Source organism: Engystomops pustulosus, chromosome 8 (genome assembly GCF_040894005.1).
Source record: "Engystomops pustulosus chromosome 8, aEngPut4.maternal, whole genome shotgun sequence".
Lineage (NCBI taxonomy): Eukaryota > Metazoa > Chordata > Amphibia > Anura > Leptodactylidae > Engystomops > Engystomops pustulosus.
The window spans coordinates 9,206,695-9,278,783 of record NC_092418.1 but is presented as its reverse complement, the minus strand read 5'-3'; the positions used below and the strand labels follow the sequence as shown (position 1 = coordinate 9,278,783).

General features: G+C 47.2%; 3 protein-coding genes and 4 pseudogenes across 5 annotated transcripts; 4 read left to right on the top strand and 3 right to left on the bottom strand.

Moving 5' to 3' along the window:
* LOC140076000 (E3 ubiquitin-protein ligase TRIM39-like) overlaps positions 1 to 599 on the bottom strand; it is a 2,690-nt pseudogene extending 2,091 nt beyond the window's left edge.
* A 10,892-nt stretch (positions 600 to 11,491) lies between these two features.
* LOC140074599 (E3 ubiquitin/ISG15 ligase TRIM25-like) lies at positions 11,492 to 22,386 on the bottom strand. Its single transcript, XM_072119613.1, has 2 exons — positions 22,227 to 22,386; positions 11,492 to 14,327 (listed from the first exon to the last, which is right to left on the bottom strand). The coding sequence occupies exon 2, from the start codon at positions 14,324 to 14,326 to the stop codon at positions 12,656 to 12,658; it is 1,671 nt and encodes a 556-aa protein (XP_071975714.1). The 5' UTR covers position 14,327; positions 22,227 to 22,386; the 3' UTR covers positions 11,492 to 12,655.
* Positions 22,387 to 28,996: 6,610 nt separating this feature from the next.
* LOC140075997 (E3 ubiquitin-protein ligase TRIM39-like) lies at positions 28,997 to 31,516 on the bottom strand (annotated as a pseudogene).
* Positions 31,517 to 31,765: 249 nt separating this feature from the next.
* SPNS1 (SPNS lysolipid transporter 1, lysophospholipid) lies at positions 31,766 to 47,475 on the top strand. 3 transcript variants are annotated; one of them, XM_072119610.1, is made up of 13 exons: positions 31,776 to 31,889; positions 40,995 to 41,260; positions 41,570 to 41,635; positions 41,769 to 41,905; positions 42,130 to 42,281; positions 42,540 to 42,606; positions 43,161 to 43,303; positions 43,378 to 43,530; positions 44,570 to 44,759; positions 44,859 to 44,924; positions 45,008 to 45,106; positions 45,201 to 45,372; positions 46,427 to 47,475. In XM_072119610.1, the coding sequence occupies exons 2-13, from the start codon at positions 41,020 to 41,022 to the stop codon at positions 46,519 to 46,521; spliced, it is 1,581 nt and encodes a 526-aa protein (XP_071975711.1). In that variant the 5' UTR covers positions 31,776 to 31,889; positions 40,995 to 41,019; the 3' UTR covers positions 46,522 to 47,475. The 3 variants fall into 3 exon arrangements, with proteins under 3 accessions (XP_071975713.1, XP_071975711.1, XP_071975712.1); XM_072119611.1 differs by having other exon boundaries at positions 31,783 to 31,910; XM_072119612.1 differs by lacking the exon at positions 40,995 to 41,260 and having other exon boundaries at positions 31,766 to 31,889.
* Positions 47,476 to 55,896: 8,421 nt separating this feature from the next.
* LOC140075996 (E3 ubiquitin/ISG15 ligase TRIM25-like) lies at positions 55,897 to 58,081 on the top strand (annotated as a pseudogene).
* A 3,947-nt stretch (positions 58,082 to 62,028) lies between these two features.
* On the top strand, positions 62,029 to 66,598 carry LOC140074596 (E3 ubiquitin/ISG15 ligase TRIM25-like). The gene has a single exon (XM_072119604.1). It carries the CDS (start codon positions 62,068 to 62,070, stop codon positions 63,631 to 63,633), a length of 1,566 nt encoding a protein of 521 aa, XP_071975705.1. The 5' UTR covers positions 62,029 to 62,067; the 3' UTR covers positions 63,634 to 66,598.
* Positions 66,599 to 66,673: 75 nt separating this feature from the next.
* On the top strand, positions 66,674 to 69,287 carry LOC140075995 (E3 ubiquitin-protein ligase TRIM39-like; annotated as a pseudogene).
* Positions 69,288 to 72,089: the final 2,802 nt, after the last annotated feature.

The following is a 72,089-nucleotide window of genomic DNA, read 5'->3' as shown; positions in this document are numbered from 1 at the left end:
ATACTGCCCCTCCATCATTAATTATTGTCCATACTGCCCCTCCATCATTTATTGTCCATACTGCCCCTCCATCATTTATTGTCCATACTGCCCCTCCATCATTAATTATTGTCCATACTGCCCCTCCATCATTAATTATTGTCCATACTGCCCCTCCATCATTAATTATTGTCCATACTGCCCCTCCATCATTAATTATTGTCCATACTGCCCCTCCATCATTAATCTTTCTTCTTTCTTCGGGCTGCTGTCGGTCAGGAAGGGGTGCGCGGCCGCGTGATGACGTCATCACGCGGCCGCGCAGCCAGGTACAAGGAGCGATGTGCGCCGGGGTTGTCTTCCGGCCACATCGCTCCACCTGTAATAATAGTGCTCGAGCGGACACATCGGCCGCATCGAGCACTATTAAGGTACGGGCAGGAGCTTCCTGTCCGGACGGAGGCTCCTGCCCGACCTGCACTCCTCAGCAGGAGCTGCTGGCGCTACAAGCGGCGGGGGCCGGATGAAAACGGCCCGCGGGCCGTAGTTTGGGGACCACTGCTATAGAGGCTCAGGCAGATGGAGCACTTCTGCTCATTCTTCAGCTCAGCAGACGACATCCTGCAATGTATAAAAGTAGAACAAGTCTTAGTCCATGGACTGTACAATATAAAACATGGAAGTATGTGTGACTGCGGCTTCCATTCACTTGATTTTATCTTAGACAAGTGCAGGTTCCACGTGTATGAACACTGGAGATCAAAATTAGAGAACAATATATGATCACTAACCTCTGATGAACAACATTTGAGGTATGTTAACTTAAACCTTTATTTTGCACAAAAAAAAAAAGTTGATGATGATAATTAGAGACCAGCAATGGCTGTAGAGCAGAGATAGATTGTAAGTAAATGTTCTGCAGGTCCCAGCAGTCACCAATCAGTAGGGAGTGCACAGGACCTCAGCACCAGCCACAGGACATCCGTGGTCTCTCAGAAGGTTCTGCTGGGTTCTGCTCCGCTCTTCTTCCTTTCTCTTCCACAGTTCTGGGACTGTTGTGGGTTTCTTGGCTATAATTTTTGTCACCATGGATTTTGCAGAGGCTTTCTATTGGTTTTAGATTAGGACCCTGGGCTATTTCATTGTTTCAATGTTTTCTGTTTTCAGGAACTGAGGAACTGCTTTACCCGTTTTGCTGTGTGACAAAGGACATTGTCCTGCATGAAAATTGCTGCTGATTGAGTAATGAACGCAGGGAACCACATGTTACTGAAGAAGGTCCTGATACTTGCATTCACTCTGCCATGTAACTGTATGAGAGGACCAACTCCTGCTGCAGAAAACATTCCCCAGACCATGACACTTCCTCCACCACCTGTCACTGACTTCTTTACAAGCTTTAGGACTAATCTTACCCCAGTATTGCTTTCATCACTATAATGAAGTTTGGAGCTCTTCTTCTCTGTCCACACAACATGTTCCTCAGTAAAGCTGATTCTACCCTTTTTATTTTACTGCTAATGAGAGGTTTGGTCGCTGCAGAGTCGGCTTTCAGTCCAAATGCTCTTAAACATCGGGACACTGCATGAGGAGACAGATCCTTCCCCGGTTCAGTGCTAAAATGGCGGCAACTTCATCTGCAGCGATGAGGCGATTCCCCATGGAGATTCTCCACATTATCCTGTCCTCTCTTGCATTTGTCTTCTTGGGGGACTTGAATGAGTTTGTGATGATGTAAAGATGGAATATTCTAGAAATCACAGACTTGGAACAATTCTTGCTGTGGCTGATGGGTCAGCCCTTTGGCCGTCATCTGGACAATCTGCTGCACCAGGTACCAAATTCACACCAATAACTTGTGGGTATGTGAAAGTGTTCTCTAATTTTGATCAGTGTCTTTTACAATGATCTCATTTGACATTTTTATTCAGGGCTTTAGAATAGATAAAATTTATGAAATAAGCTTAAAGGACATGTACCAGGGTTTAGATTGTACTGATTTTAGACTGTCCTCACAGGCATTCTCGTTATCGTTAGGGGTTGCCGACAGTTTTTTCTTACTTTCAGGACTTCTGAATTCACAGGAAAAGAACTTTATAAAAATATGTAAATGAGGCTGAGGCGAGGCACTCAATATGCACCCCTCGTCCCGCCAGCTCTTTACAGACAGCAGTTGTCTGCAAATCTCCCACGTGTGTGAGCACCTTCCTTGCGCAGAGCCCACAAGGAATACACAGGATTTGCAGACATCTGGCTGACGTCACCGGCTGTCTGTAAAGAGCTGGGGGGATGAGGCGTGCATATTGAGTGGTGGTGGTGGTGGGGGCGTGCATAGTTTAGTGGACGGAGGAGCCATGAGACGCTCAGGTGACGTCAGCGTGGGTGACTTAGCCTCTTTTACATATTTTTATACATTTTGTTTCTTGTGAATTCAGGAGACCTGAAAGTAAGAAACAACAGTACAGGAAACCCCAAAAGGTAACAAGCCGGCTTGTGAGGACAGTCTACCATCAGTAATCTAATGGTGGATGTCCATTAAAATACTGATATTTTACTCATAAAATCACAGGACTACACAATGACATTGAGATTTAGGAAATTGTTGTTCTCTAATTTTGATTCATGGTTCACTTTCTCAAAGAGAGCAAGATCTTGTGTGGTTTTTGTACATTGTCACTATGGATTATGACTGACATACATTTGATTCTGGACTAAACCTGCAGCCTTTAGGAATACAAGTTCTAGGTTGTGTGTTGAACACCATTTTTTTTTTACCCCTGCCTGTGTCACTCCAGCTCCCTCGTCCTGTTTTCTACATAACTGGGAGATGTATAAAAACCGTTCTCGGAATGGCCATCTGGCAAACTCTCTACTAACGGTCTATGCGGACGAGGAGTGACGGGCTTCGGTGTTGTATAAAGTAGATACACAACCGATGGCGAGCCGTTCCGTCTGTGTGCCAGATCAAGTGTGCGCAATACTAATATGCCCTATAAAAAGGCCCCTTTTACACATTGGGGCAAATTTACTGACCTGGTCCTGTCGCGATCCCCGATTCGGACGTGAAGATGAAGTCCGGCGCAATTCACATAGCTCGTGCGCCCAAGTTCCTGCATCCCTTAGTAAATGAGCCCCATTGTATTCTACACCTGGGTGTAGCATATGTTTGGCTGGAGAAGGGAAGTGGAGTGGAGCACGGCCGCCTTCTGAAAACCATGGGGCAGATACACTCACCGGCCACTTTATTAGGTACACCTGTCCAACTGCTCGTTAACACTTAATTTCTAATCAGCCAATCACATGGCGGCAACTCAGTGCATTTAGGCATGTAGACATGGTCAAGACAATCTCCTGCAGTTCTCCCGAGCATCAGTATGGGGAAGAAAGGTGATTTGTGGCCTTTGAACGTGGCATGGTTGTTGGTGCCAGAAGGGCTGGTCTGAGTATTTCAGAAACTGCTGATCTACTGGGATTTTCACGCACAACCATCTCTAGGGTTTACAGAGAATGGTCCGAAAAAGAAAAAACATCCAGTGAGCGGCAGTTCTGTGGGCGGAAATGCCTTGTTGATGCCAGAGGTCAGAGGAGAATGGGCAGACTGGTTCGAGCTGATAGAAAGGCAACAGTGACTCAAATCGCCACCCGTTACAACCAAGGAAGGCAGAAGAGCATCTCTGAACGCACAGTACGTCGAACTTTGAGGCAGATGGGCTACAGCAGCAGAAGACCACACCGGGTGCCACTCCTTTCAGCTAAGAACAGGAAACTGAGGCTACAATTTGCACAAGCTCATAGAAATTGGACAGTGGAAGATTGGAAAAACATGTAAGCATGGATCCATCCTGCCTTGTATCAGCGGGTCAGGCTGGTGGTGGTGGTGTCATGGATCCATCCTGCCTTGTATCAGCGGCTCAGGCTGGTGCTGGTGTCATGGATCCATCCTGCCTTGTATCAGCGGGTCAGGCTGGTGCTGGTGGTGTCATGGATCCATCCTGCCTTGTATCAGCGGCTCAGGCTGGTGGTGGTGGTGTCATGGATCCATCCTGCCTTGTATCAGCGGCTCAGGCTGGTGGTGCTGGTGTCATGGATCCATCCTGCCTTGTATCAGCGGGTCAGGTTGGTGGTGGTGGTGTCATGGATCCATCCTGCCTTGTATCAGCGGCTCAGGCTGGTGCTGGTGGTGTCATGGATCCATCCTGCCTTGTATCAGCGGCTCAGGCTGGTGGTGGTGGTGTCATGGATCCATCCTGCCTTGTATCAGCGGGTCAGGCTGGTGGTGGTGGGGTCATGGATCCATCCTGCCTTGTATCAGCGGGTCAGGCTGGTGGTGGTGGTGTCATGGATCCATCCTGCCTTGTATCAGCGGGTCAGGCTGGTGGTGGTGGTGTCATGGATCCATCCTGCCTTGTATCAGCGGCTCAGGCTGGTGGTGGTGGTGTCATGGATCCATCCTGCCTTGTATCAGCGGGTCAGGCTGGTGGTGCTGGTGTCATGGATCCATCCTGCCTTGTATCAGCGGCTCAGGCTGGTGGTGGTGGTGTCATGGATCCATCCTGCCTTGTATCAGCGGGTCAGGCTGGTGGTGGTGGTGTCATGGATCCATCCTGCCTTGTATCAGCGGCTCAGGCTGGTGCTGGTGGTGTCATGGATCCATCCTGCCTTGTATCAGCGGCTCAGGCTGGTGGTGCTGGTGTCATGGATCCATCCTGCCTTGTATCAGCGGTTCAGGCTGGTGGTGCTGGTGTCATGGATCCATCCTGCCTTGTATCAGCGGCTCAGGCTGGTGGTGGTGGTGTCATGGATCCATCCTGCCTTGTATCAGCGGGTCAGGCTGGTGGTGTCATGGATCCATCCTGCCTTGTATCAGCGGGTTAGGCTGGTGGTGGTGGTGTCATGGATCCATCCTGCCTTGTATCAGCGGCTCAGGCTGGTGGTGGTGTCATGGATCCATCCTGCCTTGTATCAGCGGGTCAGGCTGGTGGTGGTGTCATGGATCCATCCTGCCTTGTATCAGCGGCTCAGGCTGGTGGTGGTGGTGTCATGGATCCATCCTGCCTTGTATCAGCGGGTCAGGCTGGTGGTGCTGGTGTCATGGATCCCTCCTGCCTTGTATCAGCGGCTCAGGCTGGTGGTGCTGGTGTCATGGATCCATCCTGCCTTGTATCAGCGGGTCAGGCTGGTGGTGGTGTCATGGATCCATCCTGCCTTGTATCAGCGGGTCAGGCTGGTGGTGGTGGTGTCATGGATCCATCCTGCCTTGTATCAGCGGCTCAGGCTGGTGGTGGTGGTGTCATGGATCCATCCTGCCTTGTATCAGCGGGTCAGGCTGGTGGTGGTGGTGTCATGGATCCATCCTGCCTTGTATCAGCGGGTCAGGCTGGTGGTGGTGGTGTCATGGATCCATCCTGCCTTGTATCAGCGGGTCAGGCTGGTGGTGGTGGTGTCATGGATCCATCCTGCCTTGTATCAGCGGGTCAGGCTGGTGGTGGTGGTGTCATGGATCCATCCTGCCTTGTATCAGGGGGTCAGGCTGGTGGTGGTGGTGTCATGGATCCATCCTGCCTTGTATCAGCGGCTCAGGCTGGTGGTGGTGGTGTCATGGATCCATCCTGCCTTGTATCAGCGGGTCAGGCTGGTGGTGGTGGTGTCATGGATCCATCCTGCCTTGTATCAGCGGCTCAGGCTGGTGGTAGTGGTGTCATGGATCCATCCTGCCTTGTATCAGCGGGTCAGGCTGGTGGTGGTGGTGTCATGGATCCATCCTGCCTTGTATCAGCGGGTCAGGCTGGTGGTGGTGGTGTCATGGATCCATCCTGCCTTGTATCAGCGGGTCAGGCTGGTGGTGCTGGTGTCATGGATCCATCCTGCCTTGTATCAGCGGGTCAGGCTGGTGGTGGTGGTGTCATGGATCCATCCTGCCTTGTATCAGCGGCTCAGGCTGGTGGTGGTGGTGTCATGGATCCATCCTGCCTTGTATCAGCGGGTCAGGCTGGTGGTGGTGGTGTCATGGATCCATCCTGCCTTGTATCAGCGGGTCAGGCTGGTGGTGGTGGTGTCATGGATCCATCCTGCCTTGTATCAGCGGGTCAGGCTGGTGCTGGTGGTGTCATGGTGTCTTTGGGCCCCTTGGTACAACGCCACAGCCTACCTGAGTATTGTTGCTGCCCATGTCCATCCCTTTATGAGCACAATGTACCCTGTAACATCTGATGGCTACTTTCAGTAGGATAATGCGCCATGTCATAAAGCTGGAATCATCTCAGACTGGTTTCTTGAACATGACAATGAGGTCACTGGACTCAAATGGCCTCCACAGTCACCAGATCTCAATCCAATAGAGCATCTTTAGGATGTGGTGGAACAGGAGATTCGCATCATGGATGTGCAGCCGACAAATCTGCGGCAACTGTGTGATGCCATCATGTCACTATGGAGCAAAATCTCTGAGGAGCTTCCAGCACCTTGTTGTATCTATGCCACGAAGAATTGAGGCAGTTCTGAAGGCAAAAGGGGGTCCAACCCGTTACTAGCATGGTGTACCTAATAAAGTGGCCGGTGAGTGTATATTGGGGGTTTGTGAGCCTGAAACCTGTTGTACAAGCCCAGAAATAGACAATTCCTGGTGCTCGGCGAGGAATTGCTCCCATTTCCCACCTCCACATCGTGAAGGCACGAAGGAGGACGCTCCCGGGGGCTATATGGGCCGGTATTTATATCCTGTATGATACTGTCTGCTGAGCTGTGTATCTAATCCTATCCTGTGTGATACTGTCTGCTGAGCTGGGTATCTAATCCCATATCCTGTCTGATACTGTCTGTAGAGCCGTGTATCTAATCCTATCCTGTCTGACACTGCCTGCTGAGCTGTGTATCTAATCCTATCCTGTGTGATACTGCCTGCTGAGCTGTGTATCTATTCCCATCCTGTATGATACTGTCTGCTGAGCTGTGTATCTAATCCTATCCTGTGTGATACTGTCTGCTGTGCAGTGTATCTAATCCTATCCTGTATGATACTGTCTGCTGAGCTGTGTATCTAATCCTATCCTGTGTGATACTGTCTGCTGAGCTGTGTATCTAATCCTATCCTGTGTGATACTGTCTGCTGAGCTGGGTATCTAATCCCATATCCTGTCTGATACTGTCTGTAGAGCCGTGTATCTAATCCTATCCTGTCTGACACTGCCTGCTGAGCTGTGTATCTAATCCTATCCTGTGTGATACTGCCTGCTGAGCTGTGTATCTATTCCCATCCTGTATGATACTGTCTGCTGAGCTGTGTATCTAATCCTATCCTGTGTGATACTGTCTGCTGTGCAGTGTATCTAATCCTATCCTGTATGATACTGTCTGCTGAGCTGTGTATCTAATCCTATCCTGTATGATACTGTCTGCTGAGCTGTGTATCTAATCCTATCCTGTGTGATACTGTCTGCTGAGCTGTGTATCTAATCCTATCCTGTGTGATACTGTCTGCTGTGCAGTGTATCTAATCCTATCCTGTGTGATACTGTCTGCTGAGCTGTGTATCTAATCCTATCCTGTGTGATACTGTCTGCTGTGCAGTGTATCTAATCCTATCCTGTGCGATACTGTCTGCTGTGCAGTGTATCTAATCCTATCCTGTATGATACTGTCTGCTGAGCTGTGTATCTAATCCTATCCTGTATGATACTGCCTGCTGAGCTGTGTATCTAATCCTATCCTGTGTGATACTGTCTGCTGAGCTGGGTATCTAATCCCCTATCCTGTGTGATACTGTCTGCTGAGCTGTGTATCTAATCCTATCCTGTGTGATACTGTCTGCTGAGCTGCGTATCTAATCCTATCCTGTGTGATACTGTCTGCTGTGCAGTGTATCTAATCCTATCCTGTGCGATACTGTCTGCTGTGCAGTGTATCTAATCCTATCCTGTATGATACTGTCTGCTGAGCTGTGTATCTAATCCTATCCTGTATGATACTGCCTGCTGAGCTGTGTATCTAATCCTATCCTGTGTGATACTGCCTGCTGAGCTGTGTATCTAATCCTCTCCTGTGTGATACTGTCTGCTGAGCTGGGTATCTAATCCCCTATCCTGTGTGATACTGTCTGCTGAGCTGTGTATCTAATCCTCTCCTGTGTGATACTGTCTGCTGAGCTGGGTATCTAATCCCCTATCCTGTGTGATACTGTCTGCTGAGCTGTGTATCTAATCCTCTCCTGTGTAGTACTGTCTGCTGAGCCGTGTATCTAATCCTATTCTGTGTGATCCTGTCTGCTGAGCTGTGTATCTAATCCTATCCTGTATGATACTGACTGCTGAGCTGTGTATCTAATCCCCTATCCTGTGTGATACTGTCTAATGAGCTGTGTATCTAATCCTATCCTGTGTGATACTGTCTGATGAGCTGTGTATCTAATCCTATCCTGTGTGATACTGCTGAGATGTGTATCTAATCCTCTCCTGTGTGATACTGACTGCTGAGCTGTGTATCTAATCCTATCCTGTGTGATACTGTCTGTAGAGCCGTGTATCTAATCCTATCCTGTCTGACACTGCCTGCTGAGCTGTGTATCTAATCCTATCCTGTGTGATACTGCCTGCTGAGCTGTGTATCTATTCCCATCCTGTATGATACTGTCTGCTGAGCTGTGTATCTAATCCTATCCTGTGTGATACTGTCTGCTGTGCAGTGTATCTAATCCTATCCTGTATGATACTGTCTGCTGAGCTGTGTATCTAATCCTATCCTGTGTGATACTGTCTGCTGAGCTGTGTATCTAATCCTATCCTGTGTGATACTGTCTGCTGAGCTGGGTATCTAATCCCATATCCTGTCTGATACTGTCTGTAGAGCCGTGTATCTAATCCTATCCTGTCTGACACTGCCTGCTGAGCTGTGTATCTAATCCTATCCTGTGTGATACTGCCTGCTGAGCTGTGTATCTATTCCCATCCTGTATGATACTGTCTGCTGAGCTGTGTATCTAATCCTATCCTGTGTGATACTGTCTGCTGTGCAGTGTATCTAATCCTATCCTGTATGATACTGTCTGCTGAGCTGTGTATCTAATCCTATCCTGTATGATACTGTCTGCTGAGCTGTGTATCTAATCCTATCCTGTGTGATACTGTCTGCTGAGCTGTGTATCTAATCCTATCCTGTGTGATACTGTCTGCTGTGCAGTGTATCTAATCCTATCCTGTGTGATACTGTCTGCTGAGCTGTGTATCTAATCCTATCCTGTGTGATACTGTCTGCTGTGCAGTGTATCTAATCCTATCCTGTGCGATACTGTCTGCTGTGCAGTGTATCTAATCCTATCCTGTATGATACTGTCTGCTGAGCTGTGTATCTAATCCTATCCTGTATGATACTGCCTGCTGAGCTGTGTATCTAATCCTATCCTGTGTGATACTGTCTGCTGAGCTGGGTATCTAATCCCCTATCCTGTGTGATACTGTCTGCTGAGCTGTGTATCTAATCCTATCCTGTGTGATACTGTCTGCTGAGCTGTGTATCTAATCCTATCCTGTGTGATACTGTCTGCTGTGCAGTGTATCTAATCCTATCCTGTGCGATACTGTCTGCTGTGCAGTGTATCTAATCCTATCCTGTATGATACTGTCTGCTGAGCTGTGTATCTAATCCTATCCTGTATGATACTGCCTGCTGAGCTGTGTATCTAATCCTATCCTGTGTGATACTGTCTGCTGAGCTGGGTATCTAATCCCCTATCCTGTGTGATACTGTCTGCTGAGCTGTGTATCTAATCCTCTCCTGTGTGATACTGTCTGCTGAGCTGGGTATCTAATCCCCTATCCTGTGTGATACTGTCTGCTGAGCTGTGTATCTAATCCTCTCCTGTGTAGTACTGTCTGCTGAGCCGTGTATCTAATCCTATTCTGTGTGATCCTGTCTGCTGAGCTGTGTATCTAATCCTATCCTGTATGATACTGACTGCTGAGCTGTGTATCTAATCCCCTATCCTGTGTGATACTGTCTAATGAGCTGTGTATCTAATCCTATCCTGTGTGATACTGTCTGATGAGCTGTGTATCTAATCCTATCCTGTGTGATACTGCTGAGATGTGTATCTAATCCTCTCCTGTGTGATACTGACTGCTGAGCTGTGTATCTAATCCTATCCTGTGTGATACTGTCTGCTGAGCTGTATCTAATCCTATCCTGTGTGATACTGTCTGCTGTGCTGTGTATCTAATCCTATCCTGTGTGATACTGACTACTGAGCTGTGTATCTCATCCTGTAGTAGCAGTGTATGTGACCTCTATCTATAGACAGGTAAGTAGTGAGGGGGTAATAACCTGTAATTGTGGCTCTGCACACATTGAGATGCCGGGACAATTTACCACCAGCCGGGGGGGGGGGGATGGGAAGGAGGCGGAGCCGCGAGGTGTCAGACACATATAACAGATAAAGTTTTCCCTCACCTGTGGTTGGCGGGAAGGTTATGTCTGAAATGGCGGGAACCTAATTGGCAAGCAACGCCCCTGCGTATGCCGCGTCACGTGACACCGCTCGGGCCGCTGAGGAGCGTGATGACGTCACACGCCGTACTGCCTCGGCTCAGCCTGGGTCATGTGATCCAGATGACAGAAGTGAGAGGAGCTGGTGAGGAGGGGCAGCGGTGCATGCTGGGAGCTGCAGCTCCTCCATCCACCACAGGAGGCGCTCCACAGAAGTGTTCACGGTGCACAATACACAGGAAATCCTTCACTAATATCTTCATGAGCCTGAGTATAAAGTGGTTCAGTGTAATGTGGCTGGTGCTGGGATCAGGTGATGGCCTCATCTATGAGGCTGAGCTGTAATACCAGGAGTGGCCACTATAGAATGTGTGGCACTGCCCTCTAGTTACATGGCTGGTGGGTGCAGGTGGCGGCTGCAATGACACTGTAGAGGGACAGAGGGGTCAGACATGTGACCGTACATCAGGTCCGGCCTAGAAGTTCTGAGTAGGATACAGGGTGAGTGAGCCAAGTACATCGCCACATATCGTATGATGCTTGTTCTTGGTATTGCGGCCATGGTACCACGTCATCATGCATTGCAGACAGGCCCCTGAACGAGGGACAGGATGTCCCAGACCCGAGAGGGAGAAGCGGTACTGACCCAGCTCCGCCTCATCCGCCGATGGAGACAAATGAGCCAAGGAACACGATTTAAAGGAACACTCCATCACAGCTGTAAAATGAATTACTTGTGACTGGGGTGATCCCGTAATCTTTATTCTTATATCGTATTTCTTATTTATACAATATGAGGGAGGACAGGAGGCCACAATATGAGGGAGGACAGGAGGTCACAGTATGAGGAGGGTGGAGGACAGGAGGCCACAACATGAGGGGGACGGAGGACAGGAGGCCACAATATGAGGGAGGGCAGGAGGCCACAATATGAGGGGGACGGAGGACAGGAGGCCACAATATGAGGGAGGACAGGAGGCCACAATATGAGGGGGGCGGAGGACAGGAGGCCACAATATGAGGGAGGACAGGAGGCCACAATATGAGGGGGGCGGAGGACAGGAGGCCACAATATGAGGGAGGACAGGAGGCCACAATATGAGGGGCGTGGAGGACAGGAGGCCACAATATGAGGGGGACGGAGGACAGGAGGCCACAATATGAGGGGGACGGAGGACAGGAGGCCACAATATGAGGGGGACGGAGGACAGGAGGCCACAATATGAGGGGGGCGGAGGACAGGAGGCCACAATATGAGGGGGGCGGAGGACAGGAGGCCACAATATGAGGGGGGCGGAGGACAGGAGGCCACAATAGGAGGGAGGGCAGGAGGCCACAATATGAGGGGGACGGAGGACAGGAGGCCACAATATGAGGGGGGGCGGAGGACAGGAGGCCACAATATGAGGGGCGCGGAGGACAGGAGGCCACAATATGAGGGGGATGGAGGACAGGAGGCCACAATATGAGGGGGACGGAGGACAGGAGGCCACAATATGAGGGGGACGGAGGACAAGAGGCCACAATATGAGGGGGACGGAGGACAGGAGGCCACAATATGAGGGGGGATGGAGGACAGGAGGCCACAATATGAAGAAGAGGAGATGTGAGGGGATAGGAATACAGAGAGTTTGGACATTATAAGTTTGGGCAGGTGGAGGGGCAGGATATTAGGTCATTTCAAACTATACAGGTGACTCTTTTCTGCTCATGGTCACATGACTTTTTGGGGTAGATTTTTTTTTTTATAGGTAAATGGTTGACATGTCACATAATGGAGGGACTTATAGAAAGGCCATTTTATATGTGACCTAAGGGAGCTGGTAAATAATCAGGCAAAATCTGGTAGGACATGACAGAGGAAACTCAGGCAACAGAAAATGTGCTGCAAAACTAGATTTATTTCGTCAAATTATTATTTTTTTTCAACAAAGATCAGCAAAATCTACAACCCTCATTATCATGCACAGTGTTCTTGTCTGCAGATATCAGGACATTACTTCCATGGCCTCCTGTCATCTCCGCACCTCCTCTCCGCACCTCCTTGGTGGAGCTCAGTTTCTCTCCACAATAAAGAATGTTCAAAAATACAACATGGAGCCACACGTTTCCCTGGGACTATCTAAAGGCCACAACCACGTAACATTTGTGGACCTAAAGCTGCTGTACATATCCTGGTGTAATGAAGTGGCCTTCATCTGTCCTAGCTAGTTATAATGACTGAGGCTTCATTACCAACATAGAAGAGGAGATGTAGGGGCTCAGTGAAGGAGGCGGTGAAGGTGTGCAAGTGCCTGATGGGGTCACACAGCTCATAGAAGGACAGATGCCCGGCCTCATAGTCTAAGAAGACTCCAAACGTTGGAGATGTTGGCTCTGAATTGAGCATTTCTACTACAGAGTCATGTGACACTGCAAATTCTGCATCTTCTAAGACCAGACACCAAGATTTATCATTATCTCCACCACCCGACTCCTCTCCATCCCTCCCTATACTGGGATAGGACACTCCGATTTCACATCTTCCTATCTGGTTCCACTCCACCTCCCAGTAATGTCTTCCTGAGGAGAGACCACATTTGCTTAGCACCTGGGAGTAATATAGAAACCTTCCTGGTGATTCTGGTTTGTTCTGTGCCTCGGAATCAGATGCCATTTTCAGATCTTCCGATACCTCGACACACTCATTAGCAGTGTCCACATCCAGCAATACGTCTGGTACCTGGAACCTGAGCTCCGATGTTACACCAGAGGCAAGTTCCCTCAAAGATCGGTGTAAGGTCAATGAGATCAAAGCCTCATCCAGATCATCAGTTGTCTCCTGATGGTCACTCACTGGAGCCTTGTTGTCTTCCACCACTCTCAGATCACTTTGGTTCATTCCTTGGTCTGATTTCAGTCCCACATCCTCGTCATCTTCAGAGCTGATCTTTCTATCACATTTCTCCATTTCCTCATCATCGTCATCACCGCATCCGGTAATGTCACTTTCTTGTAGGAGTCTTATTGGGTCGGTGATGCGACCCATCTCCTCTATGTCACGCATCTTCCTGCACAGCTCGTCCTCCTGTATTTCCAGCTTCTTGATCTGATCAGATATCTGGGACACAATCTCCTCCTCCTGCCTGGAGATCTCATTCAGCGTTTTCTTTTCCGCCACTTCCAATTGTTCCTTAATATCCATAAAGATCTTACTGACGTTCTTCCTCTTATCAGAAGATTTCTTTTGGATCTTCCCCTTATGGTCGAGGAGATTGTGGACTCTTGTCTGAATTTCTCCTTTTTGAAGGTCTAGTTTATTCAGATATTCCCTCAGTTTCTTCTTCTTCCTCTTAGAAGCATTATCTAGAAGTTCCACCTGGTGTCTCCTGTGTTTACCGACCAGACAGCAGGACACACAGAGACAAACCGCATCCTGGGGACAGTAATATTCCAGAACCTTCTTGTGGATGGAACATTTTCTGTTACCAAAGGAGACGGTGGGTTCTGTCAATATATGATCCATGGTCTTGTTGTGGGCTGTCAGGTGGTCGTCACAGAGAGAGTTCTCACACTGCAGACAGGACCTCACAGCCGGTACCTGAGACTTTATACAGTAACTACAGAAGACTTTGGTCTCCTCCATATCAGACTGAGTAGATAAGAAACGCTCCACTATATTCCCCAGCTTCCTGTTCTTCTCCACGGCCGGACGCTCGGGATATTCTGCTCTGCAGTCAGGACAGGAATATCCTCCAGCCGCCTCCTGTGCATCCAGCGCACTCACAATACACGAGCGGCAGAAGTTGTGACCACATCTCAGGGATACGGGATCTGTATAGAGGCTCAGGCAGATGGAGCAGTCCAGCTCTTCCCTCAAGTTTTCTGACGCCATCCTGCAATGAAAGAAATAAATCTTTAGCGTCAACACAAGTGTCATAGATGCTTGTACAGGCAATTTTACTCCTTCAAAAAAAAAAAAAACCCATGCAGAAACATTTGCACGAGACCTTCTACAACGTGTTAAGGCCAACTGCACCCGACCACTTGTTCTGATGTTTGGAGACATATGACATCAGTGGGGTGAGTGGCGCTCACTCTGCCAATATCCATAGCAAATGACTGCGTGGAGAATGGCCAAAATAACACCTGTCCTTGGCGCTTGTGGTGCAGTGATGACACTTATGAGGTCCGATCCTCAACATTTATTTCAATGGATGATAGTTTGAAAAAAGACACTTGTCCATCAAGTGGATTTCAAGGATCTTTGCGGAGTCTGTAGATAACTCAGAGCAGCTCCTATTCCTGCCCATGTTTTGTGCCTTCCCATGGACATCTATGACAACTTGAAATACACAGATGCCACAGTGATGATAACCGGGTGTCATACACCTATGTGACGTAACAAAGGGTTGGGACAAACTAGTGACATCATTACCCGGCATTTTTTTGCAAAAAATTAATATGGTTGACACGCTTACTGATTTTGCAGACATACGGCTAGGAAAAGGATTACAGGCTAGAGGAGGGGTGCACAACCTCTATAGGTCCGAGGGCCGCATTGTCATACTGCTACCCTTCAGGGGGCGGCACTATTGCCCAAAACCCTTGATGCGCCAAAAACCACAGTACAGAGCGAACTCCCCCCAGAAACCACTACTGCATAATACTGTATTTGTACAACAAGTAACAGACCACAGAGCAGACTACAAAACAGCACAAACAGAAAGATAATAATCATGATGGAAATTCCGGGAAGATAACTACTATAATACTGCCCCCTATGTACAAGAATATAACTACTATAATACTGCTCCTATGTACAAGAATATAACTACTATAATACTGCCCCCTATGTACAAGAATATAACTACTATAATACTGCCCCCTATGTACAGGAATATAACTACTATAATACTGCCCTCTATGTACAGGAATATAACTACTATAATACTGCCCTCTATGTACAGGAATATAACTACTATAATACTGCCCCCTATGTACAGGAATATAACTACTATAATACTGCCCCCTATGTACAAGAATATAACTACTATAATACTGCCCCTATGTACAAGAATATAACTACTATAATACTGCCCCCTATGTACAGGAATATAACTACTATAATACTGCCCCCTATGTACAGGAATATAACTACTATAATACTGCCCCCTATGTACAGGAATATAACTACTATAATACTACCCCCTATGTACAAGAATATAACTACTATAATACTGCCCCTATGTACAAGAATATAACTACTATAATACTGCCCCCTATGTACAAGAATATAACTACTATAATACTGCCCCCTATGTACAGGAATATAACTACTATAATACTACCCCCTATGTACAAGAATATAACTACTATAATACTGCCCCTATGTACAAGAATATAACTACTATAATACTGCCCCCTATGTACAGGAATATAACTACTATAATACTGCCCCCTATGTACAGGAATATAACTACTATAATACTGCCCCCTATGTACAAGAATATAACTACTATAATACTGCCCCCTATGTACAGGAATATAACTACTATAATACTGCCCCTATGTACAGGAATATAACTACTATAATACTGCCCCCTATGTACAGGAATATAACTACTATAATACTGCCCCCTATATACAGGAATATAACTACTATAATACTGCCCCTATGTACAGGAATATAACTACTATAATACTGCCCCCTATGTACAAGAATATAACTACTATAATACTGCCCCCTATGTACAGGAATATAACTACTATAATACTGCCCCCTATGTACAGGAATATAACTACTATAATACTACCCCCTATGTACAAGAATATAACTACTATAATACTGCCCCTATGTACAAGAATATAACTACTATAATACTGCCCCCTATGTACAGGAATATAACTACTATAATACTGCCCCCTATGTACAGGAATATAACTACTATAATACTGCCCCCTATGTACAAGAATATAACTACTATAATACTGCCCCCTATGTACAGGAATATAACTACTATAATACTGCCCCTATGTACAGGAATATAACTACTATAATACTGCCCCCTATGTACAGGAATATAACTACTATAATACTGCCCCCTATGTACAGGAATATAACTACTATAATACTGCCCCCTATGTACAGGAATATAACTACTATAATACTGCCCCCTATGTACAAGAATATAACTACTATAATACTGCCCCCTATGTACAGGAATATAACTACTATAATACTGCCGCCTATGTACAAGAATATAACTACTATAATACTGCCCCCTATGTACAGGAATATAACTACTATAATACTGCCGCCTATGTACAAGAATATAACTACTATAATACTGCCCCCTATGTACAAGAATATAACTACTATAATACTGCCCCCTATGTACAAGAATATAACTACTATAATACTGCCCCCTATGTACAGGAATATAACTACTATAATACTGCCTCCTATGTACAAGAATATAACTACTATAATACTGCCCCCTATGTACAGGAATATAACTACTATAATACTGCCCCCTATGTACATGAATATAACTACTATAATACTGCCGCCTATGTACAAGAATATAACTACTATAATACTGCCTCCTATGTACAAGAATATAACTACTATAATACTGCCCCCTATGTACAAGAATATAACTACTATAATACTGCCCCCTATGTACAGGAATATAACTACTATAATACTGCTGCCTATGTACAAGAATATAACTACTATAATACTGCCCCCTATGTACAGGAATATAACTACTATAATACTGCCGCCTATGTACAAGAATATAACTACTATAATACTGCCCCCTATGTACAAGAATATAACTACTATAATACTGCCCCCTATGTACAAGAATATAACTACTATAATACTGCCCCCTATGTACAGGAATATAACTACTATAATACTGCCCCCTATGTACAAGAATATAACTACTATAATACTGCCCCCTATGTACAAGAATATAACTACTATAATACTGCCCCCTATGTACAAGAATATAACTACTATAATACTGCCCCCTATGTACAGGAATATAACTACTATAATACTGCCTCCTATGTACAAGAATATAACTACTATGATACTGCCCCCTATGTACAGGAATATAACTACTATAATACTGCCGCCTATGTACAAGAATATAACTACTATAATACTGCCTCCTATGTACAAGAATATAACTACTATAATACTGCCCCCTATGTACAAGAATATAACTACTATAATACTGCCCCCTATGTACAGGAATATAACTACTATAATACTACCCCCTATGTACAAGAATATAACTACTATAATACTGCCCCTATGTACAAGAATATAACTACTATAATACTGCCCCCTATGTACAGGAATATAACTACTATAATACTGCCCCCTATGTACAGGAATATAACTACTATAATACTGCCCCCTATGTACAAGAATATAACTACTATAATACTGCCCCCTATGTACAGGAATATAACTACTATAATACTGCCCCTATGTACAGGAATATAACTACTATAATACTGCCCCCTATGTACAGGAATATAACTACTATAATACTGCCCCCTATATACAGGAATATAACTACTATAATACTGCCCCTATGTACAGGAATATAACTACTATAATACTGCCCCCTATGTACAAGAATATAACTACTATAATACTGCCCCCTATGTACAGGAATATAACTACTATAATACTGCCCCCTATGTACAGGAATATAACTACTATAATACTACCCCCTATGTACAAGAATATAACTACTATAATACTGCCCCTATGTACAAGAATATAACTACTATAATACTGCCCCCTATGTACAGGAATATAACTACTATAATACTGCCCCCTATGTACAGGAATATAACTACTATAATACTGCCCCCTATGTACAAGAATATAACTACTATAATACTGCCCCCTATGTACAGGAATATAACTACTATAATACTGCCCCTATGTACAGGAATATAACTACTATAATACTGCCCCCTATGTACAGGAATATAACTACTATAATACTGCCCCCTATGTACAGGAATATAACTACTATAATACTGCCCCCTATGTACAGGAATATAACTACTATAATACTGCCCCCTATGTACAAGGATATAACTACTATAATTCTACCCCCTATGTACAAGAATATAACTACTATAATACTGCTCCTATGTACAAGAATATAACTACTATAATACTGCCCCCTATGTACAGGGATATAACTACTATAATACTGCTCCCTATGTACAGGGATATAACTACTATAATACTTCCCCCTATGTACAAGAATATAACTACTATAATACTGCTCCCTATGTACAGGAATATAACTACTATAATACTGCCCCCTATGTACAGGAATATAACTACTATAATACTGCCCCCTATGTACAAGAATATAACTACTATAATACTGCCCCCTATGTACAAGAATATAACTACTATAATACTGCCCCCTATGTACAAGAATATAACTATTATAATACTGCCCCCTATGTACAGGAATATAACTATTATAATACTGCCCCCTATGTACAGGAATATAACTACTATAATACTGCCCCCTATGTACAAGAATATAACTACTATAATACTGCCCCCTATGTACAAGAATATAACTACTATAATACTGCCCCCTATGTACAAGAATATAACTACTATAATACTGCCTCCTATGTACAGGAATATAACTACTATAATACTGCCCCCTATGTACAGGAATATAACTACTATAATACTGCCGCCTATGTACAAGAATATAACTACTATAATACTGCCTCCTATGTACAAGAATATAACTACTATAATACTGCCCCCTATGTACAAGAATATAACTACTATAATACTGCCCCCTATGTACAGGAATATAACTACTATAATACTGCTGCCTATGTACAAGAATATAACTACTATAATACTGCCCCCTATGTACAGGAATATAACTACTATAATACTGCTGCCTATGTACAAGAATATAACTACTATAATACTGCCCCCTATGTACAAGAATATAACTACTATAATACTGCCCCCTATGTACAAGAATATAACTACTATAATACTGCCCCCTATGTACAGGAATATAACTACTATAATACTGCCTCCTATGTACAAGAATATAACTACTATAATACTGCCCCCTATGTACAGGAATATAACTACTATAATACTGCCCCCTATGTACATGAATATAACTACTATAATACTGCCGCCTATGTACAAGAATATAACTACTATAATACTGCCTCCTATGTACAAGAATATAACTACTATAATACTGCCCCCTATGTACAAGAATATAACTACTATAATACTGCCCCCTATGTACAGGAATATAACTACTATAATACTGCTGCCTATGTACAAGAATATAACTACTATAATACTGCCCCCTATGTACAGGAATATAACTACTATAATACTGCTGCCTATGTACAAGAATATAACTACTATAATACTGCCCCCTATGTACAAGAATATAACTACTATAATACTGCCCCCTATGTACAAGAATATAACTACTATAATACTGCCCCCTATGTACAGGAATATAACTACTATAATACTGCCCCCTATGTACAGGAATATAACTACTATAATACTGCCTCCTATGTACAAGAATATAACTACTATGATACTGCCCCCCATGTACAGGAATATAACTACTATAATACCGCACCCTATGTACAGGAATATAACTGCTATAATACTGCCCCCTATGTACAGGAATATAACTACTATAATACTGCCCCCTATGTACAGGAATATAACTATTATAATACTGCCTCCTATGTACAAGAATATAACTACTATAATACTGCCCTCTATGTACAAGAATATAACTACTATAATACTGCCTCCTATGTACAGGAATATAACTACTATAATAGTGCCCCCTATGTACAGGAATATAACTACTATAATACTGCTCCCTATGTACAGGAATATAACTACTATAATACTGCCCCCTATGTACAGGAATATAACTACTATAATACTGCCCCCTATGTACAGGAATATAACTACTATAATACTGCCCCCTATGTACAAGAATATAACTACTATAATACTGCCCCCTGTGTACAAGAATATAACTACTATAATACTGCCCTCTATGTACAGGAATATAACTACTATAATACTGCCCCCTATGTACAAGAATATAACTACTATAATACTGCCCCCTATGTACAGGAATATAACTACTATAATACTGCCCCCTATGTACAAGAATATAACTACTATAATACTGCCCCCAATTCTAGTTCCCCCTCCTCTCCTGCCCCCAGTTCTAGTCCCCCCCTGATGATTCCCCACCCCCCCCTCGCTTAGGCCTGCGGTATATCTGTCCTCCTAAGGCTGCGTTCACACGTGCAGTTTTTCAGATGCAGTTTTTGAAGCCAAAAGTAAGTGTGGATCAAAACTGCTCCTCTTCTTTTCACTCCTCTCCTGGTTTGGACATTGAAAACTAAATCTAAAAAACTGAACAGCTGCGTTTTTGCTTCCATGTTGTAGTTAAAAAATTTTTTTATATAAAGTCAATTTATAGTCGGGAGGAAACATTAACAGCGAGACCTCCTTTTCTTTATCAGATCCCTGTAACAAATATGTTTAAAGGATTCCTTGCTTTCTGTTCCCTGCGTCAGCTTCCGTTTTTTTTCCGTTTTATGTAAATTTTTAACCGTCCGTTATTTTGTTTTCCTCTGCATTGGCCACTAGAGGTCGCAATGAACCACGGCAATGTCCAATCAGAGCTCATTATGAGATAGAGGACGGATAACTGAGGGAACAAACTGATACAAACCAAGAGCGTCCGTTGTACATAGAAAACAATCTAAAAAGTCTGTTGGAAAGTTTTCCGTTACAACAGCTGAGGAGAGGTGATCTGCCTAATTACACCACTTTTAACATTTGTGTTTACAAAACGTGCGTTAACAAATGTAAATAGTAATGTAATGAGGTAAATCCCCTCTCCTCGGCTGTTGTAGTGCGTTTTGAAATGCTATGAAAACGCAACCAAAGCGCAACGTGTGACCGCACCCTTAGAAGAGAAAAACGCCGAGCAGTTTGCGTCCAAGTATCCAATCACGTAACGGAAGGTGCCATGCATGAAGCTAACGGACACCACTCGACACCAATTGAAATAACGTATCCGTTATCCATTTGCTTTGAAACGTAAACTGCAAAATGAAGCAAGAAGAAAGATGGGAACCGGAATGAAGCTGCATCCACATTTTTAGTTTCGCTTTTTACCACAATTTTTTTTTTAGATGGCAGAAGCTTCCCTGGAGGCACAATGGGGGTCATTTACTAAGGACCTGATTTGCGTTTTCCCGACGTGTTACCCGAATATTTCCGATTTGCGCCGATTGTACCTGAATTGCCCCGGGATTTTGGCGCATGCGATCGGATTGTGGAGCATTGGCGCCGGCATGCGCGCAACGGAAATCGGAGGGGGGGCGTGGCCGAATGAAAACCCGACGTATTCGGAAAAACCGCTGCATTTAAAAAACGAAAATGTGTTGCTTGGGAAGCGCTTACCTTCACCTGGTCCAGCTCGGTGTATTCCGGCGCGTTCAGATGATTTTCAGCGCAGCAGCGCCACCTGGTGGACGGCGGAGGAACTGCCATCATAAATCCCGGCTGGACCCGAATCCAGCGCAGAGAACGCGCCGCTGGATCGCGAATGGGCCGGGTAAGTAAATCTGCCCCATAGTGTGTGCGCTGTCAGCAGGACCTCGGTATACAGTCGCTGTATAATAAAGCCATAACCTACCGCACATCAGCCTCACGGAGCGCAGCTGTTATGTTATAAGAAACACGGAATCTGATTGATCGCAACGCTGACAGACTAACACCGGAACGGTTGACACTTCCTTCCTCTAGAGCTGCTGTTCCTCCTCACTGCTTCCTGTCACATGACCTACAGCAATCACAAGCACCTGACCTACAGCGCTGCACCCACTCTGTCTCTGATGTGATCAAGGCTGAGGCCAGTGGAATGCGTCAAAAACGCGGCGCACAACGCGACGCAACGCATAGTGTGAATGCACCCTCCCATGCTTTGCGTCACGTTTTGTGCGGCAGTTTTGAAAGATGATCACGTGCCGAGGTTAATTTGCGTTTTAGCAAATGCAGTGGAAGCGCAATTTAGGGTGATGTCACACGTATGCGTTTTCAATCCATTTTCAATGCGTTTTCAATGACGGATTGAAAACGCATACGTGTGACATCACCCTTAACCTCAGCATGTGATCAGGGCTGAAGCTTCTGGAATGTGTGAAAAACGTAGCAAAAAAAGTGACGCATGCATCGTGCAAATGCGGCCAAATTCACCATCAAACGTTGATTTTTTTTTTAGGTTCCTACCGCGATGGCACGTTGAGGTAAAATTGCTTCTCCATCGTGTTTGCGTAATGCAGTGTTACCTCCGATCACAGTTGGAGCCTTTGGATTGTGTATTGCATTTAGAAACTCCATGCAAGCGCCCGGGCGCTGAGCTCAGCCACATTGTATCCGTGTTTCCAGTGTTACCAGGCACCCGTTGTGTTACACCCATCGTAAACGCTGGAAATGCAGATGTCACATGTGAACACACCCTAAAGTGTCCCTAGTGGCCTCCACACAGCACAAAGCTTCATTCCCATGGCTAATAACGCCCCTCCGGCCGGTGACACCTGCTGCTTCTACATCCTCTCAAATCCCATCAGTTTTGAGTCTTATTTTTTCAAATTTTATTCTTCTTCATCCAGGTCAACATCTGCAAAGACTTTGTATGTCCTGTCCATGTTTGTGTGGGTTTCCTCCGGGTCCTCCAGTTTCCTCCCACAGTCCAAAAACCTAGTGGTAGGTTGATGAGTTTGTGAGCCCCGTTGGGGGCAGGGACTGATCTGGAAATCTCTGTGCAGCGCTGCGTAATCTGTGTGCGCTATATAAATAAAGGAATTATGATACACAGTTCTTACCAGTTTCTCTGAGAGGTTTTTATTATTAGTTTTTTTTTTAATGGTACAAAATGCAAAGAGTTTTCTCTACTTCCTACAAACAATTAGTATTTTCATCAGGTTGCAGTGTCAGGTGATGAATCAGATGAATGAAGCAGCCCCTCTCCCCCTCCACCAGCGGGAAGTCTCAGCATCACCTAAAACCGTAGGATACCAAACCCTGATTAGGTCATTGACGGGGTAGAGTGAGGTCACGGATCAGGGTGAGTGGGTGCGATAAGGTCGAAGGTCACAGGTTGTCTGGTAATAATTCCCTTGTCGGTTGTGTCTGTTAATATGTAATGTATAATCTGTAGACTTCATGCCTGCATTACTCAGCGCTGTCAATATCATGTGTGACCAGGACGCTGCAGGATGTGTAGCTGTGGGTGCCCCCACCCTCACCATGTGCTGCCTGCAGGGTCCTCACATGTTACAGCAGTGGACCCCGGGGCTGTGAGTGGCTCCTCCATGTTTGCACATTCAGTTGCTGAGGCTCCGGGAGCTGTTGTCCCTCCCGGCAGCGGAGCGGCTGTGGAGACAGGGAATCCGGTGTTACAGTATTATAGCCTCACATGTCACATCTCATCATGTCACATCTTATGTTTTTGTTGCTTTTGAATCTTTCAGTTCACTGGAAACCATCAGCGAGTATGTCAGTTTCTCTAAGTGCACTGGTGTGTCCTCACACTGCTGTTCTCTGTGCACTCTGCAGACTGTATCAAGTATAGTCACTGGAGAGATGTGAAGAGTATATGCATATGTTGTTAGTAGCAGCAGGACTGTGAAATATTGATTTCTTTGATTCCAGGATTGTAGATTCTACAGTTGCACTGGGGGCATGTCCTCACACTGCTGTGTGCTCTCCCGATTGAGCTGCCTCGCATCCACTTCTAGTAGAAGTATATGACTAGCAGCAATAAATCCATATATAAATCCATATTTCACAGTCCTGCTGCTACTAACAACAAACACAAAGGTCTGATTACATGATTACATATCTTGTCAAGGACAACACATCACGTTAGCTTCAGAGAGCACAGAGAACAGCAGTGTAAGGACATGTACTCAGTACAACCCTGGAATATACATCCATATTTCACAGTCCTGCTGCTACTAACAACATATAAAAAGGTATGATTACTAATTTCTCCACAGAAAATACATAACACTGGCTGCAGTCTGCATGGTCACGCCTGCTGACAGGTTCCTTTTCCAGTAATATTTGTTTTATTTTTTATACATTTTTACTCTGTTATTTAAAAGAAAAGATATTTTGTTTTCTGGGAAACCATCCAGAGGCAGATTAGTAGCAAATCTCATTAAGACTTTACTTTAGTCCAGTAATTATGATGTGTGTATTCATAAATGTAACACCTAAATCTGAAGAAAATATTAATAAATTGCATAAACCTAAAATACAATCCAAAAACACCTAATAGTTACAACAAACTATCAACATCTCTAGCTGCTTGCTTCTACTACATGAAATATCAGTAATGGCCGATTATAAAGGAAATAGACCATCAAAAGCCATCAGGATACTCACAGATCCAGGCTCCGTGACTGTGGGATCTTCTTATCAGGGCCGGCGCCAGTGCTGGGCATACCTGGGAAAGTGCCAGGGCCCAGAGCTGCTGGGGGGGGCGGGGGGGGCCCACATAAGGCTGTACATAAGGAATCCATCGGTGTGAGGGGGGCTGTATCTAATGATTTTATATAAAATACCCATGAGGGGGCTATTTGGGATGATAAACTAGGGAAACATTTAGGGAACAGGAGACTGAATTTTTAATGCCGACACATGAGTTCACTGCAAAGGGGTCCTCTGGGGCTCTGTCACCCAGAGGTCTACTGAACTCTGGAGCCGATCCTGCTTATTACAATTGGCCTCCTTCCTTCTAAAATCAACTGTTAAAATTATGCAAATAAGCCTACCGCCTACCACCTCTGTGATTTAACTGCCTCACCCTCACCCCCTGCTCCTTTGTGTAGTGGGCACTTCCAGCAGGACAGTGTAACAGCCTGTGAAGCCAGATCACAGAGAGGCTAGGGTAACTCCTCAGGCTCATTAGAATAATTTTAAGTTGATTTTAGAAGGAAGGAGGCCATGGATATCAAATTTAAGATGATAACCACAGTCTCCTGGTGTCCCTGGTTTATTATGATGGATTTCGATGGGAGATTTCTTTTAACTCTGCTCTTGACAATGTTCCCAGGTAGGTGCTGTGGTCACTTACCTCATCCAGTAGTAAGCCATCGCCAAATCCTGCCGGACACCGACTCCTGTGTACACAAGAAAACAATGGGGTCAAATATCACTCAAGCCTCCTGCACATGGGTCTACGACCAGGGAACCAGAACCACCGCAGTCCGGGGCAGATGTTATGGATGAAACATTGGTAGATTCCGTTTTCCGTTGGAGCGAGTCAGCCCACAGACCTCAGCGCAGAAATCTAACTGGTTGCTATAGACAACTGCTTTTGCCACGCTCCAGTTGTCATTGTGATACCCCAGTAAGTAACAAGAAATGTGTTGTCCTAATATTACCTCTCAGATACCTCTGTCCCACCGCATGCTGGGCGCTGGGGTAACCGAGGTGGGCATAGGCGTGGGAGACGTGGAAGTGGAAGCTTTCGTAACAGATCCAGATATACAGCAGACAGAGCAGACAGCCGGTCACAGTCAGGAGCTGCCGGAGAGTTATAAAGTACCAGAGATGAAATAGTGAGAAAGTCAGGTGCACCCAAAACTCGCACCAATCTTAACCTGCGGCTTGTAAAAAAAAAAAAAATATGGGTGTCAAATTGTGATGTTAATTTTTCAATTTTATCTCATAAGTCTTTATCAAAGCTTTTCATAAAAAATAGGCGATATTACAAAATGTTACCTAACTACAAAGTAACAAGTCCTCACACAACTACCTAAACAAACTACGGGTCTTCCGACGATTCACTAAGGTCGTGCGCCCGATGTCCGCCAGGTGTCGCTGCTTCACCGAGGTCCGCCAGAGTTCACCATCCTCTCCCTGGTGCATGTAAGTGTGTGCCAAGCGACATATTTTTTTTTAAATAGCGCGATTTTTCTGAATCCGTCGGGTTTTCCACCCCCCCCCCCTTTTTTTCGTCGCATGCAAGCCAGCGCCAATGCGACACAATCCGCCAAAAACCCGGGGCAATTCGGTGCAAAACTGTAAAATTCGGGAAAACCCAGTGGAAAAACGCGATTCGGACCCTTAGTAAATGTGCCCCATTATCTTCTCCCCTCTTTGACTCCCCATAATCCAAAATTCTTCAATAGTAATTCACGACAAACCTTTGTATACTGCAATCAGCATCACTTATGGCATCGAAAATGTTAAAAGGTCGACTATGAGGAGGGTAGAGCGGACTCATCCCGCATCACCATGTGGTTATATGTCTGTGGTCACATCTGGACTTGTCTAATTTTATCTAAAAACAGAGAAATAATTTGCGGTAAAATCTCCTCCGATATAATTTACCTCCCACTGATGCCACTCCGCGTGCCCCTTCTTCGCCGGTGATGTCGCCATCTGCCCTCTTCTTCGCCTCATGGTGTGTGACGGCTCCCGGGTTGTACATCTGTATTTATAGCTCCCGGTTTCGCTGCGATCCAGCAATTTATGACCAGGTCTGGTGAAGAGATAAGGGGCTCCTGTGTGTGTGTGGGGGGGGGGCAAGTATCTTTTACGCCTTCTGCTCGAGTCGATGAATAAGACAGAGAACAGATGTGATGACCATTGTGTAAAGACAATATCACCAACACGAAGATAAATCAACAATGTTGCGAGTCCTCACACATCCAACCTCCGAAGCACCGACCAGATTGTTCATTATTCTCTTACGTCACTTTGGTTTGTCTTCAGTTGACTTCTACGTCCTTAAAATACATTTTTCTTCTTCCATGACTTTCGATAATACAAAATATCACACGATGATGCCACGTGAGGTCCTTTCGAAGCAGATGGTTTTAAAGGACCTTACAATTATAACAAGAGCTCACAATCTTTGTGACAATTTCACCAATTGTCTTTGATCTTCATCAATAAGATCTTCTGAGATGACGTCGGTGTGATAGCCCTCGGAGCACACGGGCAGCTGCTAGTCGTTACATTGGGTGTAAAGCGATCTCGAGGACGATGTATGATGATGTTGGCTGTAAAAAGTTACATTTGGAGTCACGACACAAATTTCGTCATGGCCGTTCCGCTGCTCAGTCGGACCCTGTGCCATATCTATCATGCAACGTCCGGAAGAGGTGTGTCACACAATCCATGCTAAAGGTGCACCCAAAAAAAGTGGTGCCCTCTGTTGGAGCAGTGCAGGGGGCGCCAGATTCATGCAGAACAGGTGCCACAAATCCTGAAGCCCCTGCACACTACACAGGCAACTGCACATAGTACACCCCCTGCACATAGTACACACCCCCTGCACATAGTACACACCCCCTGCACATTGTACACACCCCCTGCACATTGTACACACCCCCTGCACATTGTACACACTCCCTGCACATTGTACACACTCCCTGCACATAGTACACACACCCTGCACATAGTACACCCCCTGCACATAGTACACCCCCTGTACATTGTACACACCCCCTGCACATTGTACACACCCTGCACATAGTACACCCTGTACATAGTACACACCATGCACATAGTACACACACTGCACATAGTACACCCCCTGCACATAGTACACCCCCTGCATATAGTACACCTCCTGCACATAGTACACCCCCTGCACATAGTACACACCACACTGCTCTTAGTAAAAGTGCCCCATGAGAATTCTGTGTGAATTTAGTGTCCATTCCAAAACGGTCATATAAGGGTGCATCCACACGTTCAGTTTTTCAGATGGAGTTTTTGATGCTCAAACCAGGAGTGGAGTGAAATAGGGGAGGAGCAGCACTTCTTCATGATAAGTCCTCACCCATTATGATCCACAACTGCATCTGAAAAACTAACCATATGGCTGCACCCTAAAAGTGATCATCTACAATCTATGATGCTTCCCGGCTGGCAGCTCTCTTACTTCAAGGCCTCACACACAAAAACATGAAATGGAGATGTTGTTTTATTTTATTTATAGATATTCTTCTATGGGCTCATGCCCTCTGCCATGGATTCCAGCCGACGGCCCAAGAAAGAGCTGATCCTATTCTGGTCCAAGTTTGTCTTTTTCTGTTGACACGAGTGGCGTTTGGTGATAACACAATCTGACATTACTCCGCTATACATGGCCTAAGGTTCTGTTGCGTGCAGGGCGCCTTACTCTGGATACATACAATAGCAGCAGCTTATCACTCCATAGAAGCTGAACATTTATCCACACTCAATCTCAGACACGCAGAGGCTTCATCTAAACTTCTCGAATGCAGAAGTTGAAAACAAAAGTAACTCGAGACCTGACACAAAAACACCAGGCGACACAAAAGTCAACGAGATCAACTTCTTCTAATTTTATAATGTTGAAACAGAAAGGTAAAAACACAACAGAACTAATACAACTTTGATCGTCTTACACAGACTTTGCCGATATATCCACAACCCCCATAGCACTTGGCTTCAGCTGTGGTACTCAGAACGTTGTTTATCGGAGTCTCCTCCTGCTTTAAAATTAGATAATCAGTAACAGAACTTGTTTTTTAGCTGACACCGGCCTTCCTGAACTTCTAGTGAAACTGCATGGCCTGCTGTTATCTGCCTCCTCCTCACTACACCTCCGCATGGAAGAGAGATCAACTTCACTCTACAGGTCCAGCAGCCTAATTATCATCACAAAAACTATAAAAAAACTATCAAAAACATACAACCTGACCACACAAAAAAAGGTTCTCTGTATACAACTATTTCTCATTTGGGTCAACTGAGATCTCTGTATATATGTATCTGGACTTCCCTGGCTTCAGCTTGGTATGGCGGTGGAGGCTCCATCCCAGACGAAGAATATAGCATGTAGGGGTTCAGTGAATGACGCGGTGAAGGTGTACAAAAGGCTGATGGGGTCACACAGCTCATAGAAGGACAGACGCCCGGCCTCGTAGTCTAAGAAGACTCCAAATACTGGACACTTTGGCTTTACATTGAGGATTGAGTTGACTGCATCATGAAATACTTTGCACAGTCTATTATACATGCTCAAACACCAAGATTTATTATTAAATCCAATGCCAGACTGTGGTCCTTCCCTCTCTATACTGGGATAGGACACTCCGATGACGCGTGTCCCTTTCTGGTTCCACTTCACCCCCCAGTAATGTCTTCCTGAGGAGAGACCACATCTGCTCAGTACCTGGGGGTAAGTCAGAAACCTTCCTGGTGATTCTGGTCGGTTCAGTTCATGGTTTGAGTCAGATGCAGTTTTCAGATCTTCTGATAACTTCCCTTGTGTGTGAGCAGTGTCCACATCCAGCAATATGTCAGGAATATGAAACCCTGCTGGTCTTTTCACCACATCCCGTAATGTCACTTTCTTGTAGGAGTCTAATTGGGTCGGTGACACGACACATCTCCTCTATGTCACGGATCTTCCTGCACAGCTCGTCCTACTGTATTTCCAACTCCTTGATCTGATCAGATATCTGGGACACAATCTTCTCCTCCTGCCTGGAGATCTCGCTCACCGTTTTCTTTTCTGCCATTTCCAGTTGCTGCTTAATGTTCTTAAATATCTTACTGATGTTCTTCTTCTTATCGGAGGCTTTCTCCTGGATCTTACCCTTATGATCGAGCAGATTATGGACTCTTGTCTGAATTTCATCCTTTTTGTATGTTAAGCCTATCCAGATATTCCCTCAGTTCTATCTTTTTTTCTCTTAGAAACTTCTTCTAGAAGTTCCACTTGATGTCCCCCATGTTCACCAACCAGACAGCAGGACGCACACAGACAAGATGCATCCCGAGGACAGTAATATTCCAGATCCTTCTTGTGGAAGGGACATTTTTTGTTCCCGAAGCAGTTGGTGGGATCTGTTAATATATGATTGACTGACTTGTTGTGGGCTGTCAGGTGATCATCACAGAGAGAGATCTCACACTGCAGACAGGACCTCACAGGAGACTTTATACAGTAAGTATAGAAGACTCTGGTCTCCTCCATACCAGGCTGAGTATATAGGAGAGGTTCTACTATATTATCCAAACTCCTTTTCTTCTCCAGGCCTGGATGGTGCACTGACAATACATGAGCGGCAGAAGTTGTGACCACATCTCAGGGATACGGGATCAGTATAGAGGCTCAGGCACATAGAGCAGTCCAGCTCTTCTCTCAGCTCAGTGGACGCCATTCTAAAAGGAATACAGTAGAGATGATGACTTCCACATAACACAATCACCATGGCGGGATGTGTGGCTGTTGCATAGTTTTTACGACCTGTTACTGCATCTGTGACGCCTACACCGACCCATGTCTGTATGTAGACTCTGTCTACCTCACTGACCTAGCTCTACCTGCCCTTTCCTTGCCCTCTCAGCACAAATGAGACCACCCTATGGATACGGAACTGGTGGTTCCCTCCCTAGGGAAAAACACACAGTGGTCAGATCAGAAAAAATACTTCCTGTCCTCTAGAGGTTCCGGGAAGACCCACTTCAGCTAATGTGGCCTCCATGGACCAGGGAAAGAAAGAGAGAAATCCCCTGGTAATGGATGTCCCATACCCCAGGAGGCTACTCATGGCAGGAAGCTGGTCCGTGCAGTGCCAAAACTATCATACGCCAATGCTCGTGGTCCAACCTGTCTTACTTTTGTTTAATAACCATCAAACATAAGTTTGCGGGCTCCGCTCACTAAGAGTCGGCTCTTCTGGCTCCATATTAAATATATAACAGGGGGCCTCAGTCCCGACAGTCCCCCACATTTAACCAGATCATTAAGGAGGCGCAGTAATCTGCTAAGAGGCAGGGTTACGTCAGCAATAGCTCCTTTAGCGAGCGACACTGGTAGAGACAGCGTTAAACTGCTTGGAAGCTGTGGTAAATCTCCCCCTATGTGGCTATTTATAAGGCTGTGGTGCTGACGTCACATCAACAAGGGATAAGTGCAGCCAATCAGAGGCTGAGCTGTACCCGGCAGGATGAGTATTCGCGCCCTGATTGGCTGCAGCCTCTCCCCTCACACACTGCTCCTTGCACTGCGCATAATACCCGCCTCAGTATTCCCGCCACCGCAGCTACAATACTGTTGTCCCCGCCTCCTGCCTGTACGTGCCCCACACGTCACCGCGCAAGGGGCGGACTGGAGAGTACACCATGTGACCGCGGCTCCATAGGCCCACCCCCTTATCAGTCACCTGACCCTCCGCCGGCTTCCGTACAATGACGTCAGTCTCGCCCCAGTTCTGGGTCATGTGGTCGAGATTGCGGTCACATGACTTGTTGTTCCTGAAATGGCGAGACGATAACGACAGAGCGGAGGCCGGTGCCGGTGAGTGCTGCCGCCTGGGAGGTGCGTGTGTACCGGGGCAGGGGTGGGTATAACAATAACTGGGGGAGCCGCTGCTGCTGGGGTACACAATAACAGAATTCTGTTCATAGAATAGCATTTTTATTGTATAACTTGAGCGAAAGAAAACATATATATAAATATCTTCCTAATCGTATACAGATGACACAATAAGACAGTGTAGTATGGCAGTATATGGTAACATCAATCAGCCTAGCATTAAACCACCCGAGGGGGGCCTGAAAAATAGTAAAAATAAAAGTTTAGGTGATCAAGGAGGGAGTTATAGAGACAGGGCGGGTTATAGAGAATAGACCAGGCGTTCCAGGAGTTAGGAGATGACAGGGAGGTAAGAGACTGCTCGGTAGATGGCAGCATTGGACGGGTCCAGGGAAGGTTTTTTTTAGCAATGGGGAAACATCTTGAAAGAAGAGGGGACGACCCCAGAAGAGAGAGAGAGGTTGAAGATGTTAGTGAGGTGAGAAGTGACTGCTGGGGAGAGTGACTATACCAGATGTGAGGGGATGGGGTCACTGATGCAGGTAGTGGGGCCAGGGGACGGGGTCACTGATGCAGGTAGTGGGGCCAGGGGACGGGGTCACTGATGCAGGTAGTGGGGCCAGGGGACGGGGTCACTGATGCAGGTAGTGGGGCCAGGGGACGGGGTCACTGATGCAGGTAGTGGGGCCAGGGGACGGGGTCACTGATGCAGGTAGTGGGGCCAGGGGACGGGGTCACTGATGCAGGTAGTGGGGCCAGGGGACGGGGTCACTGATGCAGGTAGTGGGGCCAGGGGACGGGGTCACTGATGCAGGTAGTGGGGCCAGGGGACGGGGTCACTGATGCAGGTAGTGGGGCCAGGGGACGGGGTCACTGATGCAGGTAGTGGGGCCAGGGGACGGGGTCACTGATGCAGGTAGTGGGGCCAGGGGACGGGGTCACTGATGCAGGTAGTGGGGCCAGGGGACGGGGTCACTGATGCAGGTAGTGGGGCCAGGGGACGGGGTCACTGATGCAGGTAGTGGGGCCAGGGGACGGGGTCACTGATGCAGGTAGTGGGGCCAGGGGACGGGGTCACTGATGCAGGTAGTGGGGCCAGGGGACGGGGTCACTGATGCAGGTAGTGGGGCCAGGGGACGGGGTCACTGATGCAGGTAGTGGGGCCAGGGGACGGGGTCACTGATGCAGGTAGTGGGGCCAGGGGACGGGGTCACTGATGCAGGTAGTGGGGCCAGGGGACGGGGTCACTGATGCAGGTAGTGGGGCCAGGGGACGGGGTCACTGATGCAGGTAGTGGGGCCAGGGGACGGGGTCACTGATGCAGGTAGTGGGGCCAGGGGACGGGGTCACTGATGCAGGTAGTGGGGCCAGGGGACGGGGTCACTGATGCAGGTAGTGGCGCCAGGGGACGGGGTCACTGATGCAGGTAGTGGGGCCAGGGGACGGGGTCACTGATGCAGGTAGTGGGGCCAGGGGACGGGGTCACTGATGCAGGTAGTGGGGCCAGGGGACGGGGTCACTGATGCAGGTAGTGGGGCCAGGGGACGGGGTCACTGATGCAGGTAGTGGGGCCAGGGGACGGGGTCACTGATGCAGGTAGTGGGGCCAGGGGACGGGGTCACTGATGCAGGTAGTGGGGCCAGGGGACGGGGTCACTGATGCAGGTAGTGGGGCCAGGGGACGGGGTCACTGATGCAGGTAGTGGGGCCAGGGGACGGGGTCACTGATGCAGGTAGTGGGGCCAGGGGACGGGGTCACTGATGCAGGTAGTGGGGCCAGGGGACGGGGTCACTGATGCAGGTAGTGGGGCCAGGGGACGGGGTCACTGATGCAGGTAGTGGGGCCAGGGGACGGGGTCACTGATGCAGGTAGTGGGGCCAGGGGACGGGGTCACTGATGCAGGTAGTGGGGCCAGGGGACGGGGTCACTGATGCAGGTAGTGGGGCCAGGGGACGGGGTCACTGATGCAGGTAGTGGGGCCAGGGGACGGGGTCACTGATGCAGGTAGTGGGGCCAGGGGACGGGGTCACTGATGCAGGTAGTGGGGCCAGGGGACGGGGTCACTGATGCAGGTAGTGGGGCCAGGGGACGGGGTCACTGATGCAGGTAGTGGGGCCAGGGGACGGGGTCACTGATGCAGGTAGTGGGGCCAGGGGACGGGGTCACTGATGCAGGTAGTGGGGCCAGGGGACGGGGGGAGAGCAGAGGAAAGGAGCCTGGACACTTCTTCCTCTGTGAGCGACTCAAAGGAAGAGAGTGAACAAGGTAAGGCACCAGAGGGAAGGGGATTGGGAAATTATACAGTCGATTTTCTCTATAAAGTAGGGGCCGGATGGTCAGCCCCGAGGTCTGTGAGCGGTGGCTGCACCTTTGGTGTTAGTAAGGAGTGCAGAGTATGGGAGAGGCTTCTGGGGTAGTTAGGGAGAGAGGATGTGAGATCAGTGACAGATGATGAGCTGAAGGGCAGAGGTATAAGTTCTAAGCAAGAATTTGAAGTGTAGAAAGTCAGTAGAAGTGCGCGATTTTCTCCACAGACGTTCGGCAATCCTGGAGCCCTGCCGGAGGAAACGGGATTGGGGCGTGTGCCAAAGTTGAAATGTTGGGACTGAGGGAGGCGCCACCTCATCCAGGGCGCTCCTGAGGTTGTGATTATAATGGTTAGTAGTCGGGTTAGGACCGGAGCGAGAGGAGATGGGGGACAGTGATTACCGAAAAGATTCTGAGTGAGTATCAATGGCACAGATATATACAGGGAGCAGCTACTACCCACACAGGGTATACAGGATATAGCTATATACAGGGAGCAGCTACTACCTACACAGGGTATACAGGACATAGCTATATACAGGGAGCAGCTACTACCTACACAGGGTATACAGGACATAGCTATATACAGGGAGCAGCTACTACCCACACAGGGTATACAGGATATAGCTATATACAGGGAGCAGCTACTACCCACACAGGGTATACAGGACATAGCTATATACAGGGAGCAGCTACTACCCACACAGGGTATACAGGACATAGCTATATACAGGGAGCAGCTACTACCCACACAGGGTATACAGGACATAGCTATATACAGGGAGCAGCTACTACCTACACAGGGTATACAGGACATAGCTATATACAGGGAGCAGTTACTACCTACACAGGGTATACAGGACATAGCTATATACAGGGAGCAGCTACTACCTACACAGGGTATACAGGACATAGCTATATACAGGGAGCAGCTACTACCTACACAGGGTATACAGGACATAGCTATATACAGGGAGCAGCTACTACCCACACAGGGTATACAGGACATAGCTATATACAGGGAGCAGCTACTACCCACACAGGGTATACAGGACATAGCTATATACAGGGAGCAGCTACTACCCACACAGGGTATACAGGATATAGCTATATACAGGGAGTAGTTACTACCTACACAGGGTATACAGGACATAGCTATATACAGGGAGCAGTTACTACCTACACAGGGTATACAGGACATAGCTATATACAGGGAGCAGCTACTACCTACACAGGGTATACAGGACATAGCTATATACAGGGAGCAGCTACTACCCACACAGGGTATACAGGACATAGCTATATACAGGGAGCAGCTACTACCTACACAGGGTATACAGGACATAGCTATATACAGGGAGCAGCTACTACCTACACAGGGTATACAGGACATAGCTATATACAGGGAGCAGCTACTACCTACACAGGGTATACAGGACATAGCTATATACAGGGAGCAGCTACTACCTACACAGGGTATACAGGACATAGCTATATACAGGGAGCAGCTACTACCCACACAGGGTATACAGGACATAGCTATATACAGGGAGCAGCTACTACCCACACAGGGTATACAGGACATAGCTATATACAGGGAGCAGCTACTACCTACACAGGGTATACAGGACATAGCTATATACAGGGAGCAGCTACTACCCACACAGGGTATACAGGACATAGCTATATACAGGGAGCAGCTACTACCCACACAGGGTATACAGGACATAGCTATATACAGGGAGCAGCTACTACCCACACAGGGTATACAGGACATAGCTATATACAGGGAGCAGTTACTACCTACACAGGGTATACAGGACATAGCTATATACAGGGAGCAGCTACTACCCACACAGGGTATACAGGACATAGCTATATACAGGGAGCAGCTACTACCTACACAGGGTATACAGGACATAGCTATATACAGGGAGCAGCTACTACCCACACAGGGTATACAGGACATAGCTATATACAGGGAGCAGCTACTACCCACACAGGGTATACAGGACATAGCTATATACAGGGAGCAGCTACTACCCACACAGGGTATACAGGACATAGCTATATACAGGGAGCAGCTACTACCTACACAGGGTATACAGGACATAGCTATATACAGGGAGCAGCTACTACCCACACAGGGTATACAGGACATAGCTATATACAGGGAGCAGCTACTACCCACACAGGGTATACAGGACATAGCTATATACAGGGAGCAGCTACTACCCACACAGGGTATACAGGACATAGCTATATACAGGGAGCAGTTACTACCTACACAGGGTATACAGGACATAGCTATATACAGGGAGCAGCTACTACCCACACAGGGTATACAGGACATAGCTATATACAGGGAGCAGCTACTACCCACACAGGGTATACAGGACATAGCTATATACAGGGAGCAGCTACTACCCACACAGGGTATACAGGACATAGCTATATACAGGGAGCAGTTACTACCTACACAGGGTATACAGGACATAGCTATATACAGGGAGCAGCTACTACCCACACAGGGTATACAGGACATAGCTATATACAGGGAGCAGCTACTACCCACACAGGGTATACAGGATATAGCTATATACAGGGAGCAGCTACTACCTACACAGGGTATACAGGATAAAGCTATATACAGGGAGCAGCTACTACCTACACAGGGTATACAGGATATAGCTATATACAGGGAGCAGCTACTACCCGCACAGGGTATACAGGATATAGCTATATACAGGGAGCAGCTACTACCTGCACAGGGTATACAGGACATAGCTATATACAGGGAGCAGCTACTACCCACACAGGGTATACAGGACATAGCTATATACAGGGAGCAGCTACTACCCACACAGGGTATACAGGACATAGCTATATACAGGGAGCAGCTACTACCTACACAGGGTATACAGGATATAGCTATATACAGGGAGTAGTTACTACCCACACAGGGTATACAGGATATAGCTATATACAGGGAGCAGCTACTACCCACACAGGGTATACAGGACATAGCTATATACAGGGAGCAGCTACTACCCACACAGGGTATACAGGACATAGCTATATACAGGGAGCAGCTACTACCCACACAGGGTATACAGGACATAGCTATATACAGGGAGCAGCTACTACCTACACAGGGTATACAGGACATAGCTATATACAGGGAGCAGCTACTACCCGCACAGGGTATACAGGACATAGCTATATACAGGGAGCAGCTACTACCTACACAGGGTATACAGGACATAGCTATATACAGGGAGCAGCTACTACCTACACAGGGTATACAGGACATAGCTATATACAGGGAGCAGCTACTACCCACACAGGGTATACAGGATATAGCTATATACAGGGAGTAGTTACTACCCACACAGGGTATACAGGATATAGCTATATACAGGGAGCAGCTACTACCCACACAGGGTATACAGGATATAGCTATATACAGGGAGCAGCTACTACCTACACAGGGTATACAGGACATAGCTATATACAGGGAGTAGTTACTACCCACACAGGGTATACAGGATATAGCTATATACAGGGAGTAGTTACTACCCACACAGGGTATACAGGATATAGCTATATACAGGGAGCAGCTACTACCCACACAGGGTATACAGGATATAGCTATATACAGGGAGCAGCTACTACCTACACAGGGTATACAGGACATAGCTATATACAGGGAGCAGCTACTACCCACACAGGGTATACAGGACATAGCTATATACAGGGAGCAGCTACTACCCACACAGGGTATACAGGACATAGCTATATACAGGGAGCAGTTACTACCTACACAGGGTATACAGGACATAGCTATATACAGGGAGCAGCTACTACCCACACAGGGTATACAGGACATAGCTATATACAGGGAGCAGCTACTACCCACACAGGGTATACAGGATATAGCTATATACAGGGAGCAGCTACTACCCACACAGGGTATACAGGACATAGCTATATACAGGGAGCAGCTACTACCCACACAGGGTATACAGGATATAGCTATATACAGGGAGCAGCTACTACCCACACAGGGTATACAGGATATAGCTATATACAGGGAGCAGCTACTACCCACACAGGGTATACAGGATATAGCTATATACAGGGAGCAGCTACTACCCACACAGGGTATACAGGACATAGCTATATACAGGGAGCAGCTACTACCTACACAGGGTATACAGGATATAGCTATATACAGGGAGCAGCTACTACCTACACAGGGTATACAGGATAAAGCTATATACAGGGAGTAGTTACTACCTACACAGGGTATACAGGACATAGCTATATACAGGGAGCAGCTACTACCCACACAGGGTATACAGGATATAGCTATATACAGGGAGCAGCTACTACCTACACAGGGTATACAGGATATAGCTATATACAGGGAGCAGCTACTACCCGCACAGGGTATACAGGATATAGCTATATACAGGGAGCAGCTACTACCTGCACAGGGTATACAGGACATAGCTATATACAGGGAGCAGCTACTACCCACACAGGGTATACAGGACATAGCTATATACAGGGAGCAGCTACTACCCACACAGGGTATACAGGACATAGCTATATACAGGGAGCAGCTACTACCTACACAGGGTATACAGGATATAGCTATATACAGGGAGTAGTTACTACCCACACAGGGTATACAGGATATAGCTATATACAGGGAGCAGCTACTACCCACACAGGGTATACAGGACATAGCTATATACAGGGAGCAGCTACTACCCACACAGGGTATACAGGACATAGCTATATACAGGGAGCAGCTACTACCCACACAGGGTATACAGGATATAGCTATATACAGGGAGCAGCTACTACCCACACAGGGTATACAGGATATAGCTATATACAGGGAGCAGCTACTACCCACACAGGGTATACAGGACATAGCTATATACAGGGAGCAGCTACTACCCACACAGGGTATACAGGATATAGCTATATACAGGGAGTAGTTACTACCCACACAGGGTATACAGGATATAGCTATATACAGGGAGCAGCTACTACCCACACAGGGTATACAGGACATAGCTATATACAGGGAGCAGCTACTACCTACACAGGGTATACAGGACATAGCTATATACAGGGAGCAGCTACTACCCGCACAGGGTATACAGGACATAGCTATATACAGGGAGCAGCTACTACCTACACAGGGTATACAGGACATAGCTATATACAGGGAGCAGCTACTACCTACACAGGGTATACAGGACATAGCTATATACAGGGAGCAGCTACTACCCACACAGGGTATACAGGATATAGCTATATACAGGGAGTAGTTACTACCCACACAGGGTATACAGGATATAGCTATATACAGGGAGCAGCTACTACCCACACAGGGTATACAGGATATAGCTATATACAGGGAGCAGCTACTACCTACACAGGGTATACAGGACATAGCTATATACAGGGAGTAGTTACTACCCACACAGGGTATACAGGATATAGCTATATACAGGGAGTAGTTACTACCCACACAGGGTATACAGGATATAGCTATATACAGGGAGCAGCTACTACCCACACAGGGTATACAGGATATAGCTATATACAGGGAGCAGCTACTACCTACACAGGGTATACAGGACATAGCTATATACAGGGAGCAGCTACTACCCACACAGGGTATACAGGACATAGCTATATACAGGGAGCAGCTACTACCCGCACAGGGTATACAGGATATAGCTATATACAGGGAGTAGTTACTACCCACACAGGGTATACAGGATATAGCCATATACCGGGAGCAGCTACTACCTACACAGGGTATACAGGGAGAATGTATTATACACATCTGAGTATACAGGACAGGCGGACATACATGGACTATTCAGGTTAAGAAACTACCTTGCTTACAATGGGGATTAGTGGTAGAGCCTGTAAATGGACAGTAGAGCAGCTGGTGAATGCACTCACAGCTAACGTGCAGAGGAGACTGTGACCCGGGGATTGTCCTCTTCTTGATATGGACCTGCGCACATGTAGATGTAATCGCCATAAGTAAATCGGAGACAAGCTCAGTTTGGGGAGAAGCGCTGAGAGGTCACTAATGTCCACCAGAGCCGAGGAACCACACAACTTACAGTCTGCAGGCTCTGGTCCTATAAAAAGGGTTAATTGATTACATTATCTTTATTTGGTGGAGGAGGAATCCTTGAAAACATTAATAAAACATTCCCCCCCCCCCCTATCATCCAGAGCCGGACATGAATAAACTTTTTTGACCTTCAATGTTGATAGAAATATTCTGCACACCAGGACGTAACATCGACCCACTGACAGTAACCGTTATATATGGAAGATATGAAACTGTTTTCCTCCGATCACAGCGTCACATTGTGTGGTTCTTTGCCATTGCCGGACATTGGTAACCTCTCGCATCTTCCATCATCTGGAGCTGGTGTTTTGGGGTATGTCATGTGCATGACCTGCTGTATGTTTGGGTACATTACACACCACAGCGTCGTACTAACACATACAACACGTCTGTAACAGGGGATATGATTAGTATGTAATAATGACATCATTGGGCCCGAGCTCTGAATATGTACATGTACAGAACCTGCTTTCTGATGGTTTCCAGATCCGTCTCCTGTAGCATTGGATCAGGGTGATCTGTGTGTGAGATCTCGGGGTGTATTATCTATCTGCTCAGATTTTGGGGTTTACTCTTTTATAACTTGATCTCCATGTTGTATCCAGTATTTATAGTCTGGGTCCTGACAAGATGGCGTCCCGCCACGACCACGCTGACTCCACCCCCTTCCTGACCCAGGCAGATGACGTGGATGAGGTAAAAGCTACGGGGGCTCCCGCGCGTGTGGTGGGGGACGTGGACGACGATGACGGCTCCGAGGAGCGGGACGTGCACTCCCTGACCGGCATCTCCTACAGACGCTCCGTCACCATTGTGGGGGTCCTCTTCTACATCAACCTGCTCAACTACATGGATCGCTTCACGGTGGCCGGTAGGTGGGGGCAGGGGAACCATATCATCCAGCAACCCCCTTCTCCTCCTCCAAATAACAAACACAGTAGCCACTAAGCAAACCTTCTTATCATAAGAGCCATCACTTGTCCTCTGCCCTGAGATCTTTCTACTCAACATAAGATTTTCCAAATATTTAAAGGGCCGGATCACTCAAAGGGCTTTTCTAGTTTACATACTATTTTCTTTGTGCTGTAAAGTGAACCTTCTAACTTGCCCATACAGTAGGTACCATCCCTTTTAATGCTGCCCCTGCTGAACTTATGTAATGGAGGTTTCTTCTTTGCAGGAGTCCTCCCGGACCTGGAGCACGCTTTCCAAATCAAGGACAGTTCCTCAGGATTGGTGCAAACAGGTAAGGAGGAAGACGCCCTGGTGAGGGGCTAGATGAGGCGGTAAGATGATGGGGTGAGCGGTGCTGAGATCAGACAGCCGCCTACGTGTTGATGGTTTCCAGGTCTAATGCAGCGTCTCCTCTCGCCCTCCAGTGTTCATCTGCAGCTACATGCTGCTGGCCCCCGTGTTCGGATACCTGGGCGATCGCTGGAACAGGAAATATATTATGTGCTTCGGGATCTCCTTCTGGTCCATCATCACCCTGTGCAGCTCCTTCATCCCCAAGGAGGTAACGTCTCCAAGTAACGAACACTAGCGGGTCCTGGGTGACTGTATTCTCCCCGAAACGGCTCCACAACTGTCCACAGGTTATGGGTGGTACTGCACCTCAGTCGTATTTACCACAATGGAGCAGAGCTGCAATGCCGGACGTGGCCAGCAGTCAGGTGTGGCACTGCTTCTAGGAGAAGTTACAGGATGATTAATAACTTTCTTCTTTCCCTTCTCCTCTAGCATTTTACCCTCTTCCTCCTCACACGAGGATTGGTCGGAGTGGGAGAGGCCAGTTACTCCACAATCGCCCCCACCATCATCGCTGACCTCTTTGTGGCAGACAAGCGCAGCCGCATGTTGTCCATCTTCTACTTTGCCATTCCAGTGGGTTGGTGAGTCTCCACAACTTGTAGCGCTGAGGGTTTGTAACAATGGGATCTAGTCTTGTAAATTCTATGTGAAGTCAATGGTGTAGACTGATACATTTTACTGACATATTGTAACAAACCGTATGCGAAAGAGATGGACATTGTCCTTGGTGACGTCCCATCTGGGGCTCCCCTGTCCTCTCAGCTCCTCACACAGCTTTCCCAGACTCCTGAGCAGGAAATATTTGTGCGTATGTAAATGAGACTATAATTCTTTTACAGTGGCCTCGGATACATTGCAGGATCCAAGGTGACGAGCGTCGCTGGAGACTGGCACTGGGCGTTGCGGGTGAGTGCAGGGGTTCTTCATTATTATAATACTTTTGGGGTCTGAATTTGGTATCAGTCATTATTAATATCACCTGTTTTGAAGTTGATAATTCCCATTCAAGTGAATTAAGGTTAAGCTGCAATACGAAGCATGGCCACCGTATAACGTACGGCACTGTGCTAGGTAACAAAGCTGCAGAGATCCGCCAGACATAGAATCATAGGCACCGGGACTCTGGTAATCTTATATTTGCTCCTTCTAAAATCAACTTTTATAATTATGCTAATGAACCAGAAGGGCTCCTAGGGGTGTTACCCCTTAATTCTGTAGATTCACAGGCTGTTACACTGTGCAGGAGCACTTCCCCATCTTTCTGCCTGATGAAATCTCACCCAGTTAGATGGGGAAAGTGCTCCTGCACAGTGAAACTACAGTACAAAGGGGCTCTGGTAACGCCCCCAGAAGCCTTCAGGCTCATTAGAATAATTATAAAAGTTGATTTTTAGATGGCAGGAGGCCATGGATAACAAGTATAAGGTTTACATGTGATTGTTTCGTCCTCCCTGTGACAGGTGACCCCAGGCCTGGGCCTCATTGCCATCCTGCTGCTGGGATTTATTGTGAAGGAGCCTCCCAGAGGAGCTGTAGAGAGGAAAACGGACAAACCGCTGAGCTCCACCACTTACGTGTCCGATCTGAAGGCGTTGGTGAAGAAGTGGGTGTCTCCATGTAGTCCTATATGTTCCCCTGCCACGTGCAGTCACTTACCTGTCCCTGTCTCTCTCATAGTCCGAGCTTCATGCTTTCTACGCTTGGATTCACAACAGTGGCGTTTGTGACTGGAGCCCTCGCCCTCTGGGCTCCCTCTTACCTGATGCGAGCGCGGATTGTCCTGTACAAGACTGAGCCATGTGAGACGCCTATATGTAACTACGATGACAGGTAGGGACTGTGCACACCTGCCCTGCGCTTTACTATGGGGGGGGTGCCAGGGACCTGCTGCAGGGGTTATTCTTGTTCCCTTGACATCAGGTGTGATCTACAACTAGGAGGGCAATACATATACAGAGGCTGCAGCTAATAGACGTGTGCTGGGGGCAGATATGCAGAAATGGATCCTATGAGCAGAACCCCTCCCTTCAGAACAAATAATTCTGTATGGGACATGATGCTTGGATACTTGACCTTCAGAAAATGCACAAGTCATCGATTCTGCAGGGGACACATGTACAGACATTAAGAACAGACATTATTAGTTGATCCTGTAGGATTGGAGCCGTCATGAAAAGATCATCTTGTATGGGAGAAAATGCATGTAACAGATCCCTCCAGAGCAGCTGTGTGCTGTCTATTTGCAGGGGAGAACATGTACAGCTTGGGATGCATTGCTCATATACTTATCCCATCCATCCAGAGCAGACCTTTGCAATCACTTCTCGAGGGGAAACATGTACAGGGCCTATCCCTTTAGAACAGACATAACTAGTTGATCCTGCAGTGGAGCACATGTACAGAGCATGTCTCTTTAGAACAGACATAACTAGTTGATCCTGCAGTGGAGCACATGTACAGAGCATGTCCCTTTAGGGCAGACATAAGTAGCTGATCCTGCAGTGGAGCACATGTACAGAGCATGTCCCTTTAGAACAGACATGACTAGTTGATCCTGCAGTGGAGCACATGTACAGAGCATGTCCCTTTAGGGCAGACATAAGTAGCTGATCCTGCAGTGGAGCAGATGTATAGAGCAATATCCATTTAGGGCACACATAAGTAGTTGATCCTGCAGTGGAGCACATGTCCAGAGCATGTCCCTTTAGAGCAGACGTAACTAGTTGATCCTGCAGTGGAGCTCTCATGTACAGATCCCGCCTCTTCAGCACAGACACAATCTTGTAGGGGGCAGGGCATGTCTATCCTGTTGTATGAACACTCCTGGGGACCCCGCACTGGTTTATGTGTCCCCCCCCTTCCCTTGCAGCTTGATCTTTGGGCTGATCACCGTAGTCACTGGCATCTTAGGAGTTGGAGCCGGGGTAGAGATCAGCAAGCGATACCGCAAAGTGAACCCCCGCGCGGACCCCATAGTCTGTGCTTGTGGAATGCTGAGCTCCGCCCCTTTCCTGTACCTGGCGCTGGTTTTCGCTGATACCAGTCTGGTGGCCACCTACGTGAGTATGAGCCCGGCCAGTCTCGACTGATCCATAGTGACCGATCATCTCCTGTGCTGCCCCCGCAGACTCATTCAGGGTGTTTCTTCTTCCTTGCAGGTTTTCATCTTTATCGGGGAGACACTTCTGTCCCTGAACTGGGCCATTGTGGCGGACATGCTCCTGGTGAGTGATCCTTAGGGGCAGGGTAGTCCCTAGGTGCTATGCTCATAGGTCCCCCCATAGCTGACAGTGTCCTCTCCTTTCAGTACGTGGTGATTCCCACCAGACGCTCCACAGCCGAGGCCATGCAGATCATGGTGTCCCACCTGCTGGGAGATGCCGGGAGCCCCTACCTCATCGGGCTGGTGAGTACAGAAACAGGGGGGTCCTCTCACTGAACCCCACTTATAATGCATCCAAATATGCAAAGTGTAACCCATTGTATGTATCCATCCCCAGATATCTGACGGGATCCGCAGAGGGAAGCCGGACTCGTCCGTCCTGACGTTCCGCAGCCTGGAGTACGCGCTCATGCTCTGCGCTTTCGTAGCCGCTCTGGGGGGAGGCTTCTTCTTGGCCACTTCCCTCTTTATTGAAAAGGATCGGAAAAAGGCGGAAATGGTATCGGAAGGTGCGTATACGGGAATAGGTATGGAGAGCGTGCCGTCCGCAGAGGAGAAGGCTGCAACAGACCAACAACTCATCCAACCGCTGCGACAAGGGGCTCCATGAGCTATGACTCGTATAAATATAACATAGATCACACCTGACATTCACACCTACACCTGTACTAGACTCATTGCTGACTACAGGAAGCATTGTGAATGCAGCTCTGGTTGTGACTGGAGCGGTAGGGTAAATTATGAATGTTTTATTTGAATTACACCCTAATGGAAGCTTTAAGGGGTTGTCCCAAGTTTTAAATGCTCTCCTATCTCAGAATCGGGTATAACATGGGGGTCCGAAGGCTGGAGTCTAAGGGGTTTGGGTCCCTTTCTCCTTAATGGATGGTGTAGCAGATTAACGGATATCTACTGCCAAAATCCATTATGATAAACCGGAGACACCTTTCTCATACATCCAGGCACCGTGACTGTGGTAATATTTGTTATCCATGACCTTTTCCCTTCTAAAATCAACTGATAAAATGATGCTAATGGAACAGAAGAGCTCTGGAAGGTGTTACCAGAGCCCCTCCGCGCTGTAGTTTCACAGGATGTTCCACTGTCACACCCCTTCCTCTTCCCTCTCCCCGCTGTAATCTCATTGGAAGGGGGGAAGTGCACCTGATGAGTGTAACAGTCTGTGAAGCTACACCACAGAGGAGTTCTGGTAATACCCTCTCATTAGAATAATTTTATGTCCCTGGTTTATCGTGATGGATACTGATCGTGGATTCCCTTTACATGGGGTGCAGCACCTTCCATTATCTGTGGGACTGTCAGATGTTGGAGCACAGCACTAAGATATTACCAAAAATAGTAAGTGGCGCGGCCAGGCACATACTCCGCCTTCTGCTCCATGCATTGAGGGATATGCCCCTGTTCACATGATTGATGTTGATCCTTGTGGTTGAACCCATCTACATCTTGTCTTGTATCCTGTTCATAAAGGATAACACTCAAACCTAAGACAACCCCTATACATGTGTCCAGGCCCATCACCAATGTCGTCTTCACTTCCAGGTTTGGTGTCAGAGGAGGAGAAGATTGAAGACGGAATTGTGGTCCCAAAACGTGGCAGATCCACCCGGGTCCCGGTGTCCAGCGTCCTCATATAAACTCCTCCCTCTGTGGTCACAAGGGAAAAATCGTCGAAAGTCCTGGTACCAGTGATGGTGGTGTCACAGGTGCTGCTGTCTGGTACTGTCCGGACCTGGAGGCTCTAGTGTTCATCTTGTGGCACCAGGCAGCGGGTGATCCCGGGTGAGGACGGGCACCATGTTCTCAGCTCCTCCGCCCTGCTGATCCATTCATTTTGCACACAGCTCAGGACCTTATCTGGATTTTACGGTTCCCTCTATTTAATGACTTAACCGCCACAAGACGCTCGTTGGGATTTTTTTAATGTTTACTTTTAAAAACTTTGAATGTTCAACTTTTTAATGGGAAATACAGATGTTGTTTTGGGTACAAAAATGTATTCTCCTGTACTGTCAGTATGTGGGTCCAGCAGGGGCGGTGGGTGATATGTGGTGGGCCTTGAAGACTCTGCATTGTCTCTGAAGTCACTGATTGTGTGTTTAACCCTTCGTGTTGCTGGGCTATCTGTTGTATGTGCCAGCTGGTCGCTGAGGGTCGGTGTTTGATATTGTATTGGCCGCCTATGGATGGGGCTCAGGTAACATCAGTCACAGCTGCTTGACCCTTCAGGATGGTTCATGGGGGGTTAATAAGTTCTGAAGACACAGAAATGGATCCTCAACCATATTCCTGGATAAGACCCAGTATTCTAGACCCCAGGGCTCTGCTCATTGACCAATAAATAACTTCTGGCCCGATTTATTCTTTTCTCAACCATTAATCAGTGATATAAGAGTCATTGATATCAGGAGAACAGATGGCAGCGGTGAGGAGTCAGTCTCACACATTGGATATTACAATATAATATTATGTGTACATAAAGAATCACAGACCCTAATGGTCTCTAATTTATTACTTAACCACAGGGTACAAGGAGGAGGAGCCTCTCCAGTACTGTGCTTGGTTGTGATAGGCTGATCTTAATTTGCTCATGTTTCCGTCTATGCGCAGAAAGGCGCGTATGTTGTCTACCGTATTGTGATTTACGTACACATGAGGCTCCAGTCTCCATGGTACAAGCAACGTGATGTTCACTCTCTTTAAGGTCGTGTTGGAGATATTGATATGAACATGAAGGCGTCTTCGTGCTATGACCTTGAGAATAATAAGTTTTCCCCCTCTCACCACGACAGCACCCAACCAGAGAGAGGGATCCGCCTCCAGGGACAGGAAACCCAGACTTCAAATTGTGCGGTACGCCCCATCTCCTTCAGTGGTTTCCTGTCTCTGACGGGGGATCCAGTGAGTCTCTGTGAGGCTCAAGGAGTCGCGGTAAGGGGGGAATGGGATTCCCAGGTACCCCCAGGTGGCTGCACAAGATCCCCCGCCGAGGCTTACCGGAGGGTGCTCACTCGGCGGGGTGCGTGTGTGAATGCTGCGAGGTGCAGCGCAGTCTGTGGGTGCAGACGGGCTCCGGCGCGCCTCCGATCCTGGAGGGAGGCGCGTGTAGGAGGGCGGCTTAGCGCAGGTTCCTCCCCCACCGCAGTGGTCTTCGAGAAAATGGCGCCGACTCCACTTCCGGTAGGGACCGGAAGTGGCGCGCCGCTCAGCGTCCACGTGGAGTGTGACGTCAGAGGCGGGAGTTTTGAAAGGAGATCCCACACAGGAGTCCTGTGTGTTGTTTCTAGCACCCACAGCCAGCCACAGGAGTTGCTCCAGTCGTGGATGGAACGGAGCTATACCCTCACCACTGATAAGATGAGTTCTAATGAACTAGAGAGTCGGTGGACACCGCTACGGTAAAGTTTGAGTAGGGGGATGGTCCGCTGATTGGTGAGTGTGGCCTTACCATGCCTTTAAACTGGTTCTGATGATGTCTTATGTGATTCTTGTTTTAGAGGGAAGACTCTCGTAAGGGGAAAGCCACTGTAAAGTCTAAGCATCGTGCATGTAGAATCTGTGGAGATAATCTGCCTGACTCTTATTTAAAACCTAACTGTGACCAGTGTGTTCAGCGCCTGTTAGCACAAGATCAGTCGACCTTGTTTGAATCCATGCGTATGCTAATCCAGCAGGAGGTGCGTAGTTCTGTGCAGGAAATAAGGCGATCTCTCAGGTCAGAAAATTCCCCGGGCACTTCCAGGCAATTTGAAGATTCTAGCCCTAGTTCGGGGGAGTCAGAGGAGGAAGACAAGTCAGGCAGACCCCTGTTTCCTATAGAAGATATTGATCACCTGGTTAAATTAGTAAGATCAACTATGGAATTGGAGGATGAAAAGGAGGAACGCTCTGTAACAGATGTTATGTTCCAGGGTCTAGGAGAAAGGAAGAGAAAGGTTTTTCCCATCCATGACAATATTTCCTCCCTTATCCAGGCAGAATGGCGCAAGTCGGACAGAAAGGTTTTCATTCCTAAAGCAATGAAGAGGAAGTATCCCTTTCCAGAGAAGGAGACAGAGATTTGGGACAAGGCACCTAAGGTAGATGTTGCCGTTTCTAAAGTCTCTAGGAAGAGTGCGCTTCCAGTGGAGGATTCAGGTGTGCTTAAAGATCCTATGGATAAAAAAGCAGATGGTTTCCTGAGGCGCTCCTGGGAAGCAGCAGCAGGCGCATTCAAGCCCAATGTCGCGGCTACATGCGTGTCTAGGTCTCTTTTTGTTTGGCTTTCCCGGCTGGAGGAAAAGATTAAGACCGGGGCGTCCAGGTCACATCTTATTTCTGAAGTTACCACTGCCCAGAAAGCCTCTGCTTTCTTAGCCGATGCTTCGGTGGACGCCTTAAGGTTATCAGCTAGATCGGTGGCCTTATCTAATTCTGCCAGAAGGGCCTTATGGCTGAAGAACTGGATAGGAGACCTTCCATCTAAGAGTCATCTGTATAGTATTCCCTGTGAGGGGGAATTCTTATTTGGGTCTGCACTAGACAACATCTTGGAGAAGGCAGCAGACAGGAAGAGAGGTTTTCCTAGTACAAGGCCTCAAGAGAGGAAGTTTTTTCGCCCCTCAAGGCGATTTAGATCTCCTCAGAGATCCGGAGACAAGAAAGAGGGGTGGCGATCCTCTAGGAAGTCTAAGGGATTCATGTTTTCCCGGCCTCAGGATTTTGGGGATCATACAAGATGGCCTAAAATTATTTTTTCTATCCCCTCCCCCACAGCGTTTCAAGATAACCTCAGTGGCCGGAAGAGCAGAGAAACAGGCTCTGGAGACCGAAGTAAGATCCTTACTGGGAAAGGAGGTGCTTCGGCGGGTGCCACTGCAAGATCGAGGGACAGGATTTTATTCAACCCTGTTCCTTATAAAAAAAACGGACGGCACATTCCGGACCATTATAAATTTAAAACCACTAAACTGCTACCTACAAGTGGAAAAATTCAAGATGGAATCGATAAGGTCAACCGTAAACCTGCTCTTTCAGGATTGTTTTATGGCTTCCATAGACTTAGCGGATGCATATTACCACGTCCCTATTCATCCGGACAGTCAGAGATTCCTGAGAGTGGCAGTGATGATGGACGGCAAGATAGAGCACCTCCAATTCAGAGCTCTACCCTTTGGAGTGGCGATAGCACCGAGAGTTTTCACAAAACTAATATCGGAAGTGGGAGCCTACATACGAAAATATCAGGGCACCTTTGTGCCATATCTAGACGACTTCCTCCTGATCGCAGGTTCGGCAGAGAAATTACAGATTTTGATAAGGGTGGTAATGAAGATTCTACATCGCCTGGGCTGGATGGTAAATCTGAAGAAGTCCTCCCTTACTCCGGCCAGATCAAAGGTATTTCTCGGCATCACATTAGATTCCACTCAGCAGAAATCTTTCCTTCCTCAGGACAAGGTGGTGAAGATAGTAGCCTCTGTGGAGAAACTGTACAGACAACCATCCCCTACCATAAGGGACATTATGAGGACTCTGGGTCTCTTTACAGCTGCAATTCCAGGGGTACCTTGGGCGATGTATCACGCAAGACCCTTACAGCTCTTCATGTTGGAGAACTGGAGGGGGGACCAGTCCTCCTTGGACCAGAGGATTACTCTTCCCCAACAGATCCTGGATTCCCTGAAATGGTGGCTAAGAGAAGAGAACCTCCAGGCAGGCAGGCCTTGGAGAGAGGAGAACCCCCTATCCATGATTACGGATGCGAGCTCTACGGGTTGGGGAGCCCAGGTCAGGGGCCTCCTATTCCAGGGGTCATGGAACGAGGAATCCAGGAAGAAGTCCTCAAATTACAGAGAACTAGAAGCCATCCTGCAGGCAATCAGACAAGCTCTGCCGATGATTCGGGGGACAGACCTGAAGATTGCCTCGGACAATGTCACAGCAGTGGCGTTCGTGAATCGCCAGGGAGGTACCAGAAGCGGGTCCTTAATGAGCCTCTCGGATCAGATTCTAGAGTTAGCGGAAGCCAATCTAAGATCAATATCGGCAGTACATATAAGGGGCAAGGACAATCTGCAGGCAGACTTCCTAAGCCGTCATCTCTTACGTCAAGGAGAGTGGTCCCTGAATCGGAGGGTGTTCTCCAAGATAACCAGACTCTGGGGTCAACCAGAGGTAGATTTATTTGCCACAAGAAAGAACAGACAGGTCAGGCTCTTCTGCTCCCTAGACCCGAGAGACCGATCCTTGAGTCTGGATGCCTTCTCAATCAAGTGGGACTTCAGCCTAGCCTATGCATTTCCACCCCTGTCTATTCTCCCAAGGGTTCTGAAGAAAATACGGCAAGACCAGGCCAGAGTTATTCTTATAGCCCCCTTCTGGCCCAGGAGGGCATGGTTCTCAGTACTGAGAGATCTATCGATATCAGACCCTTGGATCCTCCCAGAGAGTCACGATCTCCTCTCCCAGGGCCCAGTATTCCACCCGCAGATTGCGAACCTCCATCTGACGGCCTGGAATTTGAGAGGCGCATCTTGAGGGAAAAAGGCCTCTCGGACAAGGTAATTACAACCCTACAGAGGAGTAGAAAGGTAGTTACCTCTAAGATCTATTTCAGGGTCTGGAGAGTTTTTCTCAGATTTTTGTTCTCCGGATAAAATAGACTTAGCTCATCCAAATATAGCTAAGATATTAGATTTCCTGCAAGCAGGATTAGATAAGGGCCTAAAACCTGCCACCCTTAAAGTTCAGATTTCTGCCCTTAGCTCCCTGTTTGAGTCCCCTTTAGCCTCTCATCCCTGGATATCTCGGTTCATAAAAGCGGCATCTCGTATGACCCCATTCAGGAGATGTACGGTGCCCCCCTGGGACCTCACTCTGGTGTTAAATTATCTGATAAAAGACCCCTTTGAGCCCCTGGAGTCTTGTTCACTAAAGTGGTTGACCATTAAAGTCGTATTTTTGGTAGCAATCACTTCAGCCCGTAGGGTTGGGGAGATATCGTCTCTATCTTGTAGAGCGCCTTTTCTCAAGATTTTGGATGACAGGGTAGTTCTGATGACAGACCCGGCCTTTTTACCAAAGGTAGTCTCTAGATTCCATAGATCCCAGGAGATCAGGCTCCCATCCTTCTGTAGTAACCCTTCTACGGATAGGGAAAGGGAGTTTAACAAATTAGATGTTAAAAGGGCCATTGAGCTTTATTTGGATAGGACTAGAGATTGGAGAAAATCTGATAGTCTTTTTGTTCTTTTTGGTGGCAAGAGGCCTCAGCGGTAGTTATAGCTAGATGGATTAGGCAAGCCATTAGCTCCGCGTATGTAGCAGCCGGTCAGCCGATACCAGAAGGTCTAAAAGCCCATTCCACTAGAGCAGTCTCTTCCTCTTGGGCAGAATTTAAAGAGGTGTCAGTTAATCAGATTTGTCAGGCTGCCACTTGGTCTTCTCCGCACACTTTCTACAGGCACTATAGGCTAAATGTAGTAGGTGCACAGGAACTTTCCTTTGGGCGAAGAGTTCTTTCTTCGGTTATCCCTCCCTAAAGATTTCATCTATGTTATTCTCTCTGGTTGGGTGCTGTCGTGGTGAGAGGGGGAAACCGGTAATTACTCACCGGTAATTTGTGTTTCCTAGAACAACGACAGCACCCTGGTTATTCCCTCCCTTGTAAATTCTTTTCACACTTGGGTGTTCAGCGTTAGGTGTGTGTCACAGAGGTGTGAGATTCTCTCATTGAAAGTGATACTGAATGATACGGTGGTCAGAATTAATCAAGAACATTAAGTCCCATACAGTCTCTGTAATCCACTGAAGGAGATGGGGCGTACCGCACAATTTGAAGTCTGGGTTTCCTGTCCCTGGAGGCGGATCCCTCTCTCTGGTTGGGTGCTGTCGTGGTTCAAGGAAACACAATTACCGGTGAGTAATTACCGGTTTCCCTCTTTGAAAGTATTCAGGAGCTGCCTAATAATCTGTCCCAAAGTGCGGATCTCCTCTTCACCAGGTGGGAAACGACTTATCCCTAGTGGATAGCTGCCTTCTTACTGGACTTGCACAAAGGGAAGTCAGATTTTATCTCTACCTCCAGGGGTTCACATCCGATGGTGGTTGGATGGTGTTGTAGACTTCACCTTGGTCTTTTGATTCCATACCTTCCTCCTCTTGGGACGTATCATCCGTACACATCCTCACTAATCTTAGATGTTGACTACTTAACCTGAAATAGGACCAAAATGCAATGAAAGACAGAATAAAGGACACACAAGAGAAATAGTGCTAATCCTTTAAGGGCCGACTGACAATCATTATTCCCTCTCAAATCTTTAATCAGGCATAAAGGCAATGACACTCGACTTAACTGGATCCAGTTCGGTCGTGAGAGATGTTTGTTGTCAACAGAACCTGGGAGGCCTCATAAAATCCCGGCTCATCTCTTCCTCACTTTATAATCAACTAATCTCCAGGTTGAAGCTTGTGAGATCCTAGAAGGTCATCATATTACGGTTATCATATAGTCTGTACGTCTCCCATACGGCATTTGAGGAAAATGTGAATAACAACATCCTCGCTTAGGAACCAAACCAAATAAAGCCTCCTAGGGACGCAATCCTTTCTTTTTACAGGCCTAGATTTTACTGAAAGGGTTACAGGTTAATGTTAGATTCTCGATCCATGGTCCCCCAGTCTCCACACTTTCCTTTTGGATTTGTTTGAGTCCCAATCAACCTCTCAACCTTCCTGCTACTTTGGGATGTGAACGGCCCAAACTGTCCCTAAAGCTTAAGGTATCTTGAGAAGTTGGAACTCATACCTGTAGACCACTTTGGGCAAGGGTTTCTTTGTTCAGGCTTTTGGCCAACCTAAAAATGATCATTGTGCTCCAAAATAATAAATCTGGGAAAGGTACATTAAGTCTTGGGGTGTGTCGAGGCAGAACCTTCATAGTCTGTAGAACAGAGGCCACTTCACCAAATACTGGAGCAATTGGATGTTTCGACTGGAGGGTATAACTATAAGTCACCTGGGTCACAGTAGGATGTTAAGTTCTTGATAAACAGAGTCCATTGTCCACAGATCAGATGCCACCTTCTTCTTGCTGCACCTTTTGTCCTTCTTTCGCCGTTTGTCTCTGCAGATTCTGTAGTATGTTAGGACTTCCCGAGGTAGAGGTTTCCTCAGCTGGTAAGTCATGGCGGCGACTAAGGGTAGAGACATCCTGACAGCTTCCTTGTGGGCTCTAGTAGCCTCTCCACAAGTATCTCAACCAGGTCTGCACTTTTCTGTAGGTGCCTGCTGATTGTGTGTGCACCTGGTACGTGTCTTACCCTAAGCTAAGGGTAAGAATCCTGACCACCCGATGGAAACACTTTCCAAGAATATTAATTCCCTGGATGTGAGAAAAAATAAAAATCCAATACTCTGCAAGTGTGTATTGTGGACACCAGCTGCAATTATCGTAGATACTCGAGTATAAGCCGAGGGTGGGAAATGCAGTGGCTACTCTGTAATAACATGTCCACAGCAGCCTCTCCAACTAGTATACTGTCCAGCAGAGCGCCCCCGTTAGTACGTTGTCCAGCAGAGCGCCCCCGTTAGTACGTTGTCCAGCAGAGCGCCCCCGTTAGTACGTTGTCCAGCAGAGCGCCCCCGTTAGTACGTTGTCCAGCAGAGCGCCCCCGTTAGTACGTTGTCCAGCAGAGCGCCCCCGTTAGTACGTTGTCCAGCAGAGCGCCCCCGTTAGTACGTTGTCCAGCAGAGCGCCCCCGTTAGTACGTTGTCCAGCAGAGCGCCCCCGTTAGTACGTTGTCCAGCAGAGCGCCCCCGTTAGTACGTTGTCCAGCAGAGCGCCCCCGTTAGTACGTTGTCCAGCAGAGCGCCCCCGTTAGTACGTTGTCCAGCAGAGCGCCCCCGTTAGTACGTTGTCCAGCAGAGCGCCCCCGTTAGTACGTTGTCCAGCAGAGCGCCCCCGTTAGTACGTTGTCCAGCAGAGCGCCCCCGTTAGTACGTTGTCCAGCAGAGCGCCCCCGTTAGTACGTTGTCCAGCAGAGCGCCCCCGTTAGTACGTTGTCCAGCAGAGCGCCCCCGTTAGTACGTTGTCCAGCAGAGCGCCCCCGTTAGTACGTTGTCCAGCAGAGCGCCCCCGTTAGTACGTTGTCCAGCAGAGCGCCCCCGTTAGTACGTTGTCCAGCAGAGCGCCCCCGTTAGTACGTTGTCCAGCAGAGCGCCCCCGTTAGTACGTTGTCCAGCAGAGCGCCCCCGTTAGTACGTTGTCCAGCAGAGCGCCCCCGTTAGTACGTTGTCCAGCAGAGCGCCCCCGTTAGTACGTTGTCCAGCAGAGCGCCCCCGTTAGTACGTTGTCCAGCAGAGCGCCCCCGTTAGTACGTTGTCCAGCAGAGCGCCCCCGTTAGTACGTTGTCCAGCAGAGCGCCCCCGTTAGTACGTTGTCCAGCAGAGCGCCCCCGTTAGTACGTTGTCCAGCAGAGCGCCCCCGTTAGTACGTTGTCCAGCAGAGGGCCCCCGTTAGTACGTTGTCCAGCAGAGGGCCCCCGTTAGTACGTTGTCCAGCAGAGGGCCCCCGTTAGTACGTTGTCCAGCAGAGGGCCCCCGTTAGTACGTTGTCCAGCAGAGGGCCCCCGTTAGTACGTTGTCCAGCAGAGGGCCCCCGTTAGTACGTTGTCCAGCAGAGGGCCCCCGTTAGTACGTTGTCCAGCAGAGGGCCCCCGTTAGTACGTTGTCCAGCAGAGGGCCCCCGTTAGTACGTTGTCCAGCAGAGGGCCCCCGTTAGTACGTTGTCCAGCAGAGGGCCCCCGTTAGTACGTTGTCCAGCAGAGGGCCCCCGTTAGTACGTTGTCCAGCAGAGGGCCCCCGTTAGTACGTTGTCCAGCAGAGGGCCCCCGTTAGTACGTTGTCCAGCAGAGGGCCCCCGTTAGTACGTTGTCCAGCAGAGGGCCCCCGTTAGTACGTTGTCCAGCAGAGGGCCCCCGTTAGTACGTTGTCCAGCAGAGAGCCCGAAGTTCTCTTCTTCTCCTTATTTCTGTGAGCTTCACAGGCCGGTCTTTCTCCTAATGTTTCTAATCTCTACTGGCAGGGGGGGAAAGGACAAATAGCTTAGGGAAACCATGGAGTAGCCCGGGGAAGCCGAGAGGGATCTCCTAAATCTCCCGGTTATCCTATATACTGCAGCTGTGAAGTCTCTGCTTTCATTCCTCAGTTTGTCTGTGGGGAATAATCTGTACTAGGAACAACTTAAGTATGTGCGGCGTTCTTTCTCAGTCTGAACCAGGTGTAAACTCATTTGAGCTGAAGGGGTTAATACACCTGCAGAAACTCTCCATCCTATTTGATTCCCGCTTCTTCACACTACAATGGCGTCCGCTGATCTGAGGGAAGAGCTGGACTGCTCCATCTGCCTGAGCCTATACAGATACCGTATCCCTGAGCTGTGGTCACAACTTCTGCCGCTCATGTATTATGAGTGCGCTGGATGCACAGGAGGCGGCTGGAGGATATTCATGTCCTGACTGCAGAGCAAAATAACCCCAGCGTCCCATCCTGGAGAAGAACCAGAAGGTGAGGAACATCGTGGAGCATTTCTTATCTACTCAGCCTGATATGGAGGAGACCAAAGTCTTCTGTACTTACTGCACCAAGTCTCAGGTACCGGCTGTGAGGTCCTGTCTGCAGTGTGAGATCTCTCTCTGTGATGACCACCTGACAGCCCACCACAAGAAGGTGGATCATTCATTAACAGAACCCACCGGCTTCTTTAAAAAACAAAAATGTCTAATACACAAGAAGGTTCTGGAATATTACTGCCCCCAGGATGCGGTTTGTCTCTGTGTGTCCTGCTGTCTGGTGGGTGAACATCGTGGACACCAGGTGGAATTTCTAGATGAGGCGTCTGAGGAGAAGAAGAAGAAGAAGAAATTGAACCCACAAAAAGAAGAAATTCAGACAAGAGTCCAGAATCTGCTCAACAATAAGGGGAAGATCCAGGAGAAAGCCTCCGATAAAAGGAAGAACGTCAGGAAGATCTTCATGGATATTAAGGATTCAGTGGAAATGGCAGAAAAGAAAGTGTTGAGCGAGATCTCCAGGCAGGAGGAGGAGATTGTGTCCCAGATATCTGATCAGATCAAGGAGCTTGAAATACAGGAGGACGAGCTGTGCAGGAAGATGCGTGACATAGAGGAGATGTGCCACGTCACCGACCCAATAAGACTCCTACGAGAAAGTGACATTACGGGATGTGGTGATGGAGAAGAAGAGGACTTGTTCGGACGAGGAAGTGTTGAAATAACTTTGTCTGATTCAAAAACTGTTCTACCTAAATCAGAGCAAATAGAGACCTTTAGTGATAAGAACATGACAGAAGAAGCAGCTCCTATTAGTTACCAATATGAGAAAGCTGATGATCCGAATGAGGTTCTGATCTTATTAACCTTACACCGATCTATGAGGAATATTATCAACAGTCTAATACCAGAACTCGGGTTCCAGGTACCAGACATATTGCTGGATGTGGACACGGCTCATAAAGATGTGGAGGTATTAATAGATCTCAAGAAGGCATCTAATGCAGAAGAACAGAACCGGCCAGAATCACCTGGAAGGTTTGTGGATTACCCGCAGGTACTAAGCAGATGTGGCTTCTCCTCAGGAAGACATTACTGGGAGGTGGAATGGAACAAGACAGGATCATTTAGCATCGGAGTGGCCTATACCAGTATAGAGAAGACAAGATACAAGTCTGGTGCTGGATGTAATGAAAAATCTTGGTGTTTGGATGTGGAGGATGAAAATTATGAAGCTTTATACAACTCTGTCAGATCAAACCTCAATGTAAATCCTTCATGTCCGACCTTTGGAGTCTTCTTAGACTATGAGGCTGGGCGTCTGTCCTTCTATGAGCTGTGTGACCCCATCAGGCTCTTGTACACCTTCACCGCCTCCTTCACTGAGCCGCTACATCTTCTCTTCTATGTATATGATGGAGCCTCGGTCACTATAACTAGCTGAGGGCTCCACATAATGTTATCATGTCCTATAGATGCCTGACTATATAGGGGTGCATCGGCAGGGTCTCCTGATAACACATTATAGCGCCTCCCATAGGTGTGTGTGTTTCCTGTCTGTTTTTCTTTTTGTCTTCTGAGATCAGATGCAGAATAAAATCTCATGTGAAATAATGTTATGGGGCATTTATTCAAAAACTAATACGGGAATTATATTATTGAACAAATTTAATTGATTATGTGATTGATTATTTGTGAAGTGATTTTTCAATAAATTTGTGGATCAAGTCTTTTGGTACATTGACGATACAATTTTGGCGATACATCGATATTTCATTCGTATGGTCAGGAGATGTTAAGCCTGTACCAAAATTTTTGATTATTTAAAGATTAACTGTGAAGGGTTTTTTGCCACAAATCAATAGCTCTTGGGATGTAAAACAACTTTGCCTATTATCTTTGTTACCTAAGTTCAGTAGTTTCTATGCTCTCCCCCTCAGATTACCTCATTGCTGCAATAGCTGCCTCGTCTCCATGTGGTGATAAGCCCCCAGAGACCGTAGCTTGTTTACACTTTGTTTCTCAGACAATTTCATGGGAGGGTTTTAATAAAGTTTTAATGGCGTAGAAATAAAGGCAGCCAGCGACTTCTTACATTTGAAAAGTTGGTGGCTAGAGCAAGTGCGCTGCTGTGGAGAAGGGTACCCTCTGCGCTGTCCTACCCCCCGCCGGCTGCACCCCCTTTCACGCGCCGTGAGGTCACTGGCAGGTCAGAAGCTTTTGGAGACCAGAGCTGATTAGTGGAAAAGCAACTGCTAAGGGGGGATGTGTGAGACAATAAAAGTGAGGAGAATAGCAGGGGGTCTTACCTTCCAGAAAGTGCGGCCGCTCACCCCTCCCATTTATTTATCATTTTATGTGCTAAGAAATATTATGGGGGGGGAACTTGTCACTAACTCTAATTTTCCTGGCGTAGAAGTAGTGAAATAATAATAATTATTATGTCCAAACAATGAAAAACACTACGCATAGGTAGAAAGAACGCCAGCTCACCCAACCTTCCACAAGGTGTTGAAGAATGTACAACACCCAGGTGCACGGAACAAATCCATCCTCAGCTGTCAGGTAACACATAGGAAAAGTAGCGGACCGGCACTCACGGAAGAGTCCAACGAGGAAGCTTAGCATGTCGCGGATCGGGGGTACACCCTTGCTCTGCTATGTGCCGTTCCCCCGGCCCGTAATAATAATAATAATAATTCTTTATTTATATAGCGCACACAGATTACGCAGCGCTGCACAAGCATGTCAAATTGGTCCCTGTCCCCATGGGGCTCACAATCTAAACAGCCTAACAGTATGTTTTGAAGTGTGGGAGGAAACCGGAGTACCCGGAGGAAACCCACGCAAACACGGAGAGAACATACAAACTCTTTGCAGATGTTGACCTGAGTGGGATTCGAACCCAGGACTCCAGTGCTGCAAGGCAGAAGTGCTACTCACTCCGCCACCGTGCCGCCCGTACTTACCTCTCCAGGGTGTGGTCCCGTCCAGGCCGCGCGCCGACTCGTCCTGATTAAAAGGGTCCTCCTAATTGTTGTTTTCTAATCCGGCGCGCCCTTATAATCCGGCACCTCCCTTCACTCTCTGCCGGATCTTCAAGTTAGTATTCCTGAAGTGAAAGCCCTCCTGTGTTTCCTAGTGTTTCTCCGTGTTCCAGCGTTTCCAGGATTCCTCTGTGTTTCGGTACTCCAGTGTTCCTGGGTTTCCCTGTGGCATTTCTGTGTTCCTGTGGCGGTCCAGTATTCCTGTGGTGGTCCAGAGGGTCCACAGACTCTTTCTACAGAGACTCTCTGAAGGTTTGCCCAGCCGAACCATGACGGTAAGATCTGGCCATGGACTCAGCCAAGGTCTTGAGCCCTTCGAAAGCCATGGACAGTGCCAAGGATCCATAACAGCTACTGGCAGACCTTCCCAGCAGTGTCGCTCAGTAGTCTCAAAAGATTGCTGTCCAAAAGGAACTTCTAGACCGACTCTCTGCCACTCTTAGACAGATGATTGTATGCCTGCAGCAGGCTCCCGTGGCTCCTCCTCCTGTTGCTCCAGTCACCCTGCCATGTTTTCCAGCAGTAGAGTCTGGACCCGGATTTTTTATGCCTAACAAATTGATGGCAACCCCAATTTGTGCAGGAGCTTTGTTTCCCACTGCACATTGAACTAATGTCACTCCAGTTCGCCACCGAACGTTGTAAGGTGGCGTTTGTCTTATGTTTGCTCTCCGGAGATACCCTGTCCTGGGCTACTCCTCTGTGGGATCGTGGAGACCCGGTCACAGCTACCCTTACCACGTTCCTGGCAGAAATCCGGTCCGTGTTAGAGCAACCTCAAGTCCAGCTTCCACGCCTGCCCTGCTTGTCTCTCAGTGTGCCAAGAGCCGACCCAGCCAGCGCCCCAGCATGTGGCCTCCTAAGGGTCGCCCCGGCCTGCGGCCTCCCAAGAGTTGGCAGGATAGCCTCAGATTGATCCCTGCCAGGTCCAAGCACATCATCAGGGTTTGTCCTGTCTTCACTGTTCCTGCTCTCCTCCTCAGGTGTCCTGTCACTAAGAAGAATTGGAGGAGGGAGAGAAAGAAGAAGAGGGGGCTGAAGAAGAAGTGGTGCCCTAAAGGGAGGGTACTGTGACGGGTGTACCCACGTTTCATGTCGCGGATCGCGGGTACACCCGTGCTCCGCTATGTAGCGTTTCCCCCCCGGCCGCATGCCTCCTCAGACTAGGCTGCGTGCTCCCGCTGCTAGGGCACACGTGCGCCGACCCATCCTGATTTAAAGTGCAGAGAGTGAAGTGAGTTAGTATTCCTGAAGTGAAAGCCCTCTTTTGTTTCCTAGTCTTCCAGGATTCCTCTGGTGTCGGTACTTCAGTGTTCCTCAGTGTTCCTGGGTTTCTTGTGTTTCCCTGTGGTGGTCCTATGTCCGTGTGGCTTTCCTGTTTTCCTGTGGTGGTCCAGTATTCCTGTGGTGGTCCAGAGGGTCCACAGACTATTTCTACAGAGACACTCTGACAGTTCGCCCAGCCGAACCGTGACACCTTTATTCAGATAAAATGCAAATATCCAACACGATGAGACATGGGTTAACGACTACGTCACCTCCACCACATATGGGCATACAGGGGCGAGGCTGCCGCTACTTACTGCTCACTTTTTAAAAACTTTGGAACAGGTTTTTACGGTGGGAACTGGTAGTTTTGTCTGGTGGTCACGCTGGTGGTCGTATTCAGCCATACATGGAGGTTGTGGCTGCTATTATATGCCGGCTATGATAAATCCCCCCCCCCCCCATTTTTTTCTTGGATATTATTTGTTTTTTGATATTTCAGGTGTCACAGCTGCCGTTGGAAGCCTTGCCCTCTTGGAAACAATGATCATCTTGGCGCCACTTACTACGGCATTCGTGCAAGCTACTTATAGGTCGGGATCCAGTTAAAGGCAAGGTTTTGCCGGCTTTGTTGTTATAACTTCATATTGTGTCATAAAGCTGTGGCCACCCCACGGTTTTCATGACGCCGGTCCCGCCCTTTGCCACTATGGTGGGTACATAAGGACAAGGCATCCCGTGGTCTTGTCATTTTAGCAAAATGCTGCAACATAACAAACAGTGAAGTCTGATGTTTTGTAATTTAGAGGAATCGAGTTTTTCAATGTCCAGCGACATTTGTGCAGGTCTCATCTTGTTTTGTCTCTTAAAGGTGTTATTTTTTATTTTTACAGAGAAACAGAAAAAGAACAAATAAAATGTTGACAAGGCAAAACTGTAACAGGGATATTATGGACAATTCAAGTCCCAGGTCACAATGAAGTTAGACAGAGATGTAAGTGAGGGGTGGGGAGCCATTGAGTAGATCGGGGAGGTGGAGAGAGACCTCCTATATCACTCAGAGTTTATCCTGTATATTGTGGTTTTGTGGCCTCTGTATTCATTCCATTCTTCTATTTGCTTGTTGGGAATAATTTGTACTATGAACTGGTGGAGTCACTACATCTTCTTTAGAAGTATCTGCTAAATGCTTCTTCCTCTTCCTGAACCAGCAGCAAACACAATCACTTGAACTGAAGGGGTTAATTCTCCTGCAGGAACTCTCCGCCCTTATGTAAAAAAAAAGTACTTTCGATTCCCGCTTCTTCACACTACAATGGCGTCTGCTGAGCTGAGAGAAGAGCTGGATTGCTCCATCTGCCTGAGTGTCTATACAGATCCCGTATCCCTGAGATGTGGTCACAACTTCTGCCGCTCGTGTATTGTGAGTGCGCTGGATGCACAGGAGGCGGCTGGAGGATATTCCTGTCCTGACTGCAGAGCAGAATATCCCGAGCGTCCGGCCCTGGAGAAGAACAGGAAGCTGGGGAATATAGTGGAGCGTTTCTTATCTACTCAGCCTGATATGGAGGAGACCAAAGTCTTCTGTACTTACTGTATAAAGTCTCAGGTACCGGCTGTGAGGTCCTGTCTGCAGTGTGAGATCTCTCTGTGTAATGACCACCTGACAGCCCACAACAAGAGCATGGATCATATATTGAAAGAACCCACCGGCTCCTTCAAAAACAAAAAATGTTTAATCCACCAGAAAGTTGTGGAGCTTTATTGCCCCCAGGACGCGATTTGTCTCTGTGTGTTTTGCTGCCTGGTGGGTGAACATCGTGGACACCAGGTGGAACTTCTAGATGAGGCGTCTGAGAAGAAGAAGACAAAATTAAGGGAATATTTGGAGAAACTGAACCCAAAAAAGGCAGAAATTCAGAAAAAAGTCCAGAATCTGCTCAACCATAAGGGTAAGATCCAGGAGAAAGCCTCCGATAAGAGGAAGAACGTCAGTAAGATGTTTTTAGGCATTAAGGAACAACTGGAAACGGCAGAAAAGAAAGTGTTGAGCGAGATCTCCAGGCAGGAGGAGGAGATTGTGTCCCAGATATCTGATCAGGTCAAGAAGCTGGAAATACAGGAGGACGAGCTGTGCAGGAAGATGCGTGACATAGAGGAGATGTGTCACATCACTGACCCAATAAGACTCCTACAAGAAAGTGACATTACGGGGTGTGGTGATGACGATGATGAGGACACAGGAGAAGTTAATCGGAAGTTCAGTTCTGAGATTGATCTGGATGAGGTTCCAGTTTCATTGACCTTACACCGATCTATGAGGGATATTGTGACCAGTGTAACATTGGGTCTCGGGTTCCAGGTACCAGACATATTGCTGGACCTAGACACTGCTTATACATATGTGGAGGTATCAGAAGATCTGAAGATAGCAACAGGATCGGAAAAAGAACAAAAGCGGCCAGAATCACCCGGAAGGTTTCTGGATTACTACCAGGTATTGAGCAGAAGCGGCTTCTCCTCAGGAAGACATTACTGGGAGGTGAAGTGCAACCAGATAGAAAGATGTGACATCGGAGTGTCCTATCCCAGTATAGGGAGGGAAGGGGACGAGTCTGGTGCTGGGGACAACGATAAGTCTTGGTGCTTGGTTGTGGACGGTGTGGTATGTGAAGCATTACACAACTCAGCCAAATTAATCCTTAGGAAAAAAATTCGGAGTGCAACATTCGGAGTCTTCTTAGACTATGAGGCCGGGCGTCTGTCCTTCTATGAGCTGTGTGACCCCATCAGGCACTTGTACACCTTCACCACCTCCTTCACTGAGCCCCTACATGCCATCTTCTATGTGGGGAATGGAGCCTCGGTCACTATAATATAACAAGCTGGGGCTGGTGATGGCTCCACATCACGTTATGTTTTTTTATTGTCTTATAAAGTTGTAGCTTTTCTGATTGCTTTGTTGATTGGGATTCATATGCTTACACAGTAGGTTTTTCTTGAATATCGTATTTTTCGGACTATAAGGCGCACAAAGAGTCCTTTGATTCTCCCAGAAATAAATAGATATATATTATATATGAACCGTACTTACAGACAACAGCTGCCTTGCACTGTGCACAGGTCTGCCACCTGCTGGTCATTCATCCTTATAATCCGGTGCGCCTTATATATGAACCTAGACGTTTTAGCAGGCATTTATTAAAGGTGCCCCTTATAATCCGGCGCGCCTTATAGTCCAAAAAATACGGTAGTCAGATATTTTTAATAATATCAATGTATATTTTTAAAACTAAATGTACAGACAGTCCCCTACTCAAGAACGCCCAACTTACAGACAAACCCTAGTTACAAATAGACCTCTGGATGTTGGTGCGTTACTCTACTTTAGCCTAGGCTGGTGCCACACATAGCGCTTTGTCTGCGTTTGAAAACGCAAACGCAGACAAAGCCGCGCCCACTGGGCCTGGCCTCGGCCCGATCGCATTGGCGTTTCTATGGAAACGCCTGCGATCGGGAACAAGCCGCCGGTGTTTTGCATTAAATTAACGCAAATTAACCATAAAAACGCTGATGCGATCGGGCCGCGGCCCGCCCCAATAGGCATGGCTTTGTCTGCGTTTTCAAACGCAGACAAAGCGGTGCGAGTGGCACCAGCCTAACTAAAAAGGGCCCAAAAACGGCCTAAAAATGGCATGTGTGTCACCACCCTTAGGTTGCGGTCACATGTGGAGTTTTGAACCCGTTTTTGGCCCGTTTTTAAGAAGTCCGTAAAAAAACGCATGAGTTTTTTTTTATAACGCATGCATTTTTGTCTGTTTTTCTCAATTATCTTAATTAAAACTGGTCAAAAACGGGGGCATTTTCAAATAACGCATGCGTTTACTAAGGGACTGCTTAAAAACGGGCCAAAAAACGGGTTCAAAACGCCACATGTGACCGCAGCATGAGGGCGCGTTCACACGTTGCGTTTTGGCCTGCGTTTTCATTGCGTGCCTAATTACATTACTAATTACATTTGTTAACACGTTGTGTAAACACAAATGTTAACAGTAATGTAATTAGGCAAATCACCACTCCTCAGCTTTTGTAATGCGTTATAAACGCAATGAAACGCAGGACAAAACGCCACGTGTGAACGCGCCCTTAGGCTACAATAATCAGCTGTAACAGTTATCACAGGTGTCTGCAATGAAGCTTTAGTGTTAATCCTGGTTCTGATGACAACCCAACATTTTTCAAAACCAATCATCACACAGGCCAAAAACATTTTGTCTGGGGTTACAATTATTAAGTATACGATTTCGAATTACATACAAATTCAACTTAAAAACAAACCTACAGACCCTATCTTGTATGTAATCCGGGGACTGCCTGAATTTTTAAGTAAAAACTGAAACTGAGGGTGCGGTCACACGTCGCGTTTACTGCATGCGTTTAAAAACGCATTGCTACAGCTGAAGGGATATTTGCCTAATCAAACAGCTGTTAACGCTTGCGTTTACAAAACGCATGTGTTAACGCATTGTTAACACACGCATTAACATCGCGATTAACGCATGCGGAACGTGTGAACGCGCCCTAAGGGTTATCTGTGAGCCATACGTTAATGAGTTTTTTTGGGGGGGAAAATTCATTCATTTAGGCCAAAAATGACACTTTCACCATTAAATGATGAAAAGCTCTGCAAAGTTTGATTCCCGATTTCTTCCGAGTGTACAGATACCCCATATGTGATGGTAAACTGCTGTATGGGCGCACGGCCGGGCACGGAATGGAATTATCACCCTAGACCCGAGAAACAAACCACAGGTGGGAAAACACAAAACGCATACGAAATGAAACACATATGCATTTTGGCCAAAGCCTCCAGGTGTCATCACATGTGGCAATTATAATTGTATCACAGTTTGGCCGCGGTCATACGTTCCGCTAGGCACGTCCAATTCCTGGATGTCATCTAGTCAGGTCCAGTGCTATTGAAATTCCCAAAAAACGGACTGTACTGTGTCCTCCAATTTTAGAGAATGTGCAATCCGATATATCATGTGACCTATGACCTATGTTATTGCCAATTATATCATTGACATCAGATCTGCAAAAACAGATAATACAGGTAACGGTACGAGTAGTTTCATATGAAAAATAAAAATTTTCACCAAAACCATCAGCAATCTGACAGAAAGTCTCCATGATCTGTGATACGGTGACCGCGCTGTCTGATGGATTTTCTATTATGGAAGAAAAGGGCAGGAGGTCAGGCGGAGCCGTAACTGTATGCCCGCCTTGACCTGAGGGAAATTGGGCCGGGTTTAAGGTAAGGGAGGGGTTAGGGGTTGGGGTAGTGAGTTAGGAAGTGAGGTCAGGATAGGGGAGGGGAGTGTAGGATAAAAGCTGGGCCTTACCGGTGCAACTTCCTCTTGGACCCCCGGCGCTGGATCAAGATGCCCGCCCTTTTTTGTTTTTGTTTTGTTTAGTTTTACCCCCCCTTTTTTCTTGTTCTTTTATTTGAAGAAATATAGAGATATGTTGTTTTCTTGTCACGCAGCCGCGGGATAAGGCCTTTGTGGGGTGTCTCGGGGGAAAAAATTATTCGCACAAAGATGTTGCTGTGCGCTTAACACAGAGTGGCCCACCCGGAGGTGGGTACAGAGGGAATGGTTACCTGTGACATATTTGTCAGCTCTCGAGCCGGCGCGGTGCGGCGGGAGTAAGCAGGTAACGCTTAGGAATCACCCCTCTCAGGCTTTGTCATTTCAGGTTGTTAGAATTGCATTTAATTTGTACATGTTAATAAAAGTTAATATATATACTGTTTTATATGTTATTTTAAATAAACCGGCTGCTGTGGCCTTAGTTATCCATCGTCACGCAGTTGTAAGTGTCAAATCTTTCCGGGTACTTGGGGAAGGGTCTAGGATATCCAGGTAGGAGGCTTCAAAGGAGGCCTATATTTGTCCTATAGGTCAGAAATCCAGAGCCAAGAGCTGAGGTCCAGATGATCCCTGAGCTTGTGGATAAAGACTACATTTCCCATGATTCCTCAGTCTATGTCAGGTGATTACAATTCAGTGTTCAGGACATCATCAGACTGGTAAGAAAATAACTGCAGGTAAGTACTTAACTGTGTAACCCCCAGCAGCTAATAATATCATACAGTCTGCTGAGCTGTGTATCTAATCCCGTCCTGTGCGATACTGCCTGCTGAGCTGTGTATCTAATCCCGTCCTGTGCGATACTGCCTGCTGAGCTGTGTATCTAATCCCGTCCTGTGCGATACTGCCTGCTGAGCTGTGTATCTATGGTCCGCACTAGGACCCACACCTGGGAAGCTGTGAGCACTTTACCCTATAGATACCTATGTCTATACATGCATCAGAGGTCTTATAATCCGCTTCCACCATTTATCCCACCAGTAAATGTTCCGCTAGGAAGTACAATTTGTTACACAGAGAAATAACAGTTGGAAAGTAGAATGAATAGTTAGTCCCCGGGCTCTGGTCTCTTTTCCTCTCCATCCCCAAAGCCGTGGTCTCGCCTGCCTCTATAGGTGTCCTCTGTGTGGTACTGCTGCTCTGATCCTCAACCGGAATATGTTCAATTTATGGAGAATCCATGAATATTTATCCAACCAAAGCCAATGATATGCTGTTATGTACTTTGTAGTTACCGTAGTCCTTCTTCTCTCCTTCTCCAGAATGGAAAATGATGACCTCGGGGAGAAGATGGACTGCTCCATCTGCCTGAGCCTCTATACAGATCCCGTATCCCTGAGCTGTGGTCACAACTTCTGCCGCTCGTGTATTGTGAGTGCGCTGGATGCACAGGAGGCGGCTGGAGGATATTCCTGTCCTGACTGCAGAGCAGAATATCCCCAGCGTCCGGCCCTGGAGAAGAACAGGAAGCTGGGGAATATAGTGGAGCGTTTCTTATCTATTCAGCCTGATATGGAGGAGACCAAAGTCTTCTGTACTTACTGTATAAAGTCTCAGGTACCGGCTGTGAGGTCCTGTCTGCAGTGTGAGATCTCTCTGTGACGACCACCTGACAGCCCACAACAAGAAAGTGGATCATTCATTAACAGAACCCACCGGCTCCTTTAAAAAACAAAAATGTCCAATACATAAGAAGGTTCTGGAATATTACTGCCCCCAGGACGCGGTTTGTCTCTGTGTGTCCTGCTGTCTGGTGGGTGAACATCGTGGACACCAGGTGGAACTTCTAGATGACGCGTCTGAGAAGAAGAAACTGAGGAAATATCTGGAGAAACTGAACCCACAAAAAGAAGAAATTCGGACAAGAGTCCAGAATCTGCTCAATCATAAGGGAAGATCCAGGAGAAAGCCTCCGATAAGAGGAAGAACGTCAGGAAGATCTTCATGGATATTAAGGAATCAGTGGAAATGGCAGAAAAGAAAGTGTTGAGCGAGATCTCCAGGCAGGAGGAGGAGATTGTGTCCCAGATATCTGATCAGATCCAGAAGCTGGAAATACAGGAGGACGAGCTGTGCAGGAAGATGCGTGACATAGAGGAGATGTGTCGTGTCACCGACCCAATAAGACTCCTACAAGAAAGTGACATTACGGGATGTGGTGAGGGAGAAGAAGAGGACTTGTTCGGACGAGGAAGTGTTGAAATAACTTTGTCTGATTCAAAAACTGTTCTACCTAAATCAGAGCAAATAGAGACCTTTAGTGATAAGAACATGACAGAAGAAGCAGCTCCTATTAGTTACCAATATGAGAAAGCTGATGATCCGAATGAGGTTCTGATCTTATTAACCTTACACCGATCTATGAGGAATATTATCAACAGTCTAATACCAGAACTCGGGTTCCAGGTACCAGACATATTGCTGGATGTGGACACGGCTCATAAAGATGTGGAGGTATTAATAGATCTCAAGAAGGCATCTAATGCAGAAGAACAGAACCGGCCAGAATCACCTGGAAGGTTTGTGGATTACCCGCAGGTACTAAGCAGATGTGGCTTCTCCTCAGGAAGACATTACTGGGAGGTGGAATGGAACAAGACCGGATCATTTAGCATCGGAGTGGCCTATACCAGTATAGAGAAGACAAGATACAAGTCTGGTGCTGGATGTAATGAAAAATCTTGGTGTTTGGATGTGGAGGATGAAAATTATGAAGCTTTATACAACTCTGTCAGATCAAACCTCAATGTAAATCCTTCATGTCCGACCTTTGGAGTCTTCTTAGACTATGAGGCCGGGCGTCTGTCCTTCTATGAGCTGTGTGACCCCATCAGGCTCTTGTACACCTTCACCGCCTCCTTCACTGAGCCGCTACATCTTCTCTTCTATGTATATGATGGAGCCTCGGTCACTATAACTAGCTGAGGGCTCCACATAATGTTATCATGTCCTATAGATGCCTGACTATATAGCGGTGCATCGGCAGGGTCTCCTGATAACACATTATAGCGCCTCCCATAGGTGTGTGTGTTTCCTGTCTGTTTTTCTTTTTGTCTTCTGAGATCAGATGCAGAATAGATTCTCATGTGAAATAATGTTATGGGGCAATTTTTCAAAATCTAATAATCATATTATTGTACAAAATTAATTGTCATCAGATGTGATTATTTGTGAAGTGATTTTTCAATAACTTTGTGGATCAAGTCTTTTGGTACATTGACGATTCATTTTTGGCGATACATCGATGTTTCATTCGTATGGTCAGGTGATGTGAAGGCTGTACCAAAATTTGTTGATTATTTAAAGATTAACTGTGAAGGTTTTTTTTTTTTTCCACAAATTAATAGCTCTTTGGATGTAAAACAACTTTGCCTATTATCTTTGTTACCTAAGTTCAGTAGTTTCTTTGCTCTCTCCCTCAGATTACCTCATTGCTGCAATAGCTGCCTCCTCTCCATGTGCTGATAAGCCCCCAGAGACCGTAGCTTGTTTACACTTTGTTTCTCAGACAATTTCATGGGAGGGTTTTAATAAAGTTTTAATGGCGTAGAAATAAAGGCAGCCAGCGACTTCTTACATTTGAAAAGTTGGTGGCTAGAGCAAGTGTGCTGCTGTGGAGACCGGTACCCTCTGCGCTGTCCTACCCCCCGCCGGCTGGACCCCCTTTCACGCGTCGTGAGGTCACTGGCAGGTCAGAAGCTTTTGGAGACCAGAGCTGATTAGTGGAAAAGCGACTGCTAAGGGGGGAAGTGGGAGAGAATAAAAGTGAGGAGAATTGCAGGGGGTCTTACCTTCCAGAAAGTGCGTCCGCTCACCCCTCCCATTTATTTATCATTTTATGTGCTAAGAAATATTATGGGGGGGGAACTTGTCACTAACTCTAATTTTCCTGGCGTAGAAATAATAATTATGTCCAAACAATGAAAAACACTACACCTAGGTAGAAAGAACGCCAGCTCACCCAACCTTCCACGAGGTGTTGAAGAATGTACAACACCCAGGTGCACGGAACAAATCCAACCTCAGCTGTCAGGTAACACATAGGAAAAGTAGCGGACCGGCACTCACGGAAGAGTCCAACGAGGAAGCTTAGCATGAAAAAGTAAATCCTTTTGTCACCCCACGATCCATGTCACGGATCGTGGGTACAGCCGTGCTCCGCTATGTGCAGTTCTCCCGGCCCGTACTTACCTCTCCAGGCTGTGGTCCCGTCTAGGTCGCACGCCGACCCGTCCTGATTTAAAGGGTCCTCCTAATAATTGTTGGCTAATCCGGTGCACCCTTATAATCCGGCACCTCCCTTCACTCTCTACCAGATCTTCACGTTAGTATTCTTGAAGTGAAAGCTTTCCTGTGTTTCCTAGTGTTCCTCCGTGTTCCAGCGTTTCCAGGATTCCTCTCTGTGTCAGTACTCCAGTGTTCCTGGGTTTCCGTGTGGCGGTCCAGTATTCCAGTGGTGGTCCAGAGGGTCCACAGACTCTTTCTATAGAGACACTCCGACGGTTCGCCCAGCTGAACCGTGACAGTAAGATCCGGCCATGGACTCCGCCAAGGTCTTGAGCCCTGCCAAAGCCATGGACAGTTTCAAGGATCCATAACAGCTACTGGCAGACCTTCCCAGCAGTGTCACTCAGCAGTCTCAAAAGATTGCTGTCCAAAAGGAACTTCTAGACAGACTCTCTGCCAGATGATTGTATGCCTGCAGCAGGCTCCCATGGCTCCTCCTCCTGTTGCTCCAGTCACCCTGCCATGTTTTCAGTTGCAGTTGAGTATGGACCCGAATTTTTTATGCCTAACAAATTTGATGGCAACCCCAATTTGTGCAGGAGCTTTGTTTCCCACTGCTCGCTGCACATTGAACTAATGTCGCTCCAGTTCGCCACCGAATGCTCTAAGGTGGCATTCGTCTTATGTTTGCACTCTGGAGAGACCCTGGCCTTGGCTACTCCTCTGTGGGATCGTGGAGACCCGTTCACGGCTACCCTTATCACGTTCCTGGCAGAAATCCGGTCCGTGTTCGAGCAACCTCAAGTCCGGCTTCCATGCTTGCCCTGCTTGTCTCTCGGCAAGAGGTAGGGAAAAAAAGGAAAACAACAGAGGACGGCGCCTCGGGTGATATCGTCAGGTGATCGGCTAACCTTTGTAGTTTCTTGATGTCAGAGCTTATACACATAGAGTAGGTTCACATCCAAGGTTCGATGGTCCCCAGGTACAGACTGGTGATGTCTTCAAATGGTAAGTATAATGGTAGGGTAGGCAACTAAAATGAGCAGCTCTCACAACTCCAAAACCGGACTCCACAAAGGGCCGGTAATAACAATATAAACAGAAAATAGGAAAAGAGTGGAGTGCACGTGGAGCGCTTTCAGTGCCTATACCCAAAAAAGAATTTTCCAATTTTCCATCTTGGAAAATTCTTTTTTGGGTATAGGCACTGAAAGCACTCCACGTGCACTCCACTCTTTTCCTATTTTCTGTATATACTGCTTGTCTCTCGGTGTGCCAAGAGCCGACCCAGCCAGCGCCACAGCGTGTGGCCTCCCAAGGGTCGCCCCGGCCTGTGGCCCCCCAAGAGTTGGCAGGATAGCCTCAGGTTGATCCCTGCCAGGTCCAAGCACCTCATCGGGGTTTGTCCTATCTTCACTGTTCCTGCCCTCCTCAGGTGTCCTGTCACTAAGAAGAATTGGAGGAGGCAGAGAAAGAAGAAGAGGGGGCTGAAGAAGAAGAGGTGCCCTAAAGGTCGGGTACTGCGATGGGTGTACCCGCGATTCATGTCGCGGATCACGGGTACACCCGTGCTCCGCTATGTGGCGTTTCCCCCCCCCCCCGGCCGCATGCCTCCTCCGACTAGGCTGCGTGCGCCGACCCGTCCTGATTTAAAGTGCAGAGAGTGAAGGGAGTT

What these genes read in the sequence shown, in the direction of transcription:
- LOC140074599 (XM_072119613.1), bottom strand. Translation starts at nt 14,326, where the DNA reads ATGGCGTCAGAAAACTTGAGGGAAGAGCTGGACTGCTCCATCTGCCTG.
- SPNS1 (XM_072119610.1), top strand. Translation starts at nt 41,020, where the DNA reads ATGGCGTCCCGCCACGACCACGCTGACTCCACCCCCTTCCTGACCCAG. An exon ending in TTGTGGCGGACATGCTCCTG is followed by an intron (nt 44,925 to 45,007) that starts GTGAGTGATCCT and finishes CTCTCCTTTCAG; the next exon opens with TACGTGGTGATTCCCACCAG. An exon ending in GCCCCTACCTCATCGGGCTG is followed by an intron (nt 45,107 to 45,200) that starts GTGAGTACAGAA and finishes ATCCATCCCCAG; the next exon opens with ATATCTGACGGGATCCGCAG.
- LOC140074596 (XM_072119604.1), top strand. Translation starts at nt 62,068, where the DNA reads ATGGCGTCTGCTGAGCTGAGAGAAGAGCTGGATTGCTCCATCTGCCTG.